This window comes from Culex pipiens, chromosome 2, assembly GCF_016801865.2.
Source record: "Culex pipiens pallens isolate TS chromosome 2, TS_CPP_V2, whole genome shotgun sequence".
Classification (NCBI taxonomy): domain Eukaryota; kingdom Metazoa; phylum Arthropoda; class Insecta; order Diptera; family Culicidae; genus Culex; species Culex pipiens.
In genome coordinates this window covers 175,787,366-175,859,454 of record NC_068938.1, presented here as the reverse complement: position 1 = coordinate 175,859,454, position 72,089 = coordinate 175,787,366, and the positions used below count along the sequence as shown (strand labels likewise).

Sequence of the window (72,089 nt, the reverse complement as noted above, 5' to 3'; positions counted from 1 at the left end):
TTTGCCTTCTTGGAGACCCCGAGGCGATCGTCTTCTACACACAAATACTCACCAGGCTACATAAGCCTGCACACACAGAAAGCTCACACTTACAGAACCGAATGTAAGAAAAAAAACATTATTTATTTGACCTGGAAGAAGAAAAAACAGTGCACAAGAGAGTGAACAAAAAAACACTAAAACGCGAAACGGCGAAGAAAACACGACAAAGTTGGTCCAAGCCTGGCGAAGAAACCGGGCTAAGAAAAGTGAAGAAAACATAAAATCATATGGATGGAATAAACAGAAAATTAATTTCTTCCACACCGAGAGCGAGAGAAAACCTGATGCCTCCCCCAGTCGGCGTTCCACCCACTTCGGTGCGCGGGCCGCCGACCAATTTTATGCTGCGGAGATTGTTTTTTTTTTCTTCTACTGCATATTTTTTTTCTTTTTAGCTATGCTCATCGACGCAGGAATCGATGCCGATGGTCCCCCGGCTACTAGAATTAAGCAGTAAGTGACACGTCATGCTTAGATTATATTGCTTGGAAATATCATAAAAAAAGAACTTTAGCATCAAACTGCAAAAAATGCTTCATTATAACAGAAAAAAATAATTTATATTTTTTAAATCTAGGCTATGAAATTGTAAAAAAGATAAACGATATTCAACATTTTATGTTTAAACAAGAGAGATGAGTAGCAAAAAGTTGATTGTTTCAGCACTAGCCGTACATTCATCCAACGTTTTGCCGCTTTAGTTTGTGTTTGGTCATCTCCTAAATCAAAACAGTGTCCAAAAATATTACTTTTCGATATTTGTGCTGAAAAGTTACTCTATTCATGACTCAACTGAGTGCAATCATGAACTAGGTGTGTCATTTCGTCAATGTAAAATGTTTAGACAGTTTTTGGGGATTAAAGAAATCTCTTGTCTTCTTATCTGACGCAATCTTTTAAAGTAATATGTTCAGAACATTGTTCACAAATAAATTGTAGTCACAAGATTATCATACATTATTATTTGAAAGGTTTTCAAAAATTCTCATATTTGGAATTCAAAATTGAAAAATTTTCCCCATTTTTAAATTAGTTTTTTTTATGAATAATTTTTAACCAAGGGTCCTGATTTTCAAAGATCAGAAATCACTCACTCATCAGCGAACCAATCCGATACCGACAAGAGCGCGCAACCATTCGCGAGCGAACACGACAGGCGGGCGGCCAGTGGCTAGCTCAATCGCGAAACAAATAGGTACTTCCTGAATTTCTTTTCCTCCTCCGTTCGTCAACCCGAGTAATACACGAATATGCTCAGAAAGGACAAAGCCAAAACAAGATACTAGCGTCGTGCTCATTTGACCTACACTGCCACAGTTTGGCGTCAATTTGAATTTTTAATGGTGAAATTGCTGCAAAATGTGTCTATTATTGATATCATTGATTTTAAGCAGTTTCTTAACGAAATCGATCTCTCTGAACCCTTCGCTGTACTATCCGATTGGAGTGAGAGGGAGAGCAAAGAGAGAGTGTTCAGTAGTGATTGACGTGGAAGTGACAAACTGCTCGCGAGTGAATGAGTCTTTTTAGAGCAACCAGGACCCTTGCTTTTAACATGGTTTCATGTCTGAGATGTTTTTGAAGATGTTAAATCATTTTTTTTAAGATTTTTGGATTTTTCTTTATTACGATCTTTTTTTTCGACAACAATTTTTGTGAGTTTTTGTAAGTTATTTCACATTGAACTTCCAAACCAAATATTTTTTGAAGTTTATGTCCCTGAGCTCTGACCAAATCGCAAAATAATAATACACGTCCCCAGTTGCATTCATTAGTTTTCAAAATATCGAAGTATGATGAATTTTTTTAAGCCAAAAAGTAAACTTTCAGTTGATAAGACTTCTATTTCCATTGAAATTTGATACACCCAAAACTGGCAGCACTAGTCCGAGAGAATGATGGTCTCGAGTCGAGAGAATAGCGGTACCATTCACGGACGCAGAGAACACAGCTCGAGATGGGCGATAGAACTATTCTCTCGAGGTTCATTTGCAAAAAAAGTTCATCCGTCAAACAAAAAACCAAAAGTGTCGACAACGGGAATCGAACCAGAGACCTTTGACTAACCAATCCAATGACTTAGCTGCCTCGGCCACCACAGCTTGGTGACCATGGAGAAGTCAGAAGTCGATGTATGACACTTGTTGGAGATTTATTGGTTCAACTAACGAAGGAACTCATTTGTTATGATGGTGTGAGTTGGTACCATTATTCTATCGATTTTGGCACTGAGCCCTCAATAAATTTTGAGAGAACGATTTTCTCGATTCTGAATTTTGGGTGTAGTTTTAAAAAAAAATACTGTTTTGCCCCTTGATTTTGCGGACCGATTTTGAAAGGAAGGGGTGACATAAACTTTGAAAAATATTTGCAACGGCCATATTTGATAAAAAAAAATAAAACTGAAAATGAGAAGATGCCCTTGAAAACCATTGGTCTTGGTGGTCTCTATGTCAAGATTTCTACTCAAAACTGAACATTCGAGTAAATGAATGACATCCAAACTTAAATCTAGGATGCTGAAAAAATTGCTATTCATTTTAAAATTGCGTTTATTTCTGCAAGAATTGAACTAATGCTGATATTTTATTTGGAGAAAATATTCTGTGAACTCTTCTCTACATTCTGATTTAATAGATAAATTCTATAAACAATACTGTTCAATCGCACAAAATGATTATTTTTTTCCAAAATCTCTCAAATATTCAGTAGATTTTTGGTAATATTTGACAAATTATGCTATTTGAAATGCTCAAATTAGTATTCCGGCATTACTTTGATGTACACTCAATTTCACAACGAAAAGTTTATTCCATTTTGTTTAGAAAATCATTTACTTGTGTATAAATTTTTAGAAGCATTGAAATTTTTGACACTGCATTTTCAATTCTCAAAAACAAATTTAATACTACATTTTTTGTAGAGGTGGGCAAAACCGCTCTTTTTTAGGAGCCACTCATTTTCGGTCGCTCATTAAAAAGCCGCTCTTTTGAACGGCTCTTTCGCTCTTTTTTCAAAATTTTGATGAAAAGGTTTTTCTAAAATCGTATGATTTTATAAGTTATTTCACATTGGACTTTTACAAATAATTTGATAAAAAAAATTAAAACTGAAAACGAGAAGATGCCCTTTAAAATCATAGTTCTTGGCGGTCTCTAGGTCAAGATTTCTACTCGAACCTAAACATTCAAGTAATTGAATGGCATCCAAACTTTAATCTAGGATGTTGGAACAATTGCTTTTAATTTTAAAATTGCGTTTATTTATGCAAGAATTGAACTAATGCTGATATTTTATTTAGAGAAAACATTCTGTGAACTCTTTTCATTCTGATTTAATCAATAAAGTCTGTAATTGCTTAAAGGATTTTTTTTCCAAAATCGCTAAATTATTCAGTAAATTTTTGGTAATATTTTACAAATTATGCAATTTAAATGCTCAAATTTGTATTCCGGTAATACTTTAATGTACAACAGTTTTTTTTTCATATATTGTTTAATAAATCATTTATCTTTGGAATTAATTTTCATAAGCATTGAAAAATTTGAAATTTTATTTTCAATTCTCATAAACAAATTCAATACTATTTTTTTTTTGAAGTTCAATAAATTATATTTATAACAAAAATCATGCCATTCCGAGCCGGATTTTTCAAAAGACGGAAGTTTAAAAAGAACCGCGGTTCTTTTTTTGTAAGCCACGGATCTTTCGCTCTCTTTTTAGTGAACCGGCTCTTTGAGCGGCTCGCTCTTTTTTTGCCCACCTCTAATCTGGAGTGTTTCTTAAAATTTACAAAAACCAAGCACACCAACGAGTAGAGCAACTTTTTGTGAACATTTCTGTTTATTTTCACTTTTATTAAAGTTATGCTATTCTTTTTACAAGCAATTAAAAAAAAATATTTCCAAATGCATTCTTATCAGTCGAGTGCATTGGGCCACGCCCTTTTTCCTATTTTCAGCTTAGTTTTTTTTTCTTCCAGCGCTCTTTTGGGTTGAACGCGAACACTCACGAAAAGTAGCATTTAGGTATAGAAAAAAATTCCTGGCATCACAGGCGCTACTGGTGGTGTTGGTGGCCACCCTTTGTTCTTTATTTGCCTTCGCTTCTCGCTCGGTTTTCTTCAGCCTTCGATTGGAATGGGTCGTCAAAATTGAAACGTCAAAAGACTTAGCGCTTTTTTTTTATGGCACTTGCTAATTATTTACATGTTTTGAGATTATTTTTCAGGTGAGTGACTAACATGTTGCCGGTAGTTGGACGCAATTTCATGTCTTAAGCGCTTTGAAAACGCTAGCGCAAGTAAAAAGATATTGATAGCGACATTCGTTGAGCAGTTAACCTCTGATCTTGAGTGTGGATGTGTGTGCTATAAAAATGATGAGAAATGGTCTCGCAAAATAGAAATCATGATAAAAACTGCATTGAATTTGAACTTTTTGGCCAGTAAATGGCATAAATTTGCGTGCTTACTTTAGGCCGTACTGTTTTCTTATGTTGTATTAAGCATGTTGTGATAATTTTAGTTACAAAATTTTAAAATAAGACTTGAAATTTGAATTCGACCTGTACCAGAGCCGAGAGACATTTGTTTGATATGAGAACTTCCGGCCGGTTCACCATGGTCTGACTATTTGTATTTTTATCGAGTATAATCATCGATTGTTTCTGATAGCCCATCAGTTCTACCACTCTTCAAGTCGCTTCTTCAGTCCCCATGTCAACATTTGCTTGTCTTAAATCTTCTTCTTCAGACGTGCATGTAGCTGACAGTCCACCAGCTCTGTGAAATCTAATGCTTTTCAGATTTTCCAGAATTACTCTTCTACTTTGCACTCTCGGTGTTGTGCTTCTTCGCTATGGAGACGTGTACGTGCATCAACCGAGAAAGAGCCCATCATCGAAGTCTGCACGCCGAGATTGTTTAATTTAATTTTCCTGCTTTTAAACGATTGTTGTAAATACACGTCTTCTGTTCTCCAGGTCTTCCCAAGAAGTGGCTGCTGTTCTGGGGAAATTCTTCTACGGCTCTAGTCTCGTCTGTTTCGTCGATTTCTCCAGCCAACTCTTCCACTAATGTCGGAGCAGTGCAATTCTATGCTGCTGCTCCTCACAAACACCCTCTTTCCCATCATAATCATCATCATAATCTCGTTTTTCCAATGGATTCCAAGTAAAAGGGGGCCCATGAAAAGTCGTCGATTGCTGCTGCCGGTGTTGCCAACCAGCTCAAAGTATTACGTGGAAAGGCCCCTTCCGATTGTTGACGATTACCCGCGTGTGGAGTTCAGTTGCTGACGGCGGCAGCTGCTGTTTGCCGGCGACCTGCTGCAGCTCAGTTCTGAGCTGGGGATATTCCGCGTAAGGTGTCTTGGGTGCGAACCTTGCACGGGGTAATCATATTTCGATAAAGCCTGTGGCGTGATGGTATCGATGACTAATGGAAAGATTTTCGGAATTGTAGGTATCGGCGATGTTTTTTATGAAGAATCATTTTTTCAACCTTCTCTTATGAAATCGTATTTTACTTTCTAAGAAATTGAAAATAACATCTTAACAAAGACCTCAATTCCATCCCCGTTACAAATCTAGTCTGCAATCGCGTTCTAGAAATCTTCAGCAAACCCGGGCCACAGAGGTGTGAAACCAGTCTTTATCACCAGCAAAGAAAAACAAAGGTGAAAATACATTATAAATTCCTCTCCGCAGCCCCTAGCAACCCAACCCTCTGTACACGCTGCTCATCCGCTGGAAAATATCTCAAACCATTTTACGACCTTCACGGCCGCTGCTCCACACTCTTTTTTCTTTTTCTCGCAGCGTAGATCTTCCTCAGCTGGAGTTGGTCTATTCCATGACCGCTGGAATGCACGCAGAAAGAGGAACGCTGGCGAAAAAATCGGGGCTGGAAAATTCCCACTCAAAAGAACACAACAATTATTACGATCATGATTTCTCAAAGTCAGTTGCTAGGTCATTGCAGGTAATTACCGTTCTGCTCTTTTTTCATTCTGGGTGTTTTTTTGGTCGGAACTCTCATTGAGATTCGATGCCGCCAGCCAAAAAACCAGGCAAAGCAGTAGTAGTAGTGTATTAAGTGAAGGAGAGAGTTTAGCTTAAGGGGAAGTGCAACCTAGCTGCCTGCCCGGCCCCGGTGGAGGAACGGAACTAAGGGGGCGCCTCGGCGGAACTTATCGGCAGGTACAGAGAGCAGACAACTGTGCGTAGGAAGAAGCAAGGAAAAAGATTTAACACGATTCTACGCACCAGTAGACACAAACACATTCATTGCCCCGGAGTCCAAGTTCCCAAGAAGAAGCTAGATTTTGAAGCAATTCTTCCCATCAGCAGCAGACTGGGAGTTGGAGGTCCGACTGACTGACTGCCTGGTTTGTTTTTACGGGAAAATACGAGCAGCAAATGGATGGGAATGGAATATTTCCACTGATGAATGCAGTTGCTGCCACAAACACCAGTGAAAAGACGAATGTCTTCACAGAACAACCTGACTAGCATCAGCTGAGGGAGCGAAGGTTCTGGGACGGGTTCGGGTTGCTTCTGTAAACAGTTGAGAGCAGGATTTGGGAAGGGTTCCAGAAATAGCAACGGAGCAGAAGGTTTATGGAAAGGATCCGTCCGTTGGTCCATCGTGGGTTGTTACAATGAAATTTGTAGTTTATAATAACACGAGGAAAATGTGGGTAAGGTTTTTGTAAATTATTATTTAAAAAAATTGTTGTAAATTATTCCTTAGTCTAACATATATAAGTAACTTAATTTCAAAATGTGAGCTTTCAAGTGGGCTGCATACAAAATGAGAATATTCCAAAATGTATATTTTCTGATCGATTTGTGTCTTTGGAAAACTTGTATGCGGAAAAAATAGCCGATCTTTTAATCATTCACAAAAAAAAACAACTTCAAATATTTTTTACGGAAAATTAAAAAAAAAATCTAATAAAATTGCCAAAGAGACATTAATGATTGTTCCTCTGGTTGCTGAAACGCCAGACTTTACATTAAAAACTTTAGTCAAATATTTGTTTAACAAAACAAACTTTTTTCACATTTTTTTTTCTAAATCAGAAAATTATAAAAAATTAATTTGAAGATTTGATATAAAATATGCTATTGAAAATATTTTTGCCCATTTTTATAAAGGGCACCTTTTTCAAATTATAAGCATATTAAGGTAATTTTTTTAAGTTCATTGCAATTTATAAAAACTTCACAAAGTAAAAGCACCCATGCAGAAAATACTTTCAAAGAATGACGTATTTAATAACGCTGTTGAGTGTTGTGATTCATTTCAAAGTATAAATTTTATAAATCAAGAATAACTTTTTGAAAGGGCTCAAAACAACAGAAAATTAAACTTTTTGTTTTACCTCAAACTTAGATATATTTGGGTAAAATGTTTATAAACTTAGTTAACTCAATATAAACATTGTTTTTTTTTTTCTTTAAAACTATATCAGTAATCTTAGTAATGGTACATATGACGTAAATTTTCAACGCATTTATTTTTTTGAATAATATTGAATATACTTTTTTCAAAAATAGCGCATAGACTTTTTGTGGCCTAATAATCTTGAGAAAAACCAAACCAGTTGGAAAATGTTCCAAAAATACATTGAAATTCAATCAATGTCACCCCGGTTTACGGTACCAGATTTTGAACCATCTTAAACTTAAGCGCGTTTATGGACTAATCTAAACATATACAAAATTGCAAACATCATAAAATGGCGTATTTGAGAATATCACTTTGAGTTAAAAAAAAATTAAGCAACACTAACAATTCAAAAGGACCAAAAATTCAATATTACGCCTTTTTGAAATGGTAGTCTTGATTCAACTATTTTTTTTTTTCAAATATTGTTTTCGAAAAAACCGGAAAATTTCACGAATGTTTTATTTTTTAACATTGAAAATTGGACCATTGATGAGACATCGGCATTAGAAAATGGATGATTGCGTGGGTTAGATTTAGAAAACTAGAAAAACAGAGTTTTATCTTAAATGTCTCTAAGACAGTTTTAAAGCAAATTTTCTGATTTTTTAAATAATAAATGTTCAGAAATGGTCACTCATGATTATTTTATTTGAGCATGAGCATGAGCATGGTTGACTGCCAATGAGCTGCTACTCCGTTATTGACAGATCAGCTGAAGTTAAACAATGAATCAAAAATGATCAGTGGGAGCCAACCATCCGTTCACTGTTTAACCCCTGAAGACCCCGACTTTATTAGTCAATACCGGCGCCCTCCCAAGAAGCCTGCAGTTCAACAAAAGGGAGGAATGTTAGTCCGATAGTTGAAGTTGCAGACTCATCAAGCACATAGTTTTTCGCTATATACTGCCCACCATTGAAAAAACGGCTAATATCCACTTTTGGCAAAAACGAGATATTGGCACCAGCCGGTAGAGGATGTTCCAACGCATCTCCTGGAACTTGAATTTCACTGAAATAGTGTTTAGACTTAGCTGCCGATGCGAACTCTTATGGGAAATCGCCTTGACGGAGATTTTGTGACAAACACTAAAAAGCGTTTTTCTCGGAATACTTGATTTGGCATAATAGCCGAATTTTCAAATATGGGCAGTATACTTGTTGATACCGCTTGAGACCGTTGAATCCACAGCATCTCCTTCAAGCATCACGTGATTATTTTTTTTGGGTTAGTAGGATGAGGTATTGGCTTTTCGATGCCTCCCGAGCTACGATGCTATGGGGAGGACTTTCATAACAAACCCGTCGGCGAGCCATCCGAGCAACGATGCTATGGGAAGGTCTTTCTAATTAGCACACCAAAACACTCGCGCACAGGTATTTAAATACTGAATAAATGTAATTTTTCATCACGATTACCCAGACGACATTGATGATATAGGAAGGACTTTTTTACAGTCATTTACAGTAATACTTAAACTTATTTTAATGCAACAATTCACACGACGTCGTGCCTCCCGATCAACGATGATGTAGGAAGGACTTGAGTAAGCCAATCAGGATGAAACACGAAATAAAATTCTTTTCTTTTCACACACAATGCCTCATAATTGACCGTGCGTAACCACCCAACAAATTGAACTGATTTTTTTCTGCTTGTGGGCAAGCCAACCAGGATGGAACACGAAGCAAAATTCTCTTCTTTTCACACACAATGCCAAATAATTGACCGCGCGTCACCACCCAACAAATTGAACTCTCACTCATGGTTATTTTATTTTAATTGAAAAACTGCAAATATTTCACTAAAATAAAACTTTGGTGGCTATATCTTGAAATCGAGGCACACAGCTAAAAAAGTTGTAATCCAGCTACGTGTAAAAGCCCTGGGTGGTTAAATAAATATTGCATTATTTTATGCAATTTTATGTGATTTTACACCCTGAAACATGTAGCCCATCAGTATGGGAAACCTACTTGACCGAAATGTCATTCATTTATTCTTACAACTCTTCATCGGTCTGATGGCCGCGTGGGGTAAGGCGCCAGTCCGTATTGTTGGTGCTGGGTTTGAATCCCGCCGGTTGTAACTTTTTTTTGTGTTTGCAAAAATTGTACATGCAGTGTGTATTATCAAGTGTTTATTTTGACGAAGGTGATGTGCATGCTTTAGCATGCGATTTTACCATCGGATTTTTTGCTGTGCACTTTATCAAAAAGTCTGTAAAAAACTTTATGATTTCAAATTCAAATTTACATAAAAAATGTGTCAAAAAATATACCTGAAACTATTTTTTCCTAAAATCACTATTTTTTCTAAAACTCATAATTTGGCGTATACATTTTTGATCATACTTCCCTATAGTTCAAAAGTTGAAATTCAAAAAATATCAATTTTGGGAAATTATTTTTTTGTTAAAATAAAAGGTCATAAAAAAACTTAGGAGTTTTTTATGGTATCTTTTTTTTCTGAACAGTCTTCATCAATACCTACATCTTTGCCGAAGACATCAAATTGATCAGAAAAATAATTCATAAGTTTTTCAGATTTTCAAATATTTACGTACCATTTTTGTATGGACAGCTGCCAAAATTGTATGGAGACTTGTATGGGTGAACCAATAACCCAACATATTTTCTTTGGTTCTTTGAAAGCATTACACACTTGAACAACTTTTTCATAAACTTCTGAAGTACCAAATATTTCATACGTTTAAAAATTCACATTACTCAAATTTGATCGAATCTCGAAAAAAAATTACATAAAAAAAATAATTAATGCATATTTATGAAGCAAATAATGACATTTTTTGTAACAATTTGTCTTAAATTTTGTAACAAAGAAAACTAAAGTAGTTTGACAAAAATGAAATAGTTGTATGTACAATCGACAGTATTGAAAAAATATTTTTTCTTAAATCCCATGCTTTCAAACTTTTTATTATTATTTTCCTGGCGGACAATAGATTTTCAAAAGACTGAAAAAACATTCGAAGTTGACTTTAAAGCTGTCGGCCACTATTGCTGGTACCAACCACTAGTGTCTTCCTTTTTATCTACAAGGACTTCGCCGCCCTGGACTCCTAAGTGTTGGAGTACGGCACGGAGCGACGGCACCAGATACCCATATTTACACAAAGGATTTTAGAGCGCCCGCCACGGGATTCGAACCAGCAACCTCTGGATTGTGAGTGCAGTGCGCGGTCCGATTGATCCACACGGGCGGGACAAAACATTCAGTGGAATCAAATTGCTAACTTTTTTGCCGGTTTTCCAAGGTATAAATTCTACATAAAACATTTCAAGACAAATTTGGTCTAATCGATTCAAAGTTCCAGTTTCAACTTAAAGAGAAAACTTATATGAACATTTGTGCTACCATGGGAGTAAGAGTTAACATGATAATCCATGGATCAGCTCTTTTCCCAATACTGTCGATTACATCAACACTGACACCATAATCTCAAATTAAAACGTAATGAGTATAGTGCACTGCTTCTTCCCCGGTGCAAAAACCAATAAACTACAATCAGTGTGTTGGCACTCTGCTGACAAACCCAACCGTGATAGTGTGTTGTTTCTATATTTAAATTTCAGCCCCCGATGAGAAGGCGGACAACACCATCAACAACCAACAACAACAAATCGTTTCCAGCTTAAGCTTCAATAAATACACGACGACGACACTGCTGAAGCTCTTGGAGCTGGTATAAATTATAAACCGAGTAGCAAAGGCAACCGAGTCAAAGAGGAAGAAGAACACGGAGAAAAATAAAAAGTGTGCATAAAAAACACCATCATCGGCGATAAGCTCACCCCGGCCCCCCTTCATCACCACTATTGTCACCCCTCTCTTCAGGATTTCTTTTCGTCGATCGTTCCAAAGAGCCCTGGCTGTTGTGTTTTGTGTTCTTGTGCTCCAATCCGATCCAGTTGATGTGTCATCCACTAACATTACATACACTCAGTTTTGATAAAAGCATTTTATTTTGACCATAAATTTGAAAAAATGTATAAAAAATTTATAAAAATTAAGTTTGCTCTATTGAAAAAATACTAAAAAAATCTCAATGTAAATATTTTTATGCAACTGACTGTAGTGTGCCCGTGATGGTGTCCCTGGCTGGAAGTGATACCTTTAGTGTGTGTGTGTGTGTGCGAGCTTCGACGAAGTGGGCTCGTCTTCGATCGTATTCGCCTGGACAAGGTACGGTTTCGATGATGGAGCACTTTCTTTCAGTGATATTTTTATTTCGAGCTTGTTTTCTTTATTTGTCGCTTGTGTTTTTTGTTTTCCACTTTATTTTTAAAGTCTCCTTTGCGCTGCGACGGTGCTGGTGCCTTGATTCAGAACCTGGAGGCGTCGATTATAATATTAATGTCAAGCGAGCCCGTATCGTTTTCTTAATTTTATTTTTCATTATTGTGTTTTTTGGTGTAGAGTGATGAACAAAACAACCCCCCGCACGGTTGTTACGTTCTTGTCGCCAGGGATGGTATTTACTCGTTTCCTCGCCGATGGCGAGGACTTTTAGATATCGTCCCTCGCTCAAATCATCAAATTTTTGGCGTTCTCCCAAAAATGCATCAAGAGAGCGAAGCGAAAACGACGCCGATGGAATAGCGAGCAACGAACAAACCGATGCTCAAGACGGAAAAAAATCTCTCACACAGCCAGTCCCCTCGCTCAAAAAGCAAGAGAAAGAGCAATCGTGAAATTCTCTCGCCCGTAAGCCCTGTAGAAATGAGTTCATTTGTGTGCGTGAGCTCCAGTGTATGTATACAGCAATTTCGTGTGCGTGCCTCTCCGGTTGGAACGATAGTTCCATCGGAGCCAGCGAGAGGGTATTTCTCGTCGATGTGATGGGCTTTCGATATTCGCGATAGCAAGCCGACCATCACTCGGCTGCGAAAGAGAAGAGAAATTTTAAGAGACGAGGAACGCACCGAAGTATGCATCAATGATAGTGCGATGGTGATGGTTTACCTACCCTGCTTGTCGCCTTCTATTATGAATTTTGTCATTTCAATCAGCAAACAACTGGATTTCGAAGGTGGTTCGGAGAACAAATGAAACAAAGAAGGTTTTGGTTTAGTGTAAATCATTTATTTTAATTTAAAATATTTTACTTTTATCAAGCTGGTTTCATTATCATGCTGAGTAGTTTCACCTCTCAAAAACTTAAGCTAAAAGTTTAGTTATTTTAGTTGAAGCGAACATTTTTCCATCAATTCAGCATACAAATTATAGGGGTTCATTTGAAAAAAAGTTACTTAATCCACCTTAAGGTGGTTGGTGCCTTCCTCGCATTCATGTTGTATTTTAGATTATATTTACAAATTAATTTAAGAGTATTTTTTTATTTTTTTTTCAATTGTTTTTTTTACCAACTCTTCAAAATAAAGGTGAAAAGTCTCATGAGTTATATATTTCAGTTCGTGTAAATCTTTGTCGAGACAAAATGATGCAGCAACATAATTAATACAGATTTTTCCAGAAGAGACGCAGACACTGCTTGACCGATGTGGCAACCGGGCGAAACGCATGCAAGGGGGTGTGGCTGCCAATCCCCCGCGTGGTCAAAAAGTCAAAAAAGCAAAAAGACCCGGTCTTTGAGGTTATGCAAAAATCACCCTTTTTCGTAACTACAAAAAAACTTTTTCTTTGCATAACTTTAAAAGTACTTCACTAAACAGAATAAAATTTAATAGGGTCTTAGGGGACCCCAAAACGAACAGAATAAGACGGATCCGATCAAAATCGGTACAGTCAGTTCTGAAATAATCGTGTGGAAAAAAAATCATGTCTACACACATCCCCACAGACATTTGTTCAGAATTTGATTCTGAGTCGATAGGTATACGTGAAGGTATATCTAGGAGTCGTATTTAAGAAGTTCATTTTTCGAGTGATTTCATAGCCTTGCCTCAGTGAGGTGAGGAAGGCAAAACTTTGAAATTCTGCAAAATACTATCGTTAACCTTCCTATCGAACGCACTGTTTCTTTAACTGTGCGCGTCATGAGAAGAAATTGTCTGAACCATAACGGATTTGTTTTGAACTTTAAAAAAGTGTCATTTGTGAAAAAATTAGGCTTGATGGCAAATAATCTTTAAATTTTTATTTAATTTCATCATTTAAAAAGTCTGAAATAATAATTTATGTCATGAAATAAAACTTATGAATACAGGCACTACCAATTTTTACCTTATTACCTATTGTAAACGAATAACTGTGAATAGATTGGCGTAACCTTGTTTTTTTTAAAAGGACCAATAAACTATTGTCTTTCTTATGTTTATAGGACCTTATCAAAAAAAAACTCTAGAATTGTATTATTTAGGTTCAGCAAGTGTCATTTTTCAAGCTATCTTAATTTTTCAACAATTCCATATAAACATTGTATATTGACAAAAAAGAGGAATAGATATATTAATAAAACATGTTGATGTTGTTATAATGCCAATCAAATAGAGAAATATGACTAAACTGCTTCATTTGATTTTGTTGATTACTCCAAAATAGCCGGATCAAGTTTGTCAAAGTTACATGAGTTAAATGGTGACGGATTTTGTGTCAAAAAATCAGGAATTGGTGAATTTTCATTAGTTTCTGATTAATTTTAATAAGGTTTACATTTTTAACATTTCTATAATATCATGATAGCATATTTTTTAGAGCTGTAAAGTCCAAATTTCCAGCAAATGTATCTTGAAATAATACTTTTTAACATTATTTTTGTTTTTGAGTTGATCTTATACACTGTACGTTTTTGAGTTGATCTTATACATTTCAAGAAAGATCGCCATTGAGTACTTGAAGTTTATTAATTAAAACTCGATAGCGTAATTTTTATTATTTCTTTGTTTTTATTTTTATCAACAGAGAACGGAGCCATCATTTCTGACATAAAATCGATGCAAATTTAGGAAAATATAAAAATTGAAATTACAAGCCATAGTCTCAACATTTTAATGCAAAAACTGTTTTAAATTGCATTTTGCACTAGTTCAGTTGTTTTGCTATCATTAGTTATCCAAAAACGTAAGATTTCACGAAAACAAAAAATTCTAGATTAAATTTTCAAAACAACCTACCCGTCATGGGTTTCCTATGAAGATAGGACCTTTTGACAATTTAATGCAGAATTTAGCGTAAAAAAACTTTTTGCGATACTAAACATCGAAAATTTTCAAAAATTCAAAGGGGAATGCATTTTAAATCAATTTCAGCTAATTGCACTTAAATTTCCATTGAAATTTTGAAGTTTTTTGAAAAAAATATTTTTTTGCTCCCTGATTTTTTGGGCCGATTTCGAAGCAAGGGGGTGGGGGGAACGGGTGAAAAAAACTTTAGATAAAATTTATACCAGCCTTAATGAATTTCCATAAAATTGTATAATTACAATTGTTTTTGAGAATTATATATGTAATTTTAAATAATTTAATGTTTAAAAATTCAAGCCAAATTTGTCACAGTTGACCCACGGTGTACTTTTTCAAGTACTTTAGGATATAAAAGGAAGGATAAAGCGGGGCTATTTCCCGACATTTTTAGAGCTGAATCGATTTCGATTTCGTTGGGGTTTTTTGCAACATTCTTATCAAGACTCTCAATACTAATTATGCCAATACGCCAACTTCACTTAAAAGTTTTCAAACCCATATTTTCAGTTTTCTAGTTTTGTTTAAAATTCCAAAAGTGAATGAATAAAAAAACCTTTCACTGTACAACTGATCGTAAAAATACAATAAATTATTGCCAAAATCCAAATCTGAGCATTTTAAATTAAAAAAAAAACTGCTAAATAGCTCATGACATTTTGGAAAAAAAATATCACGATGTCCGGTTAAATTTTAGCCTTTTTTTCGAAAAAGGCAGAAACTAGTAAAGAGTTTGCAAGATAATTCTCCAAATAAAATATCAGCAATTTAGTAAAATTAATACAATTTTCTCCAAAATCCTAGATTTTAGTTAGGATATCATGCAATTATTCTAAAGTTGAACCTGTGGTTTTAAAACAAATCTTTCCAATTTCGGTAAGTTTTTTTTAATAACTTAGAACAGTCCAATAAAAATATCATAAAAATCACATCATACTTAACAATAGCATTTGTACCATATTTTGAAAAAGAGCGAAAGAGCCGTTCAGAAGGGTCGCTTATTTTTATGAGTGAGCGAAAAAGTTATGTTTCGCCCACCTTTACAATAAATAAATATTAAAGATTTAAGTATAGCCACCAAACAACAAAAGAAAAAAAATTATGTGTTTGTTACAAAAGAGAATCTTAAACAAAAATTAATAAATTAGAAAAAAATATGTTCTAGGTTTTATTTGAAAAACAAATGACCAATAAACTAAATTTTCAAATTTATCTTTTTAAGTGTTTTTAGAACCGCCTTGAGCCAAAAACACAAAAAAATGTTTTGTCAATGGACTTTTTAAAAACAGCTCTAGAGATTTTCATTTATCAAGAGTTGCTTAGAAGACCTCCTAAACATGACAAAAATAAAATTAGCCAGTAGAGGGTTAAAGGAAGTAACCCGTACCAGCAACCGACATGCAAAAACTAAGCGTAATTTGGAACGACACAGCAACAACGCCGAAGAGACGACAAGCGGAAAAGTTCAGTTCGAAACCGTACTTTTACACTCAATTTCACTGACACTGCAGTGAAAATTCGGAACCAAAACCGAGAGCCCCAAGCAAATGGCGAGGAAACCGGGTGAAACGGGTTTTTTGGCGTTTCTTTTTTTCGTGGGGAGAAAAGCAAAATTTCGAGCTTAGGGGGAGTAGGGGCAATTGGGCTCGACAGAAAAACAAGGAAGAAACTTCCAGAAAATAAAATCTTTTTTTTTTTCCTCTGTCGTCGTCGCCCGTTTGTGACTTGGTTTACGGTGGTGAGCACTGGTTTTATTGGTGGGCACACTTTTTTTCTGGTGCAGGTTTTGTGTTGTTTTTTTTTTTTGTGGACAAGGTGACTGTTTCGAAGAAGAGGAATTAAGCCGTTTTTCTGGTGTTGTTTTCCACGACGATATTTCGGGAAGGTTTCCGGTGCTTGGGCGAAATACGGTGGAGGTGTTTGAGTGTGACGTTTTTTTGTGGGTTTTCCTTCGAACAAAGAGAAAATAATACTCTTAATGACGTCGGGAAATTAGGTAACATGTTTCTTACGAGAATTGTTGTTTCTCTAAATTTACAGAATTGTTACAACATTAGACGAGAAAGCATTTCGAAAAAATGAAACAACAACTGAGTGTACCTCATGCACTTTTCCAGAATCATATAATGAAAAATAGGAAGCTGAAAAAACTTTTGAACTTCCAATTTTTTATCATATAATTCCAACTGAGAAAAATACCAATAGGCAAAGGCGGGACTCGAACCCACACCTCTTCATTGTGGATAACGAAGTGCACTGCCATTGTGCTACCGTGCCTTTGTTAAAATCGAATTCGATTTCGGTGAAATTTTCGTCAGAAATGGTTCGTACATCAGGTGTGGACTATCAATTTTTGTTTTTTTTTCGATTTATTAAATTAATTCCAAATGTTTATCTTGTGATTAAATGTTCCTGAATATTTTAAATAATATTTTTTCAATTTAGCATTACTTGAAGTACATGAAAACTATTAACACCATTGAGGTTTTCCACTATTTTCCTTCCCAGAAGCTACCATTTGATCAAACAAGCAAAACAAGCAGCCCCATAATCACAAGTCGGTCCCGAGAATTGTTTGGTCAAATACGCGTGATGCGGTGGCCCTTTCAAAACCAACCTACCCGGGGAAAATGATGGAACTCCAAGGCTCCATCACAACACACACACACACGCACACCTGGGGAATGGGTTATTTCCGTGCAATCACGAGATATTTTGATCAACTTCCCCGCGGGTAGTTTGCCACACTCGTCGGGTCGTTGGGCGGCGAGTTGTTGTTGAGTAAGAGTACACGAGGTTGCACGAGCTCGGTATGTATCCAATAACATCGATCTTGTTTTCGGGGTGAAATGAGCTTTGCGGTTAAGGGGTTGTTTTCGTAACGTTCGACGCTTCGAGCTTGGAATTGGCACCCTGGTAACACTGCACACTGAGCACACGGGGAATTTGGAGTGGAAAATTGTCGGTGGGGTGTCAATTGATGTGATTCTGTGTTTTTGAACGCAAAAGTTGGGGAATTTCTGGAGAAATTTTGGTTTCTCAAGGCTTCATAGCTAATATAAGTTTTGGTGTTATTTTATTCAAAACCATTTGCAAACTTCTAGCGTTCACATTTTTAAAATTAAAATTTTAGCAGATTATTGAAAGCCAGAATTTTCACATTTCAATAAAAAACAACATTGGAAAATGCATTATGCACCCGTAAAAATATAAGATTTGAGGAAAAAAATTGCGATAAATACTTTATGCGGTTATGTACATTTAAAATTCTAAATATTTTTCAATCAGTCCAAAAAAGCATAAAATGAGCAGTTTAAATTGACTTCAGTCAATTGCACTTAAATTATCAATCTAAATCTGAACTTTTTGAAAACAATATACTTTTGATAAAATTTGTACCAGCCTAACTGATTTGAAAAAAAAAATGACATATTATATTAAAGTCGATAAGTTTATCCTTAGCTAATAGTTCAATAGTAAAGGATAAACCTATCGATTTTTTTTGTTATGTTTTTTTTCAATTTTTTTTTGTTTTCTATGAATTTCCTAGGTTCAAGTTGCATCATTAGTTTGTACAAACCAATTATGGAACAGACAATACTAATTTTAATCTACAGTACTTTTTCGGTAACTAAGCTGAGAACGTAGCCCAGTCACCGAATGCTGCTCGCTAACTGGGCTGAATGGAAAATTACGAGGGGACCACCGATGCATTAGATTTTCGTTATGAAATATAAAAATAGTGACACAAATTTATTTTTGCTGCTAACTTTTCATATTTCTTTAATAATGACCTGAAATTAAAGCAAAATTAAATAAAGTTTTTTTTTATCTGTTGAACACCATGCTTGCATCCACTTACCCCTCGGTAATTTCAGTTTGTTTTGATTTTTTGACGTTTGTCTGTTTAATAACTAGGCTAGCAGCCCAGATAAACAACGCCCAGTAACCGAACAAGTACTGTACAACCTTGCCCAAGACATGAAATCGATCAGAAAATCCCTTATAACGATATAAAGTTTTGAATATTCAAAGGCATATTTTACATAACACTTTTTATGGACAAACTAATCATGCAAAATGGCTTCTTTGACCTAAGGGATGCATAAAGAACATTAAATCTCGATTTTTTTTTTTTAATTTGATATTAAAGAAAATTGTGATTTCAGAAAAAAATGTCAAACTAAATTTCAAAAATACAAAATAAAATTTATTGTCAAAAAAGATGTAACAATTATTTTAAGTTTTCTGTTTACAAATTAAAGCCATTTTAAAGGGAACTTATTAAAAATGATATTTTTTAAGCCATTGAAAAATGCTTCATGAGAGAAAAGCATCGTTGCACAATTAATACATTAGAAAAGCAGAGACAAATTTCAACATCAGGACATTGTTGATTGGAGAGGTTTTTTTCTCAGTTGCACCTAATAAACCCTCATTTTTAAACTCGGGATATATTGAAAACTATTGCTTTGATTTTCAATGTGAAAATTATAACACTTTTTTGAGTATTCATAATTTGAATATTCTTGAATGAAGAGTATCGTTATGAATAGGCTAAATCACTTATTTTGGAAAATTCAAAATGTTGGGCTTGATTTTAACCATTAGGTTTATTTATGATACGGGACGTTAAAGCTGGTATTTTTTTTAAACAAAAACAAAGAAAACTTTATTATTCGTGAAATATCGCTGGAAGAAATATTTACTTCCATTTCGAAGCATGTTTTTCCACAAGGGTGTCTTTTGGAAACTAGAAAGGTAATTTTCGCAATTTTTAATTTAAAAAAACACAAATCCAGCTAAACCTTTCACATGCGTCTAAAAGAGCTAAAATCATTTGAAATGGCGAGAAAATATGACGTTTGGTATAAAAATCTTAATTTTTGCCTTTTTTCAATGTTTGGGACATTAATGGCCAAATCAAAAAAAAATAGTTTCTAATTATTTGGGCCATCGTAAATTTTCACGATCTCGTGGACAGCGTAAAATTCGTGAATTTTTTTAAATCAAGTCTTTGAAAAATAAAATAACATAAATTTTATCCTTCAGACCTTTTTTTGTAAATTTAAACTTTTTTTTTATTGAAAAGCGTGATATGAGCCATTTGAAAAATTGTTGGCAAAACAAACATTCATATAAAACTGTTAAAACATTTACTGTGAACCGAATGCTGTGAAGGCTTAAAGGATGTTAACAACAATAAGTCAATGTGAAAATTCTTTTCTCGGAATCATCAAATTTTCACAAGTTATAATTCTAAAAAAAAATATTTTTCAACCATACCTTGTTAAAATTGACTAAACAAGTTGCATTAATTAATGTTTTGAAATAAAGTTTAAAAAAATTAAATTTGAATTGCATAGAAAAAAATATTCTTAGAAAACTTACTAAATTCAGTAATATTTTCATTTACTGAAATAACAATAGGACTGCTTTTATGTTTGGCAGGTACCGTAAACCGGAGTGACTTTGATAGGATTTCAATTTGTTTTTGGAATATTTTCCAACAGGTAAGCTTTTCCTCAAGATTATTATTTTTAAAACATGTACTGGGGTAGACCACACAAAGTCCATGCACTATTTCGGAAAAAAAGTTTTTTCAATAATGTTTAGTAAAATGGCTACGTTAAAAAATCTTAGTATTGATTCCGGGGTGACTTTGATAGTCATAGTTTTTCTTGTTAAAATCATATTTAAGATGTTCAAACTTTATTTGTACGCTAAATGTACCATCACTAATGTAGATGATATAGTTTTTAAGAAAAAAATCAATGTTTATATTTAGTTAACTAAGTTTTTAAGCTTTTTAGCGAAACACATTTAAATTTTAAGGTAAAATTATTAAAAACTCGGAATTTTGCCTAAAAATATTAAAACTAGTTTTGTTTGTAAAATTATCGATTTATATTGCATTTTATACTGAATTCGAAGCACGAATCAAAAGTTTTCATATTTTACATGAAATTTGTTCAACTGAAATTGCCTTTAAATTTTGAGTTTTTTTTAATTGTGTTTCAAAAACACATATTATTTATTATTTACAAACTTTGTTAACCTTCTCCTAGTGGAAAATTGTCCAAAGAATCCGAAAATGCATTCCGTTTTCCGATTCAAAATCATGTTCATTGAGAAAATCATGACACTTTGAGAAGTTTAAAATAATGACTTTCATCGACATTTTCTTAACTATAGTTAACTAACTTTTTAAACTTGTCAAAATTTTATGAAAAGTTCTTCTTGAGGTACTTTGAACACTTCTCTACCACGGTCAGTATGTTTCTAAACCATTCCTTACGTATTTTAATTGTACTCTTCATTTTGCGGAAAAATCAAACCTATCAAAGTCACCCCAGCTATCAATGTCACCCCGTTTTACGGTATAATTTAAAAGAAATTTACAGATACATTCTTGGTCTATTCACGATCAAATCGACAGAATTGGTAGTTTTTAAAATCTCCTTTTCAGAGCATTACAGATTTTTTCTGCGTCTTGTTTAATTTTCACGATATTTGCTAATTTGGTTAGTTAGTTAACGTGAAAGTTTGAAAAATACCTCGCATTTACATTTCATTTCAGATTATATATTTTGGCCAAATGATTTTAAATTAAGTTTTGAAAAAGTGGGTTCGAAACCATAAAAAATATTTTTACAGATCAATTAAAGCATAAAATTCAAGTTATTTAAATCATTTTTGCTGAACAAGATTATTGAATCAAGCTTTGAGATGAAATTCATTAAATTGTAAAAAGATAAAATAAGAGTTTCAAAAATGACAACACGCATGCTTTTCATTTCATTTCAAATTTTATATAGAGCCCATCAATAAATCACTTTAAAACTTTTTTTGACTTTGGGAAATTTTTTTATGTCACGATCAAATTAAGTGAAGATTTTTTTTAGCTTATTTAAAAAAAACATAATGAGCATAAAAAAAGATTCTTAAATTTTAACACAAATTTTTCAGAGTTATTTTAACATATTTGATATTCTGTGAAATTTTCGTGAAAATTGATGTTTTAAAATTAAGGTCTATATGAAATTTGCAATTTTTGATCGTGAAAATTCACTTACCCTACTCATGACCAATTTAGGATCATTTTATTATTCGGAGTTTTAACTTTTATACGGAGCTGCAAATATTTTTTTTTATTTTCGTTTAAAAAAAATGACCAAAGTGGCTTTTCGGAAAGGGAATTATAAATTGAAGCTGTTGATGGAATACTTTTATGACTTAAGGTATTAAACAACGCAGTGGTTCAAATTCGATACTTCCCGAACAGACGATAATAACTTAATTCATGCCATTTCAATAACAAATACTGTTAAAATAACAAAAAGTATTATGGATTATTCTTGAAAAATCAATTTTCGCATAAGAGTTGAATAACAGTTTATGTTATCATAACAAAATTTGTTATTGGTCTGATATTGACTGAAAGCCAAAACAACTTTGGAATAACATTTTTTGTTATGGAAGAATATCTCCAACCGTTATTGGCATGATCGGATTAGTTGTTAAAATAACAAAAAATAATAACAAAGATTTGTTCGAAGAATAACTAAAAATGTTATTAGTCTGTTATTACAATAACAATCCAATAACAAAAAAAAACATAACGACGAATACCAAATCTTGTTATAAATAACATAAAATGTTATTGGCTTAGTATTTTTAAATATCAAAAAATGTTATTCCCAAGTTATTTCCGTCTGCTCAGGTTTCAGCATCAACCAACAGCCTCACTAAATTTGAGCTTGATCAGAAATGGTCAATTTTGCGATAATACTGGACTAACTCGAATTCTTTACCTGGTCTATCGATCAAATATCAATTTCGGGTTACTGTGGGTAAGATATCAGATTTCCCGAGTTTATGAAGTAATTATGTCTTTCGGACTAGCATTCTATTTCGGACTATCAAAGAAAAAAATATTTTGATGAAATGCATAAGTTAAAACATGCTACAGTGGACGCTCTTTGCGTCGATATTGAAGGAATCGTCGAGACTGGGATTATCACCATCAAATTAAAGAATAACAAAATCAAAGTATGCGTTTGAAGAGAACAACATTGATATTGACAAGATCGATGCCAAAAATTCAACTTTTTTACCAAAAAAAAAATCTATTAATTTTGCTAGTTTATTTTTAAAAGTTTTTGTTGGAATGTTTTACCCAACTTGAAATATTTTTCCCCTTTTTCCATCTTTAGCAAATTTAATTGAGATCTCCTCAACTTCCGATATCGTTCCCATTTTCTAAATTCTTCCCTGGCGCCCTCGAAAAAAATATCAATCAAATCCCATCATTCAGTCACATGCACGCACGTCCGCACGCAAACCCCGTCAAATCCCCGAATCAATCCTTGCCAAAGAAAGGGGTCGCCGTCGCCGCCGTCGTATGTCTTCACCAGGCTTTCCTTTTTCCCACTTTCACCTCCCCCTTTCTGCTAACAATATAAAATCGATTTCCACCCTCTTCCCTACCGGAAGAAGCAGAGGAGGATGAAGAAGTGGTCCTACCTCGCAAGCGGGAAATCAAAATATCCATCTTGGATTCCTGCCTATTTTCGGTCAATTTTTTTTCCTCCCCACAACTCCCTCGCAAAACCAAGGTTTGGAACCGGCAGTCCCTAACCTAGAAGGTTGAGGGAGAATGATTTACGTAGCTCAAACGATACCGATACTGGGTCGATGAAAACGGAGTAACGGCACAAAAAGGAGGAATCCTTCCAAACGGAATAATCCTCGGCAAAAAAAAATACTCGAGGTTCGTTGGCCAGACGGGACAACCCCGCTGTCCCGAAATTCTGGAAGTGAAATTGCTCCCCGTTTATCTTCGCGTGTGTCCTCTTGGTTCTGGAAAATGTACGTACGCGCAAAGTGACGTTGATGGATGGCAGCATGTATGAGAGTGGGGGGGGGTCATATTTTTTACTCGTTCTTGATCTTGGTTTTGGGTTGTTATCTGGGGCTTCTGGTGTTGAGTTCTCTGCGAAAGTGCAATTTTGAGAGAACATTTTGCTTTCCGGACTATTTTTTACATTTATTAATTTAAGTGAAAAATTGAATACAAACTATTACCAATTTCATGAAATTGAAAATAACATATTTTCAACGATTTCCAAAAGAATCACCCGCCAAACATAATCCCTCCAACTTTCAATTTAAACGAAGATTAGTTTGGCTGCCAGCTGGGCTGGTCTCGGGCTGGGGTTTGCTGCTGTATCAGTCTCGAGCTGATAGGGAAATTTGTTTCGTCTACTCTACTCGCACAGTTCTTTTTTTCTTATCGTGCGATTCCAAATTGGCTACAGCACAAATACATCAGACACGAATGAAGAAAAAAAAATATCGATTGAGGTATCGAGGTTGACGACATGAAAAAAATATCAAATAGAAAGAGAGTACTGATAGAGGGAAGATTCGGGAACAAATCAGATAACGTGCGACCAGAAATAGAGCTTTGACGTTTAACATAAAAAAAGTGAGAACGTCACAGGAAATCAGATAATGTCTAATTGAAAGAAAACAACTTTGTTGCTAGGGCAGCATTTTGATTGAATCTGGCAAGGTGATAAAAAAGCTTAAGATGCATTAGAGTACTTTAATGCTTTTTTTGTTTTGCTACCCCAGCAAATCTATTATGTATTATTCTTTCCTTTACCTTGAAAAAAAAACAACTTATTTTTTTTAAACTCTATGTTCATTATATTACAACATCGGATTTAAATTGAAATTTCTTATCAGCCATATAGGATTGATTAATGATCGAATTTTATAACCTATTTTTCCTTATGTGATTTTTTTATTATTTACTAAACTGTGGTTTTATTAGCGAATAAGCAGGTTGGTACTACTGTAGTCATAAAGAGCATTTTTATTCGCTTATTTATTAATATCTTTACAGATAAGGTTGTTATCTACGACCTGCAGACGACATCTGTGCTCTATACTCGACTGTCAAAACTAAAAATCTAGCTTTAAAAAAATTAAAAAATATTTATTGATTTTCAAAAGCATTACATGGATGTAAAATTAATTCCAATAAAATTGTCGATTTTTCAGATGGATTGATTCAGTTACTTTCTGATACATTAAATAACATTGAAAGACAAAACAATAAAGCTGATATTCAAGTTCATTTGAAAGGTTTGGCGTGATTTGATCTAAGACAAGATCCAATGCAAATTTTATTTCAGGTTTGTGTCCCTTGTCCTCTTAAAAGTTTGCCAAAAAATCAGGGAGGAAAAAAAAATAAAATTTAATTTAAAAACTTCTAAAACATACTGTATACTATTTAAAATACGTCGTAAAAATGTGTTTTACAGCATTTCCATATAAACAAACGTTTATTAACCTTTAAAAAAAATTGTGACCACAGGTCGAAAAAAAATTCAATTTAAGGTTAACATATTATCTAGTTATTTTTATATTCATCAAGTTTTTAATAAATAAAAGCTGCATTAAAGTATGAAGCAGACATGCTCAACTTTTGTGGCTTAATTCTTACATTTTTTATGATTTCATTGATGGAACCAGTTCTAAGATTACCAGTGATAATAATTTTGATAAAAGTTCTAAAATATTTTTACTAGTCTTTTTCATCTACATTTAGTGGCTGAACCAGTTTTTTTTAATAAAAATTTATACAAAAACCAAGACGTAATATTTAATGTTTAGCCCTTTTAAAATGTTAGTCTTGCTCTAAAAGAATGAAAATATTCTTTTCGAAAGATCGGAAAATTACACGAAACTTTCAAATTTTAACATTGAAAATCGGACCATTAGTTGCTGAGATGGGGGATGTTTGAGTGACACTTAGAAAACATAATTTTTCGTGTTTTTAAATCTTTGCATGGTCGTATCGACAAAGTTCGAAAAAGCAAAATATAGAGATTTTTTTCAAGCTCTTCAAAAACATTTTTTTCAAAGGTGGCCAAACATGGGCACTAATTTAAAAAATAAATAACTCCAACTATTTAAAAAAAAACCCCTGAAAACGGTTCTAACTTTCAAACAGATATCGAAAAATGAAGTTGAAATTTTTTAGCGACCAATATTTCGATTTAAAAAAAATCAGTATGGATACAAAAATTCCTTACTCGGTCGAAGATTTTGTTTACATTCTGGAAATTTCTGAATAGTTGGCATTTAATGTCCCCTGAAACATATCAGGAAATAAAAAAATGTATTTTTTTTTTGCAACTTAAGTTTTATTGATATAAAGTAACATTAAAAATCGCCAAAAAAATTTTAACGTGGTATGGACAGCTTAATTTGTATGGAAATTATATGGACAAACAAATGATGCAAAATAGCTTTTTTGGGCACTAAGAAAGTTTTAGCCGGATTAAAAAATACAAAAAAAAATCAAATGACCAAAATCTCAGAGAATTTCTCACTTTTCAAATATTTTAATTACATCTACTTGGAACATTTAACTTCACTTTTTGGGGACAAAAAAATAAAATAAAAATTGTGTAACGAGTTTAGTTTAGTTGTTTTGTAATCATAAGTTTTCAAAAAATGTAAGATTTGACTTACTGCGGTACTGTACATCAAAAATTCATTACTTAAATTTAAAGATTTTTGAATAAACCCAAACACACTAAAAATGATTCTAAACATAAGGGATTGCATTTTTAATGCATTTCAACTAATTGCACTTGAATTTTTGTTGAAACAATGAAGTTTAGGATTTTTTATTGTTGCTTGTTCGGGCCAGTTGTGAAAAAAAAAATCAAAATTTCCAATATTTTCACAGTACTTTTAAAACTCGTAAAAGGGGGGAACAGCATCTAATTCCAGCGTGCCTCTAATGTTGGCACAACTGTTGGTCAGAACTGTGACATTCAATTAAAGCTAATTGAAAGCTTTCCCCTAGCTTGTATCGAAAAAGATAAAAAAAATGGTTGTTGGATATAAGAATAAGACTTTCAATGCTTCAAAGAATTTTTTTTTTCGAGTTTAAAAAAAATAATATAAAAGATTTTTTTTTCTGACAACTGAACAGTTGATTGAAATTCATTAAATTAGTCTGAAATTTTGCTGCTGTTTCTGAATGCAATTTTGATCAATATTTTAGAAACTGACAAAATTTTGCAAGATTTTCAATGAATTTATTAAATATTTTGGATTCTTTTGAATTTCATGTTCTTTTCTTAATTGTGTTCTCTACATTCTAGATCTGTTTAAAAAAACTAGTTGTACCCCATTTATTAAAAAAAAGTAAAAGTATACTTCATACAATGCATACTAGGCAGCATACATTAGATTGTACGACTTTTTTGTGTTTTGTTTTTTTTTTTCAACGAAAATAATATTTTCGGCAATATTCCCCCGTTTGATTTTTTTTTTTGAAAATTTGTAGCAGCCGTTTCGATATATCGATATTAGAACTAAGTTGCCGCAAACAATTTTTAAAATTTTTGTTCCTCGACTCTAACCTAAGTCAAGGAGGGAAGGAAGCAAAAAATGAAGTGTCACGCCATGGAACTAAAAATTGATCGAAAAAAGTTGTCGAAATATTTAAGCATTGACGATGTTTTTTCAAAGTGAACAAGTTTTTGTGGTCCTGTGCATCGGAATTTAAAAAAAAAAACATTTTTTTCTAAATCGAGCCCAAACATAATGAATTCGGTTCTGATTGCTGGGAAAAAGCATTTCAAATTGTTTTCAGTAAATAAGACTTATATTTTCCTTATAATTCTGAACCCCTTCACATTAACACATATACTTTGAAAAATATTCACAACGGCATAATTATTGATTTAAAAATATACTGCCGTCTTTAAGTCTTTAAGCTATTTTCAAACTCAATTGAATCGGATGAGATATCATGTTTTGATGAGCATCCACTGTTACCTTTCTGATTATTTTTATTATTTATTTTTTATTATATTGAATTTATTCATGCAACAAAAATACAAAAAACTATCTGCAAGAAGCATTTCTCACTGAATCACTCATTTAAAATTTCACAACACACAATTTCGGGCCGCCAATCAAACGTTCTCTATTTCCAGAACATTCGGAAACGAAATTGTTCTCACTTGCAAATCTTAACTATTGCATCATGTTTTCCCCTTCTGAGCCATTCTTCCGGGTGACAACAAAATTTCATCGTGGTCGACGACGACGTGAAATCGTTTAAATTTGAGACTAAATAAAATCACACCACATGGCACGTGAATAATCACGTTTGGCTGGGTTCGAATTTCACACGCTGACTCAGCGGCGATAATTTTCTTTTTGCAATACAAATTGAAAAAAAATAATTTTTTTTTTTGGTTGATGAATTTCAATTTTTTTTTTCCTCTTTTTTTAAATATAAGTTTAAAAATTTTTTTTTTTTTAAATAAGTCAACAATTTTTCATAACTCATCAATTTTAAGCACACGTCACTGATAAACCAACTTGACCGCAAAAATAGAACACCGGCAGTATCAGCAACGAAAAAACAGCCTCAAAACGCTCAACAAACACAATTTTCGTTCAATGACAAATTGCTGGTGTCATCAAACTGATCGACACAAATGAATGAGCCTTGTGAGAAGCGGTTTGAACTGGTAATAAAAAAACGCGTTTTTTTTTTTGTTGAAGATAAAAATTTCTAAAAAGTGAAAATTTTTCAAAATTAATATATTTAATAATTTTTTCGTTCAAAACACTCGAAAAACAATATTATTAGGATTTTTCTACAACAATTATCACCTGCCTCGTTAATAACGAAACCCTTTTCGTTCCTAGACCGGCAGCAAATATTGATTTTCTGTCTCGAGAGGTTCTAACCTGAGCAAACAGCAAATAGAAAAAACCCGACTTGCCTCCAGCCTTTCAAAGCTACCAAAAATTCACCGGAATTTTCCTTCCTGACCGGCCTTAGTCGGCTTTTCACACCGGAATCTCGCAATTTTCATCACACTCGCACACACACACCCTCATTTTTTCGATGAAAATTTCATCACACTTTTTTTTTTTGCTCAACTTTTGAGCTTGCCACCGTTCTTTCTGATGCAATTTCGCCACCGGTCCAGCGGACCATTTTTTCCAGACCGGGGAAACTTTTTCACCGGCTCGTTTGTTTCTTTCAAAAATTTTCACCACCAAAACCAAGAGCTCACAGGAAACGACCAGAAAAAAACGATAAAACTTTCGAACCAACGACAACGAACCCGCTGGACAAACAGGGCGACTATCGGAGAGCCCTTTTTCCCGAAACGAAAAAAAAGAGTGAAAAAATAATATTGATATTTTCCCTCTGCGAGCCACCCGCCACCACCCACCCCACGAACCGACCGGACCGAAGGGAAAATAGAGGCAGTGGAGGAAGAAGAAGAAGCTGCTCGCACGGAAGAAGAACGAGCCGCTCTCGCGCGATGCACAACCAGTTTTTCACACAAAGAAGCACGAATCTACACTGAAGCACGAGCGAGAAGAAGATGTGATTATTACCCATCGCAGAGTGCTCCGAGAGCCGAAGCTCCGAGCCGAGCGAAACCCGAAGCGGAGCCGAGGCGTTGCTTTGGGTGTGTGCGAGAGTTCGCCACCTTCGCCGCCCCGCAGCACTCGCAGGGTTTCGGCGTAGCGAAGCAACAGCGGTGCTACTGGAGTTGAGCGCTACCAATACAGTCAAGGTGGGCAGGGCTCGCAGCTGGAGATTTCCTATGTGCACGAACGCACACATCAAGAGAGCGGTTGAGGGCTCGGCTCGGCAGAGGTGCAGAGGGAGCCGAAGCTAGGGAGAAAAAAACAACCTCTTTGTTATGTATTCATGGTGTGTTTGAGGAGGTTTCTTTGTTCACAGCTGAGGCACATAGATGCGGGGGGTGAGAGATGGTGGCGGGAGAGTGAGAGAGGGACGAAGAAGAGCCGAACGCACCGGCAACCGGCATTATACCGGGTGCCGAAGCTGTGGAACCGGTCTGCACGCACAGCAAGCGCAGAGAATTGGCGAGCAGCCGAACGGAAATCGGCCACTCGCTGCGAGCCGAAGCCAGTCACGTAGCCTACTGCGACCGGTGGCCCTATACGTGCGACGAGGAAGGCTTTGGCTGTGTGCGTGCGTGGTTATAAATAGAGCGTCCGGCTGCCGGCCGGGTTAGTTAGGTTCTTTCAATTGATCAAGTAACATCGTACATGAAGAGCAGCGCCCAAAACGCGCAGAGCAAAAAGAGAGAGAGAAATCAGAGTTTTATCTGAAACTTGTCACAGAACAGCAGCAGCAGCAGAGCAAGAGAAACCTACTACTGCAGCGCAGCCAAGCAAACAAAACCCGAGGGTCGCTGTAAATGAGCAAAGTACACGCAACGTTGAGTTATTTTGTAAATTTTATCATTATTTAGTAGTAACGTAGTAGAGACTCTTAACAAATTGTCACCAAAAGTTACAAAGTGCGAGTGTGAAGACGAGCAAGAACAAACTCGTCGTCGTCGTCGAAATTCTCGAGTGCGTGAACCAAGTGAAATCGGAAAACCGAGTTTTCCACCCAGCGAGAAGAAAATCGATGCACATCAGCAGCAGCAGCAGTCAAAGTGCGTTTCGCGGAAGAAGAGTGGTTATGCGGCGGAACTAGCAGCGAGAATCGCAGCTCTTCGAGAGAATACTTAGGATTTTCAAATTTTGCACTTACAACCCACAAATCGCAAGTTGAAAATCAGTTGGAGCAACTGCAACACAACAACAACAACAAAATACAAATGAAGAGTAGATTATTTAAAACGCGAGTAAAAAAGTAATATTTAAAAATTACAAGTTAATAAAAGAAAGTGATAATCAAGTGCTGTGAATTACAAATAATAAAATTTTAATCGTAAGCTAACGTAAGCAAATAAAAAGGAGGAAGGAAAGTCGATACCCGAGTCCTTCTACACAACACAAAAAGAGAAGGTGGAAAAACGCAGTCAGAGTGAAGAAGCGAAGCATAGCGAGCGCTGAAGAAAATCGAAAGAGTTACAGAAAAAAAGTCGCTACACAACAAAGTGAAAAGCCAATCGCCAAGAGAGCATCCCTCCTCTTGTATTTATGAGTGCGAATTTTGCTGCCATCGACGATCTGGTTGAAGAGTTTCTGAAAATGGAACTCATTTCCGTTCCTCCGTATCCAGGCCAGCTGGGCTATCTAGGATCCAACAAAGTCAACGGTAAGTACACCTCTCCCAGAGGTTAAAATCTGTCCCCTCCCCTCCCCCCAACTTGACCAGTTGACCCCCTCTTCACACTCACACCGAAACTCCCAACGCTCTCCACTCTCCGGACGCGTAACGCGAAAACGCTCCGAAATCATGTTACATCATGCCGTCGCCGTCGTCCCCCTCGTCAACCCGTCCAATTTGAATACACAAGTATCAAGTTTTATTCACTGTTGCCAAGCGAACTTTCTCGAAGCGAGAGAGCGCTCGCGCTCTCTCCCTCTCACGCGCGGCGAACAAAGTAACCTTGTGCAAAAGTGTCGCACACTCCCACACACCCGAGAGAGAGCGAGCGAGCACGCGGCGAAAGAGAGAGCCAGCGAACGGGGCGAAAACATATGAGCGCACAGCTGATGAGGCCGCAGCTGTTTCGCGGCCGTGTTCTGCTCATTCGCTCTCTGGACGTCGAACGTGCAACATCTCTCGCTGGCGTTGACTGCTCGCTTGCAACAGCGAATCTCCATCCAAGCTGGCCCTGCTGGAACTGTCGTTCGCTTCGCTCGTCGGCTGCCTCCGATCGCGAATGTGTTACAGTAAATGAAACTCTTCTTTGCGCTAATCTTGTCTAGCTTCACCCTGCTTGAACTGTAGGCTTCGCCTACTGCGAACAGCTGTTTCTTGCTCACTCGCGCTCTCGTTTTCGCCGGTGCTCTCGCCGCTCGCTGGAAAATCGATACCGTTTTCGCTTTTCACCGCCCGGAAAAGCTGACGTGGAATTTTCCTTTCGATTTTTCCGCCGACCAGCTGATTGCTCTCCGCTCTCCGGGACTTCCAGCTGGTGGCCGGGCGAAAATCGATTGTCAGCCGGTTTCTGTGCGGTGCAAATCGGAATTTCGGTGCAGGTTTTCCGGCAGACGACGGCGATGCTGGCCACTTCCGGTGGATGGACGAGAACTGGCCGGACTTCCGGCGTGAGTGCGTGTGTGAAGCTTTGTGGGGTGTCTTGAGGTTGGGTTTTGTGAGCTGTGGCTAAGTTTTTCTTGTTTTTTTCTCCTCTTGTCTGTGCAGATTTCCGAACACCGTTGATGCCGATTCCGGCCAACAGTAACAAAACCGCCAACCAACGCCATCAGACGCAGCAGCAGCAGCAGTCCGGCAATCAGCAGCACCAGCAGCAGCAGGTCAGTCAGAGGAACCAACATCTGCACCACCACCACCACCATCACAACGGCGGCCATCACCATCACCACCACCACAATCAGGCCTCCCAGGAGAACTACCAGCCGCAGGAGCCGGCGACGATAGCGCTGACCGCGTCGCCCCACGAAGATGCCCTGCAAGCGCTGGCAGCCCGGCTGGAGACGGAACTCCGCACAGCCAAGCGGCGGCACCTAGTCTGCACCGAGGTGCTGCTCCCGGCCGACCTGCTTCCCCGGATAGCGGCCCAGATGTTCGAGCTGTCCGAGAAGGAACCGTGCGGCATCCGCGGCTGCACGGTCTACATCGAGTTCGAGGACGAACCGGAAAACAGCAGGTAAGCGGTGTTCCTGCGGAACCTCCCCTCCAAACCCCGCCAGCGCTCAGTGTCTAACCCAACTCTTCTCCCTCTCTCCTTACAGGCGGATCGCCACGATGAAGACCGATCCGACGACAGTGTCCACATTCGAGCTGTATCTGACCCTGCGGCAAGACCGAAGCGGCTGGACCTCGATCCTGCCACAGTTTCTCAAGTGAGTACCTTTTAACAAACCCTATCGCGTCCCCAAACCCCCCAAAACCGTCCCGAACTCGCCCTAACCTCAAAATTTCGCTCTCTCTCCCATCTTTTCTCCACTCTAGAAATCTGGCCCGTGGCAGCACGATCATGATCAGCCCGGAGTTTGCGCTGACCAAGAACAAGCTCTACCACGCGTACTCCGACTAAGTCGCGCCCGCAGTTCAAGGTAGGAAAGTGACGTTCCCCGAAAACCGTTTGAAAGTTGTGAGTGTTTGACGCCCCCCCGCCGGGGCCGACCGCAAAGGACGCTACGCACGGTTTTTGCGCTGCGTGCAGTGTTTTTGAGTATTTCGAGCGAGACAAAAAAAGTAAATATTTAACGGCAGCAGCAGCAGCGAATGTGGAGTTGAATCAACCTACAAAAAACAACCAACCCAAGTGATGTTAATGTGTAGGATTAACGCTAACAAATACAGCAAAGAGAAAAAAATTGTGTACATGTAGCCACACGCAAACGTCAAAATTTGCAAAAACGAAAATCTCTCTCATCTTTTTTAATTTTTTGTGTACTAGGAGCCAAGAGCAAGAGAGTTACGAGAAGATACAAAGTTCGTCGCCATTTGTGAGAGTTTCGCGCAGTTTTAGGGAGCGGTATTACAAATCAGCAGTGTATAGAGTTGGTCAACAACATCGATTAGAAAGCCCATCATACTGTTTCGTTTCGTTGTCGGTGTTGAGCAGAGCAAAAAAACAAGCCTTGAATTACAATTTGCATTACAAACAAAAAAAAAACGCTAAAAATTATTAAAAATCGTAATTCGTCGTAGTCGTCGTAAATGTCAGTGCAGAGAGATGCAGAGAGAGAGAATAATCAGGCAGCATAAATAGGTATGTTTTTTCAAATTGAAACGATTTTGTGATGATTTCCTAGTGATTTTCAAATTTTGCCTCCCCTGCGGGGATGCGCCCCTGGCCAGCAACTGTCAATCGCGGTGAGCATGGGCGCACTTCCAGCGGTGGGGCAATTGTTAAGTTTTTCTCTCGTGCGTGAGCAAAAACAAATCATACAAAACAAAACAAGCGCAATCGTGATCGAAATTAATTAATGGTATAAATTTTGCGGAACAAAAAACACTTTTCTGTTGATCATTTTCAGTTTTTGGCTCTAGGATTTATCAAATTGATGTTAAGAACTCGACAAATTTAAACGCAGCGAATTCCGTTCTTTTTCCTCAAGTTTACCAACCCGTTTTTAAATATTTTTTGCGAGATTTTATAATTTTTCGTTTTCGGTTGACAATGATTCGATCGTGTGTGAGGAGGAATGTTCCTACAAGTGAAATTCAAAATTTTTCGTAACGTCAAAATCAAAAACTAAATCGGGGTGGGAAAGCGGGGAAAAGAATGGAGCGAAGAAAGAGAGAAAAGCTAATAACAAAAAAGGGGAAAACGGGGTTAGGATGAGCGAAGCGAAACAAAAAACCGATAAAGCATTTGTGAGTAATCTTGAATAAGATTTTAGAAGGCTAAGCGAGAGTTAATATTTTTTTCTGACGCAGATTTTCTTGTGTCTCTCCCAACATCAAGCAAAAGCACACTTTTTTTATTTGTCTCTGTTTATAAATTATTGATTAATTACTAGCTGATAGCGAAGCGAAGAAAAGTGAGGAGGTTATCATTTGTGATATTTGCGCTATTTAAGAAGTCCAAACACTTTTGGTTCTCTTGATTTTCTGCAACAAAAATCGAGCAACACAAAACAAAAAAGAGAAAGCGAGCGGAAAACCCTTTTCCGACATATTTTCTTTTTTCTTCTGCAAACTTCTTTTTTGATCTCAGAGTTAATAATCGAGTAGTAGTAATAATAAATTATCCACAAAAAGTAAAGAAACAAAAAAAACACAGTTTAATCAATAGGAACAAACAAAGAAAAAACAGCTTTTCGATTTGCTTGCACTTGATCTCCGCGGGTGAGAAGTGAGAGAGCGTGTCTCACACAGACAAAAACAGTTACACACACACTCACAGAAATATCAAAGATTTATTCATCAAGTTTGAAGTTGTGGAGCGAAAATCCACACACACAAAATATCAATTATCAGAAATCTCCTCTCCTACTGTAAAACCTTTCAAACCAATCAAATACACACACACACACACAAACGCAAACCGATAAAAAATCTAATGGTTTTTCAATCACTCACACAACCAGCCGATCTTTTATTATTATTACTATTACACTCTCATTGTTTGTTACAGTAAAATGTATTGGATATATATATAAACGATATGTGTCTGTAGTAGTTATCAACAAATTATTAATCAGTAACGTGTAAAGTAAACCAACAAAAAACATAAAAATTTGCAAAATACTTCACACAAAATGTTTAAAAACAGAAAATATCTCCATCAGTGTATAATTTGACAAACGAAAAATAACATCTCTCAAATAATGTTTTCATTTTTACTTTTAAAATGCGCAATTGTTTAACTCACAGTTGCAAAAACAAACATAAACTATACAAAATACAAAAAAAAAGAATCGAGTGCGGCTGGCTCCAAACTTGCCGTGAAAAACTCACGAAAAACTTCCCACAGTGGCGTCTCCCGCAACGGTCAAAATCCGGACGGCAAAAGTCAGTCTATCAACTTGGAAAAATTGCCCCTGAAAAAAAGCGGGGAAAAAGTTTCCACCATTTCGAAAACCGCGTAAAAACAAAAAAACTTGATCAGTTGAACCGCCCAACCGCCTTTCAAAATTTGGTTGCGTGAAGTGACGTTTTGACGTTTCTAGTTGACCGAAAATTTAGCGATCCCACTGTGGCGAAAAATTGTGGTGAAATTTTCGCCGGCGAGCCGAAACGTCAGCGCCCACTCGATTCCACGAGCTGTCCCACCATTGTGATTTTTAAGTATAAGTTTGTAGGCCGATCGTAACGAATTAACTGCTATTTGGGGGTCGCATTGTTGTCGTCTTTTGAGCGCGCACTTGAGCTGCGCCAAAGTCGGCTGGCAAGCAACAACAGAAAAACTGGGGAAGAATCAAGCAGTGGAGTAAAACACGGAAATTTGAAACAATAATATGATAAACGGAAAATAAAATGTGGAGAGTCGTGATTAGGACGTAAGGCAAAAACATATTTAAAGAAACAAAAAAAATGAAAAACAAAAAAAATCCACTCTCTACATGAGAAAAATTATTACAGAAAAAGTGGAAAAATGAAATGTTTGATACAAAAAAATATTGTGTGTGTGTTTTTCTATATTTATATAATATATATCATTAAAAAAAACAAAAAATAAATTAAAATACTAGGATTTTCAAATTTCAGAATAACTAAACAAACAAATTTTTAACAAAAGCAAACCCACACAAAAAACTCCTGTAACATTTCGTTTTTTCTCTCTCCCCAAAAAATAACTCATTGAAACCAATCAATCAGTCCGTACTAGGCGACAAAACCAACAACACGAGTCAATTTTTACTTTCTAATTTATTACTCCCTCATCTTCCCTCCTCTTTCCGGATACACCAACCGATACGAATATGAAAACAAACAAACAAACAAACAAACAAAATCTTAGTTCGGTAGTTTGACAACGAAATTTTTCACCACAAATCCCTTTGGATCAACGCAAAAGGGTTTCCGGAGCGGCGACGCTCTCTCGCTCCCTTTTCATTTGCGCTCTCGGGTGCGAAACGACAGAAAGAGAGCCAGAGAGTGCGCGGCTCCGCTTTACGAACAAAAAAATCTCGTTCTACACAAATTTCTCAAAAAATGTGATACGATCTTAGTTGAACAAAAGAGTAAAATGAACCACGAATAAATGACGAAATTTGAAATTTAGCAAGAGAAAAATTAAAGAAGCAAAATCCATATCCCAAAACGTGCAGCAGTGGAATGATGAACAGAATACAAAACATAAACATTTAACAAACAAAAATATTAAACTCAAGCAAAACAAACCACACTATTGCAAAAAAAAGAACAAAACGTAAAAATACTATATGTATGTATTAGTAGTTTTTCGTATACTTATCAAAGGAAAGCAAAACAAAAAATAGAAACAAAAATCATTACAATATCATAAACATAAACAAAACAACAAACAAAAAAATCCACAAAATACTATTTTTCGTTTCGTTTTGAACATTTTTTGAGCGCGTCCGCCGTCGCATTTTTGAAGCCAGTGCGCGGGGGTGGACCGCTCTGACAAAAAAAAACTGTTTTTAATTTCCCTTGTATTAGTAGTACTAGCGGAAGAGACAAGCACAACGTGATCAAGTAATGTTAAAGAAGAAAATGAGGACTACAACCTTACAAAAAAAAACAAGCTAAATGTGTATATGTGTACCAATGCATACATATTCAGAAAAAAAGTAAAATAAAAACAAACAAATCTTTGTAGACTGTTAAGGATCTAATCTCGTTCATATCCAGCAGCAAACAATTCAAACAACACAGAGAAATACAAACACTCACCCACACACACATGGTAGGATGCTTCTTATAATTGATTGGTTTCACCACTTATGTCCAATCACCAAACACTCTCACACGCTTTTTCCTGGAACGCTGTGTGCGTGAGAGCGTGCGCGGGCGTGAGAGAGAACAATAGCAAGTGCCGCTTCTGTGTGTGCGTGAAAGAAGGTGTTGCTCGGTGCGTTGCGCTCGTTGCCGAAATAAAAACAACAACAAAAAAAACATGCGAACCGATCGTGTACAAATGTAATGGATAATAATTGTTAATTTTTATTAGCTAGGATTAGTAGGATTTACTAAGTGTAGACAGCGAAGGTGGCGATTTTTAATTGCGAGCGAATCAAGAAGTGGGAGCGACAAGTACTCTAGGCTATCGAAATACACACACAACCCCCCCTTCCCCCTTTACAATTACGATTACGAAACTCAATACACACCTACCCATACATTCATGCGGAAATCGAGAGCTTCAATTTTGAAGGTAATTTCACGCAGAAAGGTTAAGTTTTGTTTTTGATTTCGAAAAACGAGAATATGCGAGAGCGAATTTCATCATTTATTTTGATATAAGTGTGATCTTAAGCGTAGTGTTTTTTTTGTGTCACTTTTTTTAATCTATTTTTATTTTTTTCTTACAAATTCCGAATACAACAAAAAAACACACAAGTCATAGTCATTTGTTTTTATTTTTACTCTGTTATTTAGTCAGTTCATTTTTTGTTTTTTATACCCTATTTAAATTTAAGTCGAATCAGCATACAAGATTTTTTCTCTCAAATAGGAAGAAAAAACTCTAATCGTGATATTTGTGATTAATAAGAGCGCGAGCGCAAGCCCGAGCAAAAAACAACCAGAACTCAGCCGAGCTGAACACGCACGAACAAAAGATCGGAAACCCGAGCGGCGCGACGCGCCTGCACGCGTTCACACACGCACACTTTGATCGGGAAAGCCAAGATAAAGAACACGTTTTGTTGCTTTTGTTCTTTTTAAAAATGCCAGCTAAAAAACTCAACTTGTTAGTTGGCACAAAAATAATCAGTATTTCAGTTCGCAGTTCGTTTGCTCGTTTGCTTCCTGTCGAAAGCGGGAGGCAAAGAGCAACCCATTCAGTACATGTTGTGTTTAAGTGCGAAGCGATTTAGTTTTATGAAATCGAAGCCACGCCCTGGGGCGTGGCCTAAAACGCCAGATTTTGCCCTTTCGGAGCGAAAGGGTTACGAGACAAATTCGAGCCAAATTTTCATTCCAAGTTTTATTGCCAATGAAACTTTACTGAATTTGGTTAAAACAACTAGCGCAGTGTAGGGTTTTTCACCCGAGGCTCTCAAGGCATTGACTAGATTTTTTGATGCGGGGTGGAGTCAGCATTTCGAAAGGCTACTTAACCACGGGTGGGCTCCTCCCCCCTTAGAGCTGGTCTATGCTTCCGATTTGACACTTTGTTTTCTCAGTTGACATCTTTTGAGAAAGTAAAAGAGAGCGCAAGGGGAAAACCATGAATGGAACAAACACAGAGACACATACACACACGCAACAAACGAAAACGAAAAGCGAGTTTTTGTTCTTAGGTTAGGTTTTTTGAATTAACTAGGTATCTATACATTTAATAAAAGAGAAACGAGCAGAAGAAAAAGAAAATCAGTTTTTTTGTTTTTTGGTTGAGAAGACGAGTTGATGGAAGAAGAAAAATAATTTGCGAAAAGAAGAAGAGAACATTTGTAATGGAAAGAAAGAAAAAAATACAAAACAAAATATTAAGTGATAGTATCTAAAAGTGATAATAATTAAGAAAGAAGAAAAGTAAGAATTACAATTATAATCCAGCAAAAAGAAATACAAATAATTATTAATTCTAATGAAAAAAACACATTAATTATTATATCATTTGTAACAACAGCAGAGGAAAGATGAAGAGAGAAAAAAACAGTAAGACAACCCAATGGCAACAGTAAAAATAGGAATCCACCGTTTTTAAAAGTAATATTTTCTCTTTCTGTGGACATAATGAATGCAAAAACACAAATGTATTATGAAGAAAAACAGAAGAAAAGAACAATGAAGAAATACCGAGAGCAAAAAAAAACACAATAAAAGAAAAATAAAAAATCTCAAAAAATGAAAAAATAAAAACCAAATCTTTTATTTCCCATTGTCCGCCTTACTTGCCCTGTCCTCTTTCGTCGCTCCTTCGTCGCCAGCACACGCACTCTCTCTATCTCGTGTCTTCGTTTCTCTTTTGTGCTCTTTCGTTCGCTTCGGTCGTGATCGTGTCGTCGTCGCGTGTGTGTGTTCGCTCCACTCGGCCGGCGTTCGAAGCGTTCTAGTCAATCCGAAATTAATTATCCCGCACTGTAAAAGAGAGTGTCGCTCGCAATTTGTGCTGATGTTGTAAAAAGGGCCGAAGGACAGCAAGGCGAAAAATCATTTTCATTCGTGTTGTCGCACAGAAAGAGACGATCTTACTTCACTCGCATACACACGAAGTAAACGATACAAATGATATACAAATTTATACAAACAAAAGAAATACACAAACACACTCACGTACAGAATCAATCATTAATGTATGTGAATGTTAGCGATTTGCGATTACGTACGTTGATTTCATCCTCACACTACATGTCAAAACAAATCAAACTAATAAAACAAACAAACACACAAATTTAGCTTGTAAGTTTGAAGAAACAAACAAAAAAAATACCTAACTTCTAACCCCTAATCGCTACCTAATTGTGAAGCAAAGCAAGCAACAATGAGAACTGAAAAAGTTTCTGCTAAGCAAGCGCCATGTGAAATCTAATTGTCGATATCGAAGCAAGCTTCGAACCCATGAAATGATGATACAAATTACGTATAGCTCGTAAGATTCGAACACAACACTCGAAAATACTAAGCGAAGGACAAAAAACCTGATGATGATTACAAATTATTGTGTTTACTCTGAGTTTACTTAAGCGTGCAGCACACGCTATATCCCCAATTAGTCATTACGAATGTTTTTTGTGAGAACGATTTTTTTAAAAGAAACAAAACAAAACGACAAAACAAAAATACAAAAAATAAAATTCTATGAATTTATACACACAAAAAAAGGTGAACAAAAATACAAATTTTTTAACGAAAAAAAAAACACACCCTCTTTGACATCCCTCAATCAATCCGAACATCCCTCGATCTCGATCGGCTGATCTCTGAAACAAGCAAGGTCTCATCGGCGATTCTCGTTTTTTTTCTGCATCATCAACCACGAAACAACAGAGAGTCGATTGTTGTGTTGGTGCGGTTTCGCTCGGACAGGCTCTCCTCATTTTTTTCTGCATAGCGCAGCAAACCGTGGTGCGTGCGTGCACAAACCGAGCGCGATCGCGAGTTTCTTTCGCGAAATTTCTACGGACGCTGGCAGTAGGCCATGTGGTCGGTTTTGGTGTTTTTTTCATTTTTCATCTTTTGGTTGACGGTGTTCGTGGCCTGCTGCTGGGCGGTGATCGGTTCCGGTTCCGATTTGGTTTGTTGTTTTTTTTTTTTTTTCGGTGGTCGAGTGAGTGACGAGCGATCGGTAACGAGTTTTTAATTGTTCGCACGTGGGAATGTCACGAAAATATCGCGGGTGTTTTTTTGGAAATGAACGAAAGGAGGACAGCATGATAAAAGAGATAAATGTTTTTGGATTTGCAAAACAGAACACAAAAGTACTATTGGTTGCTAAGATTTTTTTTATCGATTATGAAAGCAAAACAAAGTCAGCTAGCACTAACAAAGATCTAAAAAGTTTTTCCCATACCGGGAATCGAACCCGGGCCTTCTGGGTGAAAGCCAGATATCCTAGCCACTAGACCATATGGGATGTTGTGAAACTGATACACGTTCTGATTATTTATTCACTTATAACATAATTTAAAAAAAAAATCCGTGGTAATAAACAAAAAAAATGTATATTTTTTCAAATTAGGATGTTATTTTTTCATAAATTTTAGTTTCAGCGGTTGTCAGCGGTTGAGCTGTGATATTAGAATAAGTAACGCCTCCTTTCCTATCCCACATCTATTAGCTATTTCGAAGGTTATTTTTGCATTTTTTTTCCTTTTCTGTCCAATTCGTTCTCCTTAGTAAGAGTAAACTCTCTCCCCATTAAGAACAAATCAGCTGTTGAAAGGTAGTCCATATCTCAGCTCAGGATAACAACTGCACCAATGTATTTGTTAAAGCAACCAAATAAATGAAATGAAGTGAAAATGAAAATAAATTTTAGTTTTTAACTCATTTTGAAGCATGTACTCTATCTTGTGACACGTCCTATCTTTTGGCAACAAATGGAGCCTAACATTTCAAAAGGGCACATAACTTTTGTAAACAACAGTGTATCCCTTTCACTCAAATGACAGTTTTCATAAGGTGTGAAAGGGACACACTCTTGTTTGAAAAAGTTATTTGCCCTTTTGAAATGGCAAGCACGAAATGTGTCACAAGATAGCTCACAATAGACTATTCAGAAATGTTTTTTATTATCTTTTTCTGTATCAATTATCGTTTTATTATTTGTTTTGTCGATGTATACTTACTAGGTATGTATGATGCTTATTATTTAAATGATCCATTTTGTTTTCATAATTGTAAATAGTTACTTTTGGGACCATGATGCCAGGTCTCAATTTAATAACTAAAACATGCTTTTGTTAAACTTGAGTAAATTTTTGAATATTTTACTTTTATCATCCTTTCATTTGAGAGCTAGTTTATTATTTAAAAAAATGTTGGGCCCGATGTTTTATTGGCATCCTACAACCTTGGTAATTGCTTCCTTAACAACCTAAGTAATGTAGAAAGGCCATTAGCAGTAGGATAATTATACTAACCCTCTTTCAATAAGGAGAAAGTTGCATCAATTTTTATTTTAAAACTCATGAGATTTAGTCCTAATGAATTTTAATTGTTTCTGTTGTTATCATCACTGTCAAATGATTTATGTCAGTGATCTTATTTTAAATATAAAAAAAAATCAGTGAAAACAATTCAAAATCTTGCTTTACAAGGCTCTGCATTCCTCTTAAGTATACAATATTTTTATCCAAATAGCAAAAACCAGCTATAAAATTATGTATAAACTTTACTTCAGTACTCGGAACATAAAATGGACTAGTAAAATCTTACAGCTTTATCTCATGATTAATCCTAGCATCATTTTCATAGAAATATTCTGAATCCAGCCTCAACATATAAATAAATATCATTATTCTAAATTCTCAAAATTAATAACTTACCAGAAAGGTCTTTCATTTACACAGTATTTTTTTTTTTTTTTGTTAGGAAGGTTGAATATTATCTATTTTATGATGAAATTTCTTCTGAAGTGGTATGTGGTAAAATGAGTCACAATCACACATTTTTTTCTGACATCAACTCACACGAAATTGGGAAAAGTTGCCCCGACCCCTCTTCGATTTGTGTAAAATTTTGTCTTAAGGGGTAACTTTTGTCCCTAATCACGAATCCGAGATTTGTTTTTAGATATCTCGTGACGGAGGGGTGGTACGACCCCTTTTATTTTTGAACATGCAAAAAGAAGTGTTTTACAATAATTTGCAGCCTGAAACGGTTTTTTAGAGTGTAACAATGTTCTACAAAGTTGTAGAGCAGGAACCACGGAGGAGGAAGCCGGGGAGGTGCTCTACAGTTCGGCTGAGCTGTGGGGCATTTTCTCCAAATACATCGGCAGGTTCAAGACCTGCAAGACCCGCTTGGACCAAGTAACCCTCGTCAGTTACATGATTTAGTATGGATTGTAAGGAGCTTTTTATTGTTATTATTATTAATTAGATTTTAAACTGATCCTCGGTCCTGACTTGGTCGTAGCACCTAAAAGGACCTAATAAAAATAAGTTATGAATAAAAAAAAGTTGTAGAGCAGATAATTACAAAAAAATTATAGATAAACACAAGGGGTTTGCTTATAAACATCACGAGTAATCGCGATTTTACAAAACAAAGTTTTGAAAGTGGTACTTTTTGCGTTTCTCTTTATTTCGTCGTCCGTGTCCGTCGTGGGTGACCATGAAAGGCCATGATCGACGACGACCAACTTTTTCAAAACTTTTTTTTCGTAAAATCGTTACAGATCTAAATGTTAGTACTAGAAACATTATATTCCTTTTGGACAAAAGTCGTTGGACAGCGACTATCAACTCCGGTCTTTAGGGCCTCAAGTGCTTCAAACAGACCTGTAAGCCCTACATCAGCGAACCGATCTTCAACATCGTGCCCGTACGCACGCGTAGCTCTACACACACTTGATGGCCTCCCTGCAGAGGTTCTTCTGTGTGTCAACCTGCCTGCCTACCTCCAAGCCCTCCTCAGCGTTGCCCTTCAGCAACAACTCGATCGATTCTAGAACAACCACCAATCCAACCCAGCCAGCTACTACATCAATCTTCATGTACTTCCTAAGCCCGATTTGTGTGCGAGTGAGTCTCTCAACGGTGTGTGCAATGGCACGAAAGTATATCTGCTTTGACAAGTAACGAGATGGCTTGAGGGCATCCAGCAAAGCTATATAGCTTCTCGAGTGTGTGTACTTAGTGTGGGGTACACGGTAAATTTGAGTAGGTATAAAATCCGTTTAAATTGATGATTTTCTTGAAGTTTTAAATTAATTTGAACTCAACTGGCCTGAAAATTTTCAAGTTTTAAGCGAATTTTGCCAACATTTTTTCAGTGTTTATCGAACCCAACTCGAACCAAACCCAGTTCGTGTATATCGGTCCGGTACGGGGCCACACTTTCGAAACCGGTTATGGAAACCTAGAATCAGGTATAATGTCTAATAAAGTCAGCCTGTGTGCTCTCTGGCACTGTGTACGCTTCCACCAACTTCGCTGAACCTCCCCCGTACACCGAACATTATCATCTCTGGGCTTAAGAGTTCTCTCCAGCATCAGCAGCAGCAAGCTCGTAAGCAGATTACTGTTAGCCACCGACAGCGAAGTTAAACACAGAAAACCCATTTTTGATTCCTTCGCAACTTTTGCAGCTCTTCGCGGTGGCATGATCGTGCATGTCCAAACCAGTAGCAAACAAGTTCACGGGGAGAGAAAACAAGAAATCGCGTTGCACACCAGAGGCAAAGGAACGACTGCAAAAAGGTGCAGCCGCTAAAACTTACGTGAGCAAAATTAATCTTACTAGATTTTTGCTCCCCTCGCTGGATGGTTTGGATTTGGTTGATTTCGAACTTGGCGAGGGGAGTTGATGTACGGGGTTGTTTGACTTAATTACTTCAAACCTCAAAGTTTGATAGAAAAGACGATTATCATGTAATAAAGAAAAAACTAGACGGGAAAAGCAATCCAGCTCAATTAACTAGGGTAGCGTGGCCGAGCGGTCTAAGGCGCTGGTTTAAGGCACCAGTCACTTCGGTGGCGTGGGTTCGAATCCCACCGCTGCCATGATTTTTTTTGTAGCAGCATTAAACAATCTTTAAACTTAAAAAAAATAGACCAGCTATAATCATCGGAATCTCGGAACAAGAATTACTTTTGTCTAATTTTTCGGAGCATCTGTCGAAAATAATTTGGATTCTGGAATGATTGGAAAATACGAGGGTTCCGATGCTTAACATTTATTTTTTAAAACAAAGAAAAACGTTGAAGAACCGTCAAACTTATTAACGGACAGATACCCAACATATTTATTAGTATTTTCTACTAAGGGTTTTTTTAAAAACAAATTTGCAGTGTATCTTTCTACTTGCGTAATGTACATAACATTTTTAAGTGATCTCTTAAATATAAAAATTCAAACTCTATAGCTATGGTAACAGAATTTTTAACATGTTGCAATTTAATTTCTATAAAATTTCATTTAAAAAAAAGGAAAAGGTCAAAAATAGACATTTTGCTATTTTTAACACAAACGGACATCATTTGATCTACATGAGAAAAAAAAAGTCTAAGTCGGAGGATTGAAGATAAACGAGTGCTTTTAATTTCAATTGATAAGGTGTCAAAAATTGAAATATACCATTTGCTTGATTTAAACAATGAAAAGGGGGTGTTTAAATCGAGAATCATTAAAAAAAGAATTTACTTGACTTAAATTGAGAATATGATTTAAATTTTGAATCGATGGGATTTCGTTATTTCTCAGAGAATTTTCAAAATGTATCAATCGTATTTTGTTTAGTTTTGTTATCGAGACATTTAAGCATGGTCTTGAAACTTCTGGGATGTTCTAGTCCAGCGGTTCTCATCATTTTCTTGGCCAGGTACCCCTTTTCGTTATGCTCAAAATGCTGGTACCCCTTAGTATTGAAACATGATTTTCTATTTCTGAAAGTTTTTTTTAAACATTCTAAATTTTATAATGTTTATTATAAGAAATTTTATGTTTGAAAAAATCGTAAAAATTTGTTTCAATGTTCTATTACCATAAACCTGGGTGACATTGATAAAATGTAGATTAAAATATTTTTGAACCGGTAAGGCTTGTTCCTAGAGTGGATCGAAAACATGTTTGAGAGTCCTTTTAATAAAATCAGTTTTTTCCAATGGCTCTTTATAAAAATTTGCGTTAAAATCTGTTATTGAAAAAAACGGGCTTATACAGTTTCCACTTATTTCTTTAAAAATTCAGATTCAAAGTGTTTAAATTTAGTAAGAATGTGATTAATGTTTCATTTGAAAATCCTTAATAAAATCATTGTTTTAAGTTTATATGCTTTGGTAAAAAATTATCAAAAAGATGTTTAATTAAAAAACAGTTTTAATTGTTTTCAAGACAAACTTTCAAGCAGTTTTTCAAAAAACTTCATTTAATGAGAAAAAAATTTCAACAGTCGATTTTTTGGCATTACCATGTTTTTTCTTGATAAAATGATTTTTTAATAGTTAAATGAAATACATTTTGAAAGAGTTTCAAAACCTTTTTTGATATCACATTTATTTGTCATCAATAAGTACGTGTGATGTTTAGATAAACTGCTCCGTTTTTTTTAAATTAAGAAAAAGCGTGGAAAAAAATAATATTTGAGAAATACCTCCACATTTTTTTTAGGCAGTTTTGATTTATTCTTTCATTGCAGAGGTACAGGCCACGACTTATGGCAAAAAAGCATTAATTGTATTATCTGTTTTTTTTAAGATTCTGTTTTCAAAATGTTGAGAATGTCTTTAACAAAAATATGAGAAAATTTCACTATATCGTTTTTTACGTAACATCAAAAATAAGATCCACAATTTCCAAGATATCAAAAATTAAAAAATGAGAATAAATGACTAACACTTAAATAATCATGCTCCGTATTTTTTTTTTTGCAAATTTATATTTTAGCAACGAAAGGTCGGATAAACAATGTTCCAAACAGGAAGCATTTGAAACTTTTACCAAACTTTAAACAAATTATAAACAAAAAAGGCAAACTTGATCATAATTAGCATTTATGCCAAAGATTGGTGATCAGAAAATCGCATCTCAAAATGCAGACAAATGTTCGAAAATTTTCATAAAACTTTTGTTTGAACAGTCCCCAGTTTATATGCAGTCAGCAAAAGCTTAATTAGGCATTATAAATCGATAGTTAATGTTTTTTACAAGTCAAAAATGCAATTAAAAATCGATTTTCAAAAATGGCGAAAATTAAATACTTGGTTGAAAAAATATTCTTGGTCCAAATCTTTTTGTTTTTATTTTCAGGTATTGTTTAGAATGTTTTCAAATTTCCTCCATTACAGGGATTGTTTCAAGTACCCCCTGAGACCTTTTGTAGTACCCCCAGGGGTACGTTTACCCTAAGTTGAGATCCACTGATTTAGAATATAATAATAATTATGATCGACTATCGTCGATTTGAAAGTTACCATCGTGCTGAAAAAAAGCCTTTTGTAAAATTTTAGAACATTTGTTTTCAGAAAAAAAAGTTTTGCATGATGAAATTTATTAATTTAAATGAATAAAAATAGATTATTTATGGTCCAAAATACCAAAGATTAAATTTCGCGTGAATAATTGAATATTCTATTTAAACATTTTTTTTTGTCAAAACATTTAGTAGCTCAGACGTAAATAGTCGCAGATATTAAAATCATTGAAACATATAGAAAATTCTAAAAAACAAGATATGATTAAATGTCAAAGGAAATACAGCCAATCCGTTGGTTAAAAAAAACTAAAATGTAGTAAAAATTTCTTTCCCTACCCAATATTTTTAATAGTTCATTTTCAAATTTTGAAAAGTTGAAAAAATGATTGGTTGATTTCATTTCGTATTACAAAGAAAAAACATTAAATATTTTTTTTTTCATAACAACATTTCTTGTTACATGAAACTTATGGCTTGATGACATTTTCCAACCATTAAGGGTCGAGTGGTGCATCTGATTCGTGGTTGTTTCCTCTTTTCGACCTGGGTCGTATGCTAGTTTGCTGAGCCATCGAGCCCATTTTGGACTCTCGATGTCTACTGTGGCCAAACTGTTTTTTTCTTCTTCTCTTTTTTCGTTTGCTCATTTTCTTGTGTAACATATCAAATTGTCGAATTTAAAATTCAGTATTTTCAAATGATTTAAATACTTTTTGTGCTCTGTTATTTACATTAAGAACTTGAGGTGGTTACACAAAAAGTATTTTCAAAGTCGTCTTCTTCTAATTTTCTGGAGTGTAAAAATACTGAAAATACCAAATTTCATTAATATTGTCATTTTTTTTTATGATTCTTAAATCGTCCCTTGTCAAATCTTACACAAGTTTTCATCCGTTCGCTCACGAAAGCCTGTGCCTCTATGGGCAGGTTGGGACGAAGAGGTAACCCCACTGCAGGCCCTCGATCCCCCGACAGCACGGGGGAGGCCATAATTTTAGTACCAAAGAGGCAAAAAAGAAAAAAATAAGCTCCAGCTCCACAGGAAAATGAGGCACAGTCGAAGAGTTGATCGAGAATACGAGATAGAGGCTTCGAAGAGTCACTCTCTGGTGGTGCTACGAGGGAAAATCTCAGTGAAAATGTTTAATTTATTAGAAGAAAAATAAAAAAAATTAAAAAGTAATTTTAAATAAAATTTTGATCTGCCTGAAAGTGTAATTTTTTATAAGAACTAATTGGTTTAGTTTATTTTTCAGCTGTTTTTTTTTCTGAGATCACGATGATGATGATGATGATGACAGGGGGAAGCATGATTGGGGTAAACACATGGGGGCATATGTTGGTGGACTCCACAGGGGGTGGTGGAGGAAGAGGAGCCAGGTAAATACATAAATTGTAAAACGATCCAAAGCCCCGGGGGCGAAAGTGGAGCCCGATTTGGAGAGGAGATTTCGTGAGTCCATCTTTGTTGTTGTTGTTGCTGCTGGGGTCTCGAATCGTGTTGGAACAAGTCAGCAGCAGGGCCAGGCCAGGCCAAAACTGCTCCGGGGGACACACTCGGTGGAGATTTGTGGGATGCTCCCTCTCGCCTTGCCCGGCCCGGCTCCGAGGTTCGAAAGTGGTTTGGAGTTGTTGTTGTCGATGATGTTGTTGTGGACGAGAAACGAGAAGTGGAGCAGAGGGTGCAAAAACTGGTTTTTGTGTATATGAATTAAATTAAAATTAAGTTTACGATTTGCGAGATCCATCAAAGTTCTGCCAAAATAGTATACAATGTTGTCGGATGAGTAATGACTTGATGGAAAGATTTTAACATCCTTAATTTTAAATATAACTCTTCACAATAATTTATAGATTCAGCACTGGTTGAACCAATTTAGAATGTAAATGCATTAATGATGTTTTTTTTTTTAAAATAAAAACACATCAATTTAAATATCAATATTTAAATATATTGCTTGTATAATAGTTCAAACTTACACACCCTCTCAGTTTAGGCTTAGTCTCCGCTCGGCCTCACTGCCGGTTTTACGTACAGTCTTACTAAAAAAGAATCCCCGGTTGGTAATTTTCCGTTCTCCGTTTCTTCTAACTTCTAAGTGCTCGCAGCAGACCGTATTCGATTCTAGCCCACTGCCGTCAAACACCCTGTTGCTACTCCTCAGCGTCTTCTCTATTCGTACAAAAACCGTCAACGCAACGCACTGGCGCTGGCTGCTCTTTCGTTTCATGAATATTCAAATCGCTTTTCTGTATATTCATAAAATTTAAAACCAGTATTCACGGTGCGCCGGAGCTCAGGCTTTAAGAAAGGTAAATATCGAGACCCGCGATGGATGGACGCACCTTAACAAATCTCCAGCCTAGCTGTGAGTGTTCCGTGGGGGAGAGGTACGGCCCCCAGGAAAGTTTTAGCCGAATCACGACCACTCGCTAGAGTGTAGTGCGATTTGGACACGATAGCGAACGTGCCCGGGTGACCCCCGGGAGGTGACGAGTGAAAAAGGGAACGATTCCCTTGGTGGGACTTCTCTTCCCAGGTGGAACAACAGCGAAAAATGGCACTGATCTTGGGCAGCACTTTGATCAAAATTCATGTTCTTCAGAATTAAGGTGGCGTTGGACGATATAAATTATACTTCATTTACATTAATTTCACAAAATTACTTCTACCCTACACGTGTACTTTTCGGTAACAATTTAGACAATTTAGAAGTCATTGCTGCTTCACTAAATTTTCGAACTTTTTGAGGCACATTTGATTAGGATCAGAAATCCATTCAGGACCTTCAAGAAGGATAAAACCGCATACGCTGATTAATTTTGGTTCCAACGAGTCCACAACATTGAAGATCTGACAACCCTGTCTCAAGTTATGACCACTTAAGTGATATTTACGTACTTTTGAAGCCGGGTCTCACTTAAATGTTTCTAAACTATTTCCGAATCCATCATATCCTACCCATCGTTGGTTGAGCGATTGAAAGACCTTTTCAACGTGTTCAAAATATTGAAGGTCTGGCAACCGTGCCTCGAGTTATGGCCACTTAATCAGCCATTATTGGTTAATAGTGAGGAGGGCTTCAACCACATGGGTGGATTAAGTTAGTTTTTAAATGTCTCTCGATTTTCCAATCAAAAAGATCACAATATTAATTTCGATAAAATGCAACGTTTTCGAGATATTGTTACTAAAAATTCGATTTTAACTTAAAAACAAACTTAATCAACCTATGTGATTGGTGCCTTCCTCACTCTTTACAAACAGTGGGTGACATGATGAGACACATACATTTGAACACAAATTTCATCTATTTTTTTAGATCCGGAATAAAAAAGATACAAAAATAGCACTTAAGTGGTAATAACTCAAGACAGGGTTGCCAGATTATCAATGTTGTTTGGAATCGTTGGAAAGGCCTTTCGATTACCTAACCAACGATGGGTCGGATGATAGATTCAGACATAATTTACATACACAGAAAAAAATAATGCAAATTTGGAAGCTGTAATTTTGGAAGGTTGAATAATACCTCTTCTTTGATGTAATTTCACCTCAATTTAGACTGAAAAAGTGGCATTACACCAGAAAAGTGGTTAAATTACATTTCCAGAGGTAAAATTACACCGTTTTTTCTGACATAAAAGATGTACCCCTTCCCAGATGTAATATTACCGTGATTTTGTTTTTCTGTGTACATTTAACTGAGATCCGGCTTCAAAAAGATACAAAAATATCACTTAAGTGGTAATAACTCGAGACAGGGTTGCCAGATCATCAATGTTTTGGACTAGTTGAAAAGGTCTTTCAATTACCTAACCAACGATGGGTCGGATAATGGATCCGGACATAGTTTACATACATTTAAGTAAGATCCGGATATTTGTAAAAACACATTTTTATACATATCTTTTGAACTACTTACCGAAACTTCAAATAATTCAATAGCAACGTATGGGACCCTTAGGGGTCGTGCATAAACCACGTGGCCTTTTTTTCTAGACTTTTTGACCCCACCCCCTCCCCCCTCATGGTTTTTCGTGGTTTCACGTTTGACGTGGTTTTAAATTTTTATTTTTTTTTGAAGTGCAAGAACTATCCATAAATCATTTGTGTAAATCATAGCATTGAATTCATTTAAAAAAATATTATGTAATAACAGTATAACATTTTATTGAAATGGTACAGAAAGTAAAATAAAAATCTCTCAACAAAACAAGTAACTTAGTAAAACATATGTATCTAAACAGTTACTTGGTTATAAACTGAAGGCCAAATTATGAAATTGTAATGCAATGAATTGCAACCATAATATATATGGTTTAAGAATTAAAGCTACATTATCATATAAACCACATTCATGCTTTAATTAAAAAACGCTTTTCAATTTTTTCATAAAATCAAAATTATTAAACAAAATAGTAAAAAGTTTTGTTTTAGGAAAATATATATATATATTTTTTAATTTTTAAGGAAATGTCTAGTTATAAAAGCTCCTAGTTACTACACCCAGAACTGGGCATCAGCATACGAGAGGATAAAGAGCACGATTCGGTAGTAAAATGGTACTGTGTGCGGACGGAGAGGATAAATCCCGAAATTACCGAGAGTACTTTACTCATGGTTCATTTTCCAAAAAAGTTCATCTATCAAAAAAAAAAAAAAAAAAAGTACCGGTACCGAGACTCAAACCCAAGACCTTCGGCATATAGAACCGTGCCTCTGCCGTATGGGCCACCATGGTTCGGTGATTAAGTGGCGGTCGTTTGTCCATATAAGCCACTCATAGGATGAACTGTTCCAATGAACGAATGAACACGCGAGAGGATTATACTCTCGCAATATAGCACTTTCCTCACGTTTCTTTTCGTGAGGACTATCCCCTCGTTCTTTAACTTTGGGTGTATATATTTTATTCCAAACAAACGGCAAAAAATAGTGAAATTACTACGTGTATTTGTTGCAATGTTATGTAATATAACAATCCGAATTATGTAACCCATTGAGTAAGGAATATCTTTTAGACCAAAATTTGCATCCAATTGTTCGGTGAATCTCAAAGTAAGTATCGTTCGTTTTTTTTTCATTTGTAGGAGGGAGCTACATTTGTATTAAAAAGTGAACATTCAATAACAGGTTCAAAGTATTGTTATAAATCTGCAGAAATATGTAATTAAATAGTGAATTGGAAAATATTATGAAATTGAAATATAAGTGATAATTCTAAACACAATAATTGTATGGTTTTAAAGTGTAACAAAAAATGTATGCATATAAGTAAATTTAATGAGCATATTTTTATGTTTTTTTTTTTATAGAAAATATTTTTTTAAGGCCACGTGGTCAGCCGTCGACCCACCCCCCCCCCCCTCCCCCCATGGCTTTTCATGTTTTTTTTGGGTCAGATTTCGGACCCCCTCCCCCCCCCTAAGGAGGCCACGTGGTTTATGCACGACCCCTTAACCGAGTCTAATGCGACCGGTTTTATCCAAAATCCAAATCGGTTCAGCCAGTGCTGAGAAAACTGAGTAAGAATTTTGGCCACACACATACACACACACACACAGACATTTGTTCAGTTTTAGATTCTGAGTCGATAGGTATACATGAAGGTGGGTCTACGACGTTTCTGAAAGAAGTTCATTTTCCGAGCAGGATTATAGCCTTGCCTCAGGTGAGGAAGGCAAAACGTTACTTAGTCCTCTTTTTGATCGTTGGTGCCTTCCTGACATTCATTTGATAAATACATTTAGTACAATAGCATCATTCCCTTTTAACATGTTTAAAAACATACGGCTCATTACTAATTTATTGTGACAGCTTCAGTTTTGATAGGGTGGTCAAATCTTCATTGTTTTGGACTTGTTGGAAAAGTTTTTTGATTATCCATCCAGCGATGGGTTGCATGATGGCTAGTAATTGCTTACACTCAAAACTGGCAGCGCTAGTCCGAGAGAATGATGGTCTCGAGTCGAGAGAATAGTGGTACCATTTACGGACGCAGAGAACACAGCTCGAGATGGGCGATAGAACTATTCTCTCGAGGTTCATTTGCAAAAAAAGTTCATCCGTCAAACAAAAAACCAAAAGTGTCGACAACGGGAATCGAACCAGAGACCTTTGACAAACCAATCCAATGACTTAGCTGCCTCGGCCACCACAGCTTGGTGACCAAGAAGAGGTCAGAAGTCGATGTATGACACTTGTTGGAGATTTATTGATTCAACTAACGAATTAACTCATTTGTTATGATGGTGTGAGTTGGTACCATTATTCTATCGATTTTGGCACTGAGCCCTCAATAAATTTTGAGAGAACGATTATCTCGACTCTGAATTTTGGGTGTATAACTTTTGACAGAGTTGCCAGATCTTCAATATTTTGAGCTCGTCAAAAAGGTCTTAAAAATACCTTTCTGAAAATGTATAACACGAATGGTTCCTTTACAAAAGCACCCATTTTACGAACTTCTGCACTTTAGTCAAAAACGTTTTTGTAGCATAACTGTGAGACCCCAAGACAGATTAAACCCCACCACACACACATACATTTGCTCAGAATTTGATACTGAGTCGATATGTATACGTGGGTCTACGATGTCAAATTACTTAGTTCAACTTTCGAGTGATTTTATAGCCTTTCCTCAGTAAGTTGAGGATGGCAAAACTCAGTTGTTATCCACACAGTGAACAAAATGTTAACATTTTTCTGCAATCTACAGCCATCCCTCATATTCGGAACAGTTTACAGATCAAATGGAAAATCATGGAAAATCGATAATTGAACATAATGATTTGCTTTTACCTTCATGTTAGCGCTTTTCTTGCGATCTTTGATTGATGTATAAACCGGCTGTATATTTTTACGTTTTATATCAAGTTTTTAAAGGAAAAACATAGTCAAATTCGTTCATTTTTCCCCATTAACCCCTTTTTTATGTGTTTTCTTTAAAATCATAATTTTCCGTGGTTTCATAAAGTTAAAAAAAAGTTACTTTACACAGAAAATCACCTGGAATCGATTGGAATTTACGACAAGCGGCGATAAGGACCTATTTTTTGTGTTTTATTCAATACACTGAACGAACTGTTATTTCCTACACAGTTTTAAACAATCTTATATGATAATGCACGACACGTTAAAAAATATTGACGAAAAACATCCGAAAAGGAAGTAAATGAGGCAAAATGGGCCCCATCGTGATTTCCTGCATAAAATAATTTTTTTAAACTTAAGGAAACCACGGAAATTCAAGATATTTTAAAAAAACGCATAAGGGACCATCCATAAATCACGAGGACAGGAACACTTTACGGGGGGGGGGGGTATGGCGATTGTCCACGATCCATACAAAAAAGTTATTTTTTGTATGGACAATTGTCCTCGAAGGGAGGGGGGGGGGGGGGTTACAGATTCTCAAAAAAGTGTCCACGTGGTTTATGGATGGTCCCTTAAAGGGTAAACAGGGCAAAATGAGCCCTTGCCTTCTAACTCCGTTGATGGGAACGCTACCAATCGATTCCTCGTGATTTTCTACAAAAAGTTATATACTTTCAAACTGTAAAAACAATGGCAAAGTAGTTTAAGTAATTTAAGGAAATCAGATATTTGAAAACGGAGAAACGACCGTAAATGTAACCAAAATATCATTATTCTAGGACCAGCTAAGCTTTCTTAAATTTAATTTATCGTAAAAAGAGCTTGAAAATAAACATAAGTTTTCATTATCCATGTTCACACTGCTTAAATAAAAAAAAAAACAATTTGTCCAGGATGCATAAATTGCAACCAACGACACCGTACAAAAAAAAAAAAGCTGCAACGGAAAGGAGTCGCTGGACCCTCGATTAGATAGAGCGAGGTGTGGCCGGGTGTGTGCGATATTTTAACGGTTCGGATTTCCTCGATAGTTTTTTGTTCAGTCTTACTGCTACTATACATTTAATCCAAAGTGTGTTGTGTGCTGGCCCCAGCGAGAGAGTGAAGAAATTGCTATAATTTCGATAACCACGGTGGCTGCTGCTGCTGACTCGATCGACCGGTAGCAGGTTGCAAGTCGCTGTTAACCCTCAACTCCAACTGTTGATTTTTACTAAGTTTAACTAAATTTTGTTCGATTTAAATTTAATCTTTATACTTTCCATTTATACATGATCTGCGTTTTAAAAAGTAAAGATGAGTAATTTTCCTTTTGAGGGTTAACTCTCCAACTCTGCAACCGAGAAGGGGAAGCTCGTGTACCGCGTGTTGTCGTCGTCGTCTAGAGCCAATAATTAGCGTAATGTGCCGCGTGAGTAGTGTAACTGGAAATGCAAAATCGAATTGGGTAATTCTCTACCAACTCACACGAAATCGGGAAAAGTTGCCCCGACCCCTCTTCGATTTGCGTGAAACTTTGTCCTAAGGGGTAACTTTTGTCCCTGATCACGAATTCGAGGTCCGTTTTTTGATATCTCGTGACGGAGGGGCGGTACGACCCCTTCCATTTTTGAACATGCGAAAAAAGAGGTGTTTTTCAATAATTTGCAGCCTGAAACGGTGATGAGATAGAAATTTGGTGTCAAAGGGACTTTTATGTAAAATTAGACGCCCGATTTGATGGCGTACTCAGAATTCCGAAAAAAACGTATTTTTCATCGAAAAAAACACTAAAAAAGTTTTAAAAATTCTCCCATTTTCCGTTACTCGACTGTAAAAAATTTTGGAACATGTCATTTTATGGGAAATTTAATGTACTTTTCGAATCTACATTGTCCCAGAAGGGTCATTTTTTCATTTAGAACAAAATTTTTTATTTTAAAATTTCGTGTTTTTTCTAACTTTGCAGGGTTATTTTTTAGAGTGTAACAATGTTCTACAAAGTTGTAGAGCAGACAATTACAAAAATTTTGATATATAGACATAAGGGGTTTGCTTATAAACATCACAAGTTATCGCGATTTTACGAAAAAAAGTTTTGAAAAAGTTACTTTTTGCGTTTCTCTTTGTTTCGTCGTCCGTGTCTGTCGCGGGTGACCATGAACGGCCATGATCGATGACGACCAACTTTTTTAAAACTTTTTTTCGTAAAATCGTGATAACTTGTGATGTTTATAAGCAAACTCCTTATGTATATATATCAAAATTTTTGTAATTGTCTGCTCTACAACTTTGTAGAACATTGTTACACTCTAAAAAATAACCCTGCAAAGTTAGAAAAAACACGAAATTTTAAAATGAAAAATTTTGTTCTAAATGAAAAAATGACCCTTCTGGGACAATGTAGATTCGAAAAGTACATTAAATTTCCCATAAAATGACATGTTCCAAAATTTTTTACAGTCGAGTAACGGAAAATGGGAGATTTTTCAAAACTTTTTTAGTGTTTTTTTCGATGAAAAATACGTTTTTTCGGAATTCTGAGTACGCCATCAAATCGGGCGTCTAATTTTACATAAAAGTCCCTTTGACACCAAATTTCTATCTCATCACCGTTTCAGGCTGCAAATTATTGAAAAACACCTCTTTTTTCGCATGTTCAAAAATGGAAGGGGTCGTACCGCCCCTCCGTCACGAGATATCAAAAAACGGACCTCGGATTCGTGATCAGGGACAAAAGTTACCCCTTAGGACAAAGTTTCACGCAAATCGAAGAGGGGTCGGGGCAACTGCTGTGTGAGTTGGCGGAGAATTACCCAATTATAAAAATAAAATTGCTACACCGTCGTCGTCGTCGTCGACATTAAAAGCCATGTACTTTCTGCACCAGACCTGGGTTCGGTTGAAGGGGTGAGAAGGGGGAGGGGTTGTGACCATTAGACGAGATACGGTTGTGGACGGAAAGTTACGTAAAGTTACGCCGGAGACCCTTGGCACTCACACACACACACACATTTCGATACACTTTTAATTTGTAGGAATCGAAATCGACACGAGTTAATTTGTTGACCGAAACCGGTCCAACTTGGAGACGACGACGACAACGGCACGGGTATCCGATGTTTTATGGAGGTCAAGATGGTCATTTCGGTTGGGGTGTAGTGCAGGGTTTGTTGAAATGAGACATTTGTGCCTTTGAACTCGATTTGAAATGGTGATTATGGGTGGAATTGATTTGCATTTTCAGGGCAAGTTGCTGTGTGGACCATGACAGTTTTCAATCTAAGGTGCTTTGAAAAATTATAGTAAATTTGCTTTCAATAATGAAAATAAGCTCCAAAATACAATGTTTAAATTACTGTCTGGCATTTACCTGTTCTATTAGTAAAAAATAAATGATTTGTGTTAGACATCTGAAATCAGCCAAGGCCACAAGCATTTTTACAACAAAACATCATTTCTTTTTGATGATTAAAACTTATCAATCATTTTTGGCTGAGGTTTTTTTCTTAGTAAGTCGAAACATTGTTTTGAAGAATTTTAATGTTTTAACCCTCTACCTTCTAGAACTAAACCAGGGCCAGGGAAAAAAATAGTATCATCAAGAAAGCAAATGTTAAGAAAATATTTTAAAATATTGCATCAAAATCATTTTCTTCTGAAAATAATATGGAGAAAGGAGATGAAAAGGAGATATGCACCAAATAACATAAAGAAAGGAGGAATCCTTTGAAACGGCCATTTCTGAAGTTGATAACATAAAAACTAAAAGTAATAAGCAACTTCTGAGATTTCAGTCGTTCGATTTTTTTTTTTGTATTTTTTAATTCGGCTGAAACTTTTTTGGTGTCTTCGGTATGCTCATAGAAGCCATTTTGCATCATTTGTTTGTCCATATATTTTTCCATACAAATTTGGCAAAATATTATACATGGTTAAATTTTTTTTGGTGATTTTTAATTTCATTTTATGTCACTTAAACTTGATTTGCAAAAAAAAACACTATTTTTTATATATTTCAAGGGGCATTAAATGCCAACTTTTCAAACAAATTCAAAAGGTGCAAAAAATGTTAACTGAGTTCAAAATTTTTTAATCAATACTGAATTTTTCAAAAAATCTAAATATTTCTCACAAAAAGGGCGTAATATCAAATGTTTTGCCCATTTCAAATATTAGTCTAGATAATAATAAAATGAAATATTGTTTTCGAAGAGATCGAAAAATTTCGCGAATTTTTCCTGTTTTTAAACCTTTGCATGGCAATTTTTAAGTAACTAAGGGTCGTATTAACAAAGTTCAAAAAAACAAAATATAGAGAATTTTCTCAGCATTAAAAAATATTTTTTCTCAAAAGCGTGCAAACATGGCCACTAGTTTAAAAAAATGAATAACTGCGACAATTTTCTTAAAAAGTTCTTTAATGGCTACAACTTGAGAACGGTGCACTTTATCAAAATTTAACTTTAGTACTTTTTGATTGAGAATTCGATTTTAACATGGAAAAAATCAAGTTGAAAAATTTTGGTGTCCTATATTTAATTTTTTTGAAAAAAATCAGTATTGATTGAAAATATCATAACTCAGTCAAAGATTTTTTGCACATTTTGGAACTTTCTGAAAAGTGGGCATTCGATGCCCCGTTAAGTTGAAGCCGTTGATCATTTTCGAAGAAAATTGATCATCACTATAAAATATTCTGTATTAAATTCAATTTAACGAATTTCTTCACCAAAAGGAATCAGCATGTGCCGGTTGTTGCCTTCTTGAAGCCACTGAAAGAATTTTTGATCTAAATCAAATATGCTTCAAAATTTATATAATTTCGTGGCACAGTCATTGACGTCCTAGTTGGTAGTATTCTAAACAACTTGTAGAAGGAATTTTGTCAAAATATTGAAAGCTACGCAAAATTTCTATCTTTGAACGAAAAATCATGGCAATGATGGAAGTCTTCACGTTAAGTATAACAGAAAATAAAAAAAATGTATTTTGCAAATTAATTTTTTGTGACAAAAAGTGAAATTAAAAAAAACATAAAAAAAATTTACCGCGTATATATTTTTTCGGTGTAGTCCTTATCCATACCTACACCATTGCCGAAGACACCATCGATCAAAAAAATCCGTCAAAGGAAACAGATTTTTGAATTTTCATATATTATTCTTGTATGGACAGCTGCCAAATTTGTATGGAAAATTATATGGACAATCTAATTATGCAAAATGGCTTCTTTGGGCACACCGAAGGCACCAAAAAAGTTTCAGCCGGTTAAGAAAATACAAAATTTAAAAAAGACCGATTTCGTAGAAAATTGCTCTAATTGTAAACTTTTTATTTGATCATATCTCGTTTAAAACTAAATTTATTTCATAACAATTTATTAAGTATTATATCAAAACTCCTTCCGTTATTTGAGCTGGAACCTACCCAGAAGATAACGGCCAGAAGAAGCATGTTTTTCGCAAAAACTAGCAGAGAGCGAGATAGAGCAGCATCACAGCCAGAATAATGAGAAAAATAGTGAATAAATTTTTATTGACGCTTTCGCTGGCGCCAATCGATGGCTCTGTTTGTGCGTACTGGCTCTGCCCTAGTTGATATGCTGCGTCCGGACTTAAAGTAGGGTCTGCTTATCCAGCCAAGGGGAAGATAATATGTTTTGGCCAAGTTGTTTGTCTGAGGAAAAACATCGAGGTTTATTTTAGTGGAAATCGCTTTGGTCTGGTTTACAACAAGAGTACAGTTTTGGGGCTCGTTTTCAAAATCAACTCACCTTGATCAAATTAGCGTAATGAGTACTTTCGCTCGGAGTCATGCCGAAGGGTAACGCAACTTTTGTTCCACCAACAATCACCCATTCTGTTTCGAAACATTAATCGCTGCGGTAGGTAATCGACCAGGTGATCTCTCAGCTCTCAGCCTAATGATCACTTGAGGTTCCACAACGGTAAATACTTTTCAAAGCACCGCAGATCTTGAACCTTGGGTTGAAAAAATATGTTTGTGGTTTAACCAAATTTATCTATTTTTTTTGCAAATATTTACTTTAATACCTTTGATTTTTGACAACAGTTCAAACTCCGGTGTTTTTATGTACTGTTGAACTTATGACCTCTAAACTACTCTAAAGTGATTAAGGATTCTTTAATCAAAGATGGCGGCCAAAATGGCGCTGATAAAATATATAAAAAATGCATTTTGTTATCAAACAGGCAATCCACTATTTAAATTTAACTTAAATGGGGTCACAGAGCATGAAGTTGATGTAAAAGTACCTAAGAAAATGAAAAAAAAAATACGAAAATGGTTTTTTTGTTCGTAGTATTACTATCCGAAGTCAAATACAAACCTTCGGATAATCGAACTTTGGATAATCGATGTTACTATTCTGAAAATTTAGTTTCCAACGATGAAAATTTGATTCAAAAACTACCAAATCATGGAAAAATAAACATTGTTATCAAACACTTTTACGTTAAAATTTGTTTATTTGAAAAAAAATTAAATAAAAAAAATCCACACAAAAATAGCCGTTATAAACAAACTCCGCATCAAATTTGACAACTTCAAACAAATCAACTAGCTCAGAAGCCTCCCCCTTCCGCGATTGCCATTTTTGGTATTTTTCGCGTCAATTACCATACAAAACGAATAAATTTGCAGAAAAAATGCCCAAAAATTAAGAGGATTAGCGCCACGTCGCGTTCTGCCGCTTGGAAAATGGAAATTACTGCCAAGTTGCTAAAAATAGCGGTTCGCATAATAAACAGCGATTCACTTAATTGATGCGAGTGTGTATGTGTGTATTGGTGTGCGTGATTGTGTGGATGATATTTGCCAGAACGCTACTGCCGCCAGCAAGCCAATCTGCTTTTCAACGAAACGACCTTGGCTCGTCAAAAAACAGCAAAAATGAAAAAGAATAAAAAAACAAGAACGCAAAGCAAGAAATCGTCGCCATCGTGCTAACTTGTCGTACGTGCATTTTGGGCCAAATTGAGTTAAGAACGCCATATTGTGCAGCTTACAATGCCTCACCTTTTGACCTTCTCAGATCCCCAAAATTCGATTTCAATCCTGAGATATTCAACAAAAACCGAAAAAACTCCGTGCATTTTGTCACTTTATATATGAAAGTAGTTTCAATCTTGTCGTGCTATCTTGTCACTCCATAAAAATTGATGTAAGTGTGACAAAAGGCCAAAGGGATTCCAGGCCAGGAAAGTCAGGATGCGTTTGTCGCACGTACAAGCTAGACTACCGTAAACATTTGTAATTATAACTCGGGACTCCAGCAACCAACTTCAACCAAACTTTGGGACAATGCACAGAATGGTGAGCCAAACAAAACGTGTTTGTTATTGTTTGCATTGCGTGCTCTCGTTTTTGAATATTCAAGGTCAAACATTAAAACGCGTTTTTCTCGGAACGTCAAAATGGCGGGTGCGACAAGATAGCACGACGACGTCGAAATAACAAAACCAGGCTGCGTGTGTGTCTGTGTGCGATGTGATGCTGTATCGCACTGTACACATTAGCTCGAATCAACTCAATGAACAACTATGCAGCAATTCCATTTGAAAAGAGCCTAAACCAAAAAAAAAGTTCTCCGATCGGGCTCAAAATTTTTCTGGGGGTTCCTTGGCCAAAATAATTAGACCCGTATTTTTTTGTTTGGCCATTAGGGTGGCCTACATCGTGCTAGGGTGGTTCAAAAAATGGCAATTTTCGTCATTTTTCGCAAAAACCACTTTTTTCTAAAAATCATATCTCCGCGCCATTTCATCCGATTTTAGCTGTCTTAGACGCAAAAGAAAGGTGATGAGTTTGGCTATTTGGGAAAAATAGTAAAAAGTTCCAAAAATCTAGCTTAACTATTGAAAAAGTCGTATGAAAACTTAAAATGGCGTTTTGACCGTGTCTGGACCAAAGAGCCTATGTCTGAAAATATTTTTATCGGATTCCTCGGAAAATTTCACATAACATATCAAAAAATTGGCGATGTCGAACCGTACGTTTTGGAGATACGATTTTTTGAAAATAAAAACTGCGTTTTTCGACGCGCCACGCGCAAAAACGGGAAAATGACGAAATCGGCAAAAAATCAACTTTTTTCACTAAAACTGCGATAACTTTAAAATTTCAGCGATGACCTATACATGTCTGGGTACCAAAATTTTCGTAATTGAGAGACGCAACTTTTGGTACCATAACATCTATAGGTCATCGCTGAAATTTTAAAGTTATCGCAGTTTTAGTGGAAAAAGTTGATTTTTTGCCGATTTCGTCATTTTCCCGTTTTTGCGCGTGGCGCGTCGAAAAACGCAGTTTTTATTTTCAAAAAATCGTATCTCCAAAACGTACGGTTCGACATCGCCAATTTTTTGATATGTTATGTGAAATTTTCCGAGGAATCCGATAAAAATATTTTCAGACATAGGCTCTTTGGTCCAGACACGGTCAAAACGCCATTTTAAGTTTTCATACGACTTTTTCAATAGTTAAGCTAGATTTTTGGAACTTTTTACTATTTTTCCCAAATAGCCAAACTCATCACCTTTCTTTTGCGTCTAAGACAGCTAAAATCGGATGAAATGGCGCGGAGATATGATTTTTAGAAAAAAGTGGTTTTTGCGAAAAATGACGAAAATTGCCATTTTTTGAACCACCCTAGCACGATGTAGGCCACCCTAATGGCCAAACAAAAAAATACGGGTCTAATTATTTTGGCCAAGGAACCCCCAGAAAAATTTTGAGCCCGATCGGAGAACTTTTTTTTTGGTTTAGGCTCTTTTCAAATGGAATTGCTGTATGTAGCTAGCACTAGCAGAGAGCAATATGTGAGAAGTGATATGATAGGGTAAAAAAAGTTTGTTCTAACTGGCATTTGGCAGGGTTGTAAACAATATTTAAAATCAGAATAAATAATTAAATATAAATCAAATAAAAAAAATTAATGAAAATAAGTGACATCAACTAGAAAATTGTGAAATTTATAAGAGTATAACATAGATTTGCACTCATTTAAAAATATAAAAAAATAGTCAAATTGCTATTATCAAAATATCAATAAATGTATGCAAATATTTTTTTTCAGAAGCTTTATGTTTTTTCCACTCAGAAATTAAAAATTACTAAGGGTCAAAAAGTGCCCTTTTTGATTTCAAATACACGAATGAACGATAAACAATGCATTTTTAATAGCTGACAATCAAGTTCTATTAAACACAAGAACAAAAACTTGAAAAAAATTGAATGGCCTTATCCGCAGAAAAATTATTCGTTGAAAATTTGAATTCTTCAAAACAATAAATTGCAAAACAAATTTAATTGAATCATCCAAAAAATACGTGGACACTGTTTTGGAAATGGACAATCGCAACCCCCCCCATAAATTTCGCGAACAAATGAAGGGGGGTCATTTGTTCGCGAAATTTATGGATAACCCACATCGCGTGAAATGCATGTGCAACTCTCCATAATTTTAAAATTTTTAATTTTTTACTTCAATTTCTTTACGTTTATTATATTCTCTTATTTAATTCAATGTATAATTTTTTGGTATCAGCATTTGCCAAAAAATTTATTCCAGTCTTGATTCGATTCGTTTGTATGGGACTTCGAATAATCAAATCATGGACAAAATAAAAAAAAGTGTATTTTTTCTTACTTTTAACGTCAAATATTTGTTCTGCGACTCTATTTAAGTCAAAATTGAATAGTTGATAGTTTATTAAATAACTAAATGCACTTTTCAAAGTTTCATCACAGACATTTTGGCGGCCATCTTGGATTTGAAAAGTCAAATTCACCTTATCGTATTTTAGGATTTTCCCAAGTCTTTCGGGTAATCAAGTTTAGACTGTTTTACTTATTTATGAGAAGATCTATAGCTTTTCGCAAAAGTTTTTTTTTCTTGTACAAATGCCTCTCAAAAAATTTAGCGCTTTCGATAGAAATTTGTAATAAAAATATCGTAAATCTTAAAACAAGAATGGGATTTTTTAAAGAATGTGGTATCTGGGCGAAATTAATAGTTATGATAAGAAATTTCAAGAAATTGAGATACGGAAATTCTACTTTATTTACTTTTCTTTTTGGTATGTTTTAGTGAACTGAATATTTGATCTCTTTTTGGGCTTGGTAATATTTTGATTTTAGAAACATTCAAAATCATTAGTTAAAAAGGCATATGGAGCAATTCCATGTCAAATAGGGAATCGGTTGTACCCGACCCTCTCCGATTTCAATGAAATTTTGTAGACATGTTTTCCTATGCATGCGAAAAAATACACTGAAAGAAAAAAACACTCTACATTTATGAGATTTTTTAACTTTTAAGTTTAAAAGTCAAATTTGAAGGTGAGCCCACAATTTTTTTTCGTTCAAAATTTTTGTGAAAATAGCCTAAGATGTAACAAAAAGACTGACGAAAAATGCAAGATGGAACAACTCACCTAAAAAAATACAAAAATCATTTAATGAAACTTTTTTTTTGAAAAGTGCTCTGAACATTAAAATTTACAAAAACCGAATACGGGAATCGATTCTCTAGACAATTTTACATAAAAGTCATAGCATTAGCAATTTCTAAATGACCAACTTGATTTTTCAGTCTCGAAAATATTTTTACCGGAAAGCTCGTCCAATTTCGCAAAAGTTTGTCTTTGACCACATTTCAATTGGATGCATGGGCTTACAGATATAAGCTTATTACATTGCTCATAACTGAAAACATAATATTTTTTTCAGTGTAGTATAGTAACCTGGATAGTAAATTTGCTTATATCTGTAAGCCCATGCATCCAATTGAAATGTGGTTAAAGACAAACTTATGGGAAATTGGACGAGCTTTCCGGTAAAATATTTTCGAGACTGAAAAATCAAGTCGGTCATATAGAAATTGCCAAAATCCATCAAAAAATAATAATTATATTTAATATTTAAATTACGAAATAAAAAAATATTTAAAACACTTACGCCCTTCTCAAATGTCACTATCGAGTGTAACTGGCTCCATGTACACAAAACTGGCTTATATATGCCTAGGATAACATGTCTACAAAATTTCATTGAAATCGGAGAGGGTAAAAAAAAAAGTACCTAAAAAATTCTTGTTTTGGGCTGGAATTGCTCTATGATATTTGTTATATTCTGTTATAAAATGCATAATTCACTTTTTGAATTGAAGTTAAGTGCAATGTTTGCAATTTAATTAATTCATAGATTTAATTTTCTATACATTTTTACTTAATCGATCAGTCACTGACAGTTGTTTATTTTTATTTATTTATTTTTTCAGAGTAACGCAATTCTGAACATTTTCAACATTATTCACCAAACCTTTGGTAACACAAATATTTCTAAAATATGAATTGTTTTTTAAATGTTGCTTTAATCATTAACACTCAAACACCAAATGGAATAGGTGCACTGAACCAACATTTCCTATAACTAAAGCAAAAACAAGAATGCAGTAATTTTTTGAAGCTCCAGACTATGCCTCTACGCATTTAAAAAAAAAAATTAAAATGATAGAAAATCTAAAAAACATAACAAAAACTGAAAAATATAATAAAATTTTATGTATGCATGTAAAAATTTCCCAAAACTTGATAGGCTGAAGTAAATGATAGGAGGACAGTATTGATGCAAATGTGAGTACTTAAAATTTAACCAGAGAAACATGAAATAAGTAGTATTGTTTTTCGAAGATCAAAAGTTGCTTAAAATGGCCTTCTAAACACGAAAAAAAATAAGAAAAAATCAGAAAAAAAGCTTAAAAGGACTAGATCACCAAATTGTTACATTTTACTTAAATAATGAATGTTTCTTTCATGTTTTTTATTTCAAAAAAAAAAAACATTAAAATTGTATTGTTGACCCTATTTGAAGAGTACTCAACAAACAAAAATCGACAATTCTTCCATTGTCCAGCGCTTGTTTGAACCTGATGGCAGTCCGCAATGTGGTTCTCGGGTCTCAAATTCTGAACGATTGTTGTTTGCGCGTCAGCTCTGGCTTTATATTTTTTGGTGACTTATGACGAAAGGTCTGATTTATGCTCTCCTAACTTTGGGGCGCGCTGCGTTCGCGAGTACTCGCCGCAGAATATCCAATTCTTCTTTTCCATTTTTATCGTTCCAAAGTTCAAGGTTCTCTCTCGCGATGGCGAGTGCGAGTGATCATTCGCTGGCAGCGTGATCCTCTCCTCGCGGGCAGAACAAACCACACGATCGAGGGGGGTTCGGAGAAGGTAGGAGTGTGGGGAGGAACTGAAAGCTGAGCATCGTGGTCGTGTCAATTTAGGTAACTTTTAGCGTCCCGATATAGCTCTATTTCAGGCAACAAGAGAATATCGTGCCACGGGAGAGTGAAAGCAAGAGGAACAGAAACAGAAGCAGCAGCAGGAGTGCGTTGATTTTTCTAAATTGACGTTAACTAACCTTAATATGGAGGAAATCTTTGCCACATGTGAATGCAGTTGGCTACCGTGGTGTTGATAGAGTTGATAAGGTGGTGGTGTGCATCAAATGTTCAAGGATCAAAACTTATTGTGCTAAATGTTTCCAAGAGCATCATACCAAGGTTAAAGATTGCTCAATAAACATTTTTTATAAAGAGTACGGAGCTAACATAATTTGATTTTTGTGAAACCTGGTTGAAAATAACTTTAAAAAAATCCAATAAATTTTTAAATTCACAATCTCTTTTTGGAACAGCCTCCAACACCCATACTCCCTAAGGTAAAAAGTTAAGGAATTCAATTGACTATTTTACTACGGTATTAAGTTTTCGGCCATTCGCAGTTTTTCTCACAATTTTAAGGTTTTTTATGACATATTATTACACCATTTTTTTGCCCTGAACGGAGTTTTGTGGAGTTGATTTGGTTGTAAATTCTACATAAGTTTTCTCCAATAAAGATGTAAATTTTATTGAGAAAATTGAAATTTAAAATGTGTTAAAATATTGTTCAACACTTTATCAGATGAGGGGTAAAAAGGGTATTCGCCTTCTTAAAATAAAACCTTTGATCAGGGATCAAATATCGCAAAAAAAATCAATTTCGCATGCGAACTTTTTTCACCCGCGAAAGAGAGAGGAGGCAAATCACGCTATAGAAAATTAGTCCCGAAATTCTCCCAGAAAATCAATTTGCTGATGATTTGTTATGAAATTCCTTGTTCACACCACTTAAAATTATTTTTATTCCCTTTGTTTACACACATTGCCCATCTGCAAAATGTGAAAGGTCAATTTCCGACGTGTAACGTTACACTTGCAAGCGTAGTAGTAAACAAGATGTTCCACCGAATAATCAAGATGATGATTTTTTTAGAATCTTTTTACCGATCTTTCGTGCGCGAGAGAGGAGAGCATGCCCTCTTCGGATTTTTTCTCTTGATGAACATCCAATGATTTTCTTTTGATGATGATTATTCCAACTCTGCATCTGACGTACCTATTGTTGAGATAATTAATAAGATCTGAAATTCTTAAGTTTTAAAATCTAAAGGTTAAAAAAATCCACTATTCTTATACCAAAAAATTCTATGACCACCAATTCAACAAAAATAATAATTCAAAATGTCGAGTTTTAAAAAATTGAACTAAGGTTTGTGCTCGAATATCCGAAATCCTCGCACATATTGTGCTCCAGAAATCGAATTCGAATTTTTTTATTTTTTCATGGATTGAAATTTTTAGTTTTCGAATAACAAATCTCAAATTTTGGGTTTAACCTAAAATATGACAACAAAATAGGTTATCCGATTGTCTGTACACCAAATGACCAAAATGACCAAAATGACCAAAATGACCAAAATGACCAAAATGACCAAAATGACCAAAATGACCAAAATGACCAAAATGACCAAAATGACCAAAATGACCAAAATGACCAAAATGACCAAAATGACCAAAATGGCCAAAATGACCAAAATGACCAAAATGACCAAAATGACCAAAATGACCAAAATGACCAAAATGGCCAAAATGACCAAAATGACCAAAATGACCAAAATGACCAAAATGACCAAAATGACCAAAATGACCAAAATGACCAAAATGACCAAAATGACCAAAATGACCAAAATGACCAAAATGACCAAAATGACCAAAATGACCAAAATGACCAAAATGACCAAAATGACCAAAATGACCAAAATGACCAAAATGACCAAAATGGCCAAAATGACCAAAATGACCAAAATGACCAAAATGACCAAAATGACCAAAATGACCAAAATGGCCAAAATGACCAAAATGACCAAAATGACCAAAATGACCAAAATGACCAAAATGACCAAAATGACCAAAATGACCAAAATGACCAAAATGACCAAAATGACCAAAATGACCAAAATGACCAAAATGACCAAAATGACCAAAATGGTCAAAATGACCAAAATGACCAAAATGACCAAAATGACCAAAATGACCAAAATGACCAAAATGACCAAAATGACCAAAATGACCAAAATGACCAAAATGACCAAAATGACCAAAATGACCAAAATGACCAAAATGACCAAAATGACCAAATTACCAAAATGACCAAAATGACCAAAATGGCCAAAATGACCAAAATGACCAAAATGATCAAAATGGCCAAAATGGCCAAAATGACCAAAATGACCAAAATGACCAAAATGGCCAAAATGACCAAAATTACCAAAATGGCCAAAATGACCAAAATGACCAAAATGACCAAAATGACCTAAATGACCAAAATGACCAAAATGACCAAAATGACCAAAATGACCAAAATGACCAAAATGACCAAAATGACCAAAATGACCAAAATGGCCAAAATGACCAAAATGACCAAAATGACCAAAATGACCAAAATGACCAAAATGACCAAAATGACCAAAATGACCAAAATGACCAAAATGACCAAAATGACCAAAATGACCAAAATGACCAAAATGACCAAAATGACTAAAATGACCGAAATGGTCAAAACGAACAAAATGACCAAAATTACCAAAATGGCCTAAATGACCAAAATGACCAAAATGACCAAAATGACCAAAATGACCAAAATGACCAAAATGGCCAAAATGACCAAAATGACCAAAATGACCAAAATGACCAAAATGGCCAAAATGACCAAAATTACCAAAATGGCCAAAATGACCAAAATGACCAAAATGACCAAAATGACCAAAATGACCAAAATGACCAAAATGAACAAAATGACCAAAATGACCAAAATGACCAAAATGACCAAAATGACCAAAATGACCAAAATGACCAAAATGACCAAAATGACCAAAATGATCAAAATGACCAAAATGACCAAAATGACCAAAATGGCCAAAATGACCAAAATGACCAAAATGACCAAAATGACCAAAATGACCAAAATGACCAAAATGACCAAAATGACCAAAATGACCAAAATGACCAAAATGACCAAAATGACCAAAATGACCAAAATGACCAAAATGAACAAAATGACCAAAATGACCAAAATGGCCAAATTAGCCAAAATGACCAAAATGACCAAAATGACCAAAATGACTAAAATTATCAAACTTTGTCCTAAGGGGTAACTTTTGTCCCTGATTACGAATCCGAGGCCCGTTTTTGATACCTCGTGACGGAGGGTTGGTACGACCCCTTCAATTGAGCATACAAAAAGAGGTGTTTTTAATCATTTGCAGCCTGAAACGTTGATGTGATAGAAATTTGGTGTTAGAGGGACTTTTATGTAAAATTGTACGCCCGATTTGATGGCGTACTCAGAATTTCGAGAAAAACACTGAAAAAGTTTTAAAAACTCTGCCATTTTCCGTCAGCTGACTGTAAAAATTTTGGAACATGTCATTTAAGGGAAATTTAATGTTCTTTTCGAATCTACATTGACCCAGAAGGTTCATTTTTTCATTTAGAATTTCTTTTCATTTTAAAATTTCGTGTATTTTTCTAACTTTGCAGGGTTGTTTTTAAGAGTGTAATAATGTCCTACAAAGTTGTAGAGTAGACAATTACATTTTTTAAATGTCTTCATAAGGGGTTTGCTTATAAACATCACGAGTTATCGCGATTTTACGAAAAAAGTTTTGAGATTATCCAAAGTGATTATTTTCCTAGGCCTCTGGGGAATCGAGTGACTGTATTTGTACATGGTATTGAATAAATACGTCAAAGGTCGTAATCTACTAAACAAAAAATAAAGCCAAAAACCAAAAACCAATACACAATTGTTGAGTTTTTACCCAAGCCACCCGCATCAGCACCACAAAGTGTGGGTGATGACCGTGGAGAAGCTGCAACGGCCGACGGTGGTGCATCGCAAACAAACCACATCAGACCACACCGCCAACCCGCAGCAGCTGGAAAGTGTTTTTTTGTGTTTGTATTTTTGCTGGTGATGGTGGAATTGTTTTGATACAATTAAGAGAAAATTTAAATATTGTAGCAATTTAGATTGCGATAAATCTTTTGTGTTTCAGCTTCGAACGGCAAACGGGGCAAAACGTTATTCGCACACACACACACACACACGCACACTCAACAATGAACTACAAAAAAAAACCGGCCCCGTGCGCATAGTTTTTTTGCCCATACATTTTAGATGAAACGCAACAACAGTACACACAACAAAAAAAAATCGATCGTAAACATGTACAAAAGGCAGGTACTATTCTCATGCAAATGAACCCACCCAGGCCGGCGATCCACCCGAGCTGGCTCGTGCCTTAGTGCCGCTCTAAACAATACACTTATCGCTGAACCGTTCGAGACAACAACAGAGAAACGAAAAAAAACCTTTCAAACGTATTTAGGCCCAAGTGTTGGAAGACAAATCTGGATGAAACGATGAAGAGTCAAGAGGTGCCAGTTTTGAAAAGTTTGAGTTGGTTGAAATTGAGTGAGAGAGTGAGTTAGTGAGTGAGTGAGTGAGTGAGTATGTGAGTGAGTGAGTGTGTGAGTGTGTGAGTGATTGAGTTATTTAGTTAGTGAGTAAGGGAATGAGTAACTGAGTGAGTATGTCAATAAGTGAACCATTAAATGTGTGAGTGAGCGAGTGAGTGAGTAACTGTGTGAGCTGTGTGAATCCGTAAGTGAGTGAGTGAGTGTGTGAGTGAGTAAGTTATTTAGTTAGTGAGTAAGGGAATGAGTAACTGTGTGAGCTGTGTGAATCAGTATGTGAGTGAGCGAGTGAGTGAGTAACTGTGTGAGCTGTGTGAATCAGTATGTGAGTGAGTGATTGAGTGAGTGAGTGAGTGAGTGAGTGAGTGAATGAGTGAGTAAGTGAGTGAGTGAGTGAGTGAGTGAGCGAGTGAATGAGTGAGTGTGCGTTTTTTTTATCATACTGTATATAACTTAGTATTACAATGCTAATCTTCTTTGTCAAGTCAATGCATGAGTATGTCATTGAGTGAGTTAGTGAGTTAGTGAACGAGTCAGTATTCAAGAGAACAAGTGTATCATTAAGTGAGTTAGCCAGTAATTAAGTGAGTGATTTAGTGAGTCGGTGAGCAAAGGAATGAACCACCACCAAGTTGCCCCCGAATCGCTTCCAGCACTGCCAAAGCCGGCCGACTGACACTGAGAGAAAAAAAAAGTCGCTTAAATTTCCACTCACTGGCCTCTTTCCATTCAGTGCCATCGAACCAGCAGCGTGAAGCTCTCTAGCGGCCGATATGCAGATGAGCTTTTGAGTTTTTGAGGAGGAGGAGGAGGAGGTGGAGAAAATTGAATTAACTTAGGTGTGTGTGCCACGTCCAGGGGGTTGGGAGGGGGAGTGGGAGGTTACGCATAAAAAGTCAGCTGTGCGGCAAAAGAAAGCAATGCACATTGAATTTAAAGTAGAAGAAGAAGAGGCACAGATTAAAATGGGAGAAAATAATACAGAAAAAAATCAAGAAAAAAAGAGTTCAAACAGTTGCAAAAGCAAACAAAAATTAATGTACTGAGGCACGGTGCGTAAAAAATGATTACTCTTCTCCGACATTGATGACGATTGTGACGGGTGGTGACTCTATCGTTTTGTGACTGAAAGCATGAATGCAAACTAAGCGAGGTTGAACAATCTGCTGCTGCTGTGACTGTGAATTCACTTCAAAACTGTTTTGCATTTTATTTTATTTCTGCTGTTGATGGAAAAAGGCTACAAAATGAGGGGAAAAATATGCCACCAGTCCGTCGATGTGAGGTGCAGTTGCAGAAACTTTCTCGTAAGCTGATGGCTTCGAACTGGAAAATGGTACAAATTAAATTATTCAAATGAAAGCTTATCTCTCGTTTGACTACGGGAGGTGCACTGGGCAGTGTGACACTATTTTGTGAATGGCTGCAAAATGAAAAATAGAAGCGACTTGAACAAATCTAAAATATAGAATTTAATGTATATTTTTTTA

General features: G+C 35.7%; 1 protein-coding gene and 2 non-coding genes across 4 annotated transcripts; 2 read left to right on the top strand and 1 right to left on the bottom strand.

The window, feature by feature from the left end:
- The first annotated feature begins 29,770 nt into the window (after window positions 1-29,770).
- On the top strand, window positions 29,771-36,925 carry LOC120420548 (protein charybde-like). Of its 2 annotated transcripts, none has more exons than XM_039583617.2 (4): window positions 29,771-30,808; window positions 31,865-32,330; window positions 32,416-32,526; window positions 32,636-36,925. In XM_039583617.2, exons 1-4 carry the CDS (start codon window positions 30,691-30,693, stop codon window positions 32,718-32,720), a joined length of 780 nt encoding a protein of 259 aa, XP_039439551.1. In that variant the 5' UTR covers window positions 29,771-30,690; the 3' UTR covers window positions 32,721-36,925. The 2 variants fall into 2 exon arrangements, with proteins under 2 accessions (XP_039439551.1, XP_039439552.1); XM_039583618.2 differs by lacking the exon at window positions 29,771-30,808 and adding an exon at window positions 31,203-31,389.
- A 3,847-nt stretch (window positions 36,926-40,772) lies between these two features.
- Trnae-uuc (transfer RNA glutamic acid (anticodon UUC)) lies at window positions 40,773-40,844 on the bottom strand. The gene has a single exon. It is a non-coding gene; the product is annotated as a tRNA-Glu (tRNA).
- Window positions 40,845-44,357: 3,513 nt separating this feature from the next.
- On the top strand, window positions 44,358-44,439 carry Trnal-aag (transfer RNA leucine (anticodon AAG)). Its single transcript has one exon. It is a non-coding gene; the product is annotated as a tRNA-Leu (tRNA).
- The last annotated feature ends 27,650 nt before the right edge of the window (window positions 44,440-72,089 follow it).

What these genes read in the sequence shown, in the direction of transcription:
- LOC120420548 (XM_039583617.2), top strand. Translation starts at nt 30,691, where the DNA reads ATGAGTGCGAATTTTGCTGCCATCGACGATCTGGTTGAAGAGTTTCTG. An exon ending in AGGATCCAACAAAGTCAACG is followed by an intron (nt 30,809 to 31,864) that starts GTAAGTACACCT and finishes TTGTCTGTGCAG; the next exon opens with ATTTCCGAACACCGTTGATG. An exon ending in ATCCTGCCACAGTTTCTCAA is followed by an intron (nt 32,527 to 32,635) that starts GTGAGTACCTTT and finishes TCTCCACTCTAG; the next exon opens with AAATCTGGCCCGTGGCAGCA.